Source organism: Crotalus tigris, unplaced genomic scaffold, assembly GCF_016545835.1.
Source record: "Crotalus tigris isolate CLP2741 ecotype Arizona unplaced genomic scaffold, ASM1654583v1 scf7180000024283.532456, whole genome shotgun sequence".
In the NCBI taxonomy this organism is placed as follows: Eukaryota; Metazoa; Chordata; class Lepidosauria; order Squamata; family Viperidae; genus Crotalus; species Crotalus tigris.
The window spans coordinates 563-72,651 of NW_024100456.1; the positions used below are offsets into that span (position 1 = coordinate 563).

General features: G+C 38.9%; 1 protein-coding gene across 1 annotated transcript; it reads right to left on the reverse strand.

Moving 5' to 3' along the window:
* Positions 1–4,224: 4,224 nt before the first annotated feature.
* LOC120299225 (hematopoietic progenitor cell antigen CD34-like) lies at positions 4,225–49,717 on the reverse strand. The gene is made up of 9 exons (XM_039323828.1): positions 49,605–49,717; positions 24,008–24,048; positions 21,861–21,998; positions 19,922–20,169; positions 18,159–18,242; positions 13,081–13,216; positions 11,029–11,090; positions 9,128–9,292; positions 4,225–5,076 (listed from the first exon to the last, which is right to left on the reverse strand). The coding sequence occupies exons 1-9, from the start codon at positions 49,715–49,717 to the stop codon at positions 4,885–4,887; spliced, it is 1,179 nt and encodes a 392-aa protein (XP_039179762.1). The 3' UTR covers positions 4,225–4,884.
* Between the last annotated feature and the right edge of the window lie 22,372 nt (positions 49,718–72,089).

Here is a 72,089-nt window from a genome sequence, read left to right on the forward strand (position 1 = left end):
AAAAATTGATCATTAACTAATTATTTATCTTTCTAAACATTGCTTGCAGTGCATCAAACATAAGATATGAGAGTCTGATTTACAATGCCTCAGAATATAAGCCCATCTAACTAAATGCCAATGATATTGCTTGTCTGCAGGCAAAAGTCTTCCAGCCCTTTTACTTGAATTCATTTAATTAGAGATTCATAAAACTGAAAGTTGACTTAGATACTTCTAAGGAGATAAATATTGAATTGTACTTTTCTCATGGCAGTAAAGAAACTGAGTAGGAGGAAACCGTTATCAGCAGCATGCTTTCCAAAATGAAAGATTAAGAAGGAATTTTTGCAAGGAACAAAATGCATGTGGGTTGATAAGGAAAAAGTAATAACACCTTCAGTTGTGCTCAGGACAAAGCTCGGTATGTTTATACACTTGGAGAAAACTTCCTGTGGCTTGGACACAGCCTTTTCCGGATTGGCGTTCTCTCATATTCTGCACCTCTATTGGTGTTGTGCCTTTCATTTCCTTTGGCTTCAGACAGTTTGGGAGCAGCTTTTGTTTTCTTACCCTATATAAATCAGGACATTTTTTTTTTTCTGAGAAGAGACATTTGTTAGAGATAGGAGGAGTTATATTAAAAGATTTACTTAACATATGAGGACAATTATGACAAACAAACGTTTATTTCAAAGAGAATTTATGGATTGTGCTAATTTCTCCAATTATCAACTTCTAAGGATCTCTGGTAAAAATAGGGAAAATTTAAAGGATTACTTCTGCATTAGTAAGGCTGGCTAGTCGCATGCAGATATGCTCGGCCTGAAAAGTGATGGAGGGAAAGAACAGGAATAGCAGCCTTTCAAGACCCTTCAGGCATAGAACATACTGGAAAATGTTACATTTTTTTGTAAGCATCCCTCATCTCCATATCACATAAAATTAGAGTGAAGGAAGAAATATGCTTGTGTATGTCTAACTGTATTGGACATTATCATAAATCTCAGAATGTCCTTTAGATAGAGTTGGGTGAATGGCTTCATGTTTTGAAATCATATCCTAAAGCTGGGAGACCAGGACATAATGCAGACCACAGTGAGTTTGCAATAACATGAGAGACTTTCCTTTATTCAGAAATAAGATAGTTATGTCCAAGCTACCACTTCCTTAATTTCCTGAATTCATGTCTTTATATGCCTTATTTAGAAAGATTATTTGAAAGACTCCCCAGGTCTGCCTTACCATTTCCACAGTATAGTGCTCTCTTGTCCTCTTTTTCTTTTTCCACCCATATTATATTACTTTTTTTGGTAATGCTTATTTCACCAGCATTCAGTCTACAGAATGATGCCACAGATACCAATATGACCTTGGATACCTCCCTAACATAATGTGTGAATGGGTACTGCTTCACTTTGCAGATCTATCTCAATTAAGGAGTGATTTAATTTCAACTGATGTCTTGACTAAAAGAGAGAGAGAGAGAGAGAGAGAGAGAGAGAGAGAGAGAGAGAGAGAGAGAGAGAGAGAGAGAGAGAGAGAAGGAGGGAGGGATTCATCATGACTCTATTATTTTATCTGGCTGATTTGCAGAAGATACGTACCTTCTGCATATATGTGCATATATGAAGAGAAGAAACCATGGAAAGTTCTCAAAATATTTCAGCATGAGTCAGCCATATGTAGCTTTTTTGGATGCTGGGTAATGTTTTGTTCTGCAAAGCATCTCTTTGAAAATGTTCTGTATCACTGAGCTACAATCCAGTGCTCAGTTTGGATGAGTAGCTTCCTGATAAACAGCTGTTTTGATTTCTCATTCTCCCCCAAGATAACCATTTCAGAATGGCCACAATATGTTCTCAAATGTTCAAATGGGCTCATTTGTCCCTTGCCGCCAAATTAGATATTCCTTATGGCATGGTCATAAACTGATCAACAAGATAGCCTTAGATGGGTTGGCACTCAATATGTTACTGCAGAATTGCTGAGGATCTTTTGAAATATAATGGTGTTTATGATGCAGCTAAATTAAAGTCTTTGGGGGCATATAGTTGCTGACGTTGCCATACAGGAAAAGAAAACCCAAAGCTGCAAAGGCAGAATTACAATGAGAAAATGGAACATAAACGGCATGAATGTAAGAAAGTTCAACAGTATGAAAAACAAAACAAATCAACTACACCCGGGCTTCTTAGGCATTGGTAAAGTGAAATGGATTGGAACTGTGCACATTTGGTCAAAGAATTAAACTGTTCATTGCTAAGGAATGCAAAACAATGAATAGTGTGGTTTCATAGCCAGGAAAGATATAGAAAGGCAGTCTTTGGGTACAATGCAGTCAATAACTGAATAATATGCTAGTCTTTGTGAGCAACCCTTTTAAGATTGATTATCAATAATAAAGGAATCAGTAGTCAAGAAATAAACCACAGACATTTGATAGAATTGCAATGAAGGCTTTGGAAAAGATACTTAGATGCTCTATCAAAATCAAAATTGTATAAGCAATGTTGGACTTTGAAGAAGTAGGATAAAAAAGTTATTGATGCTTTTGAACTTTGGTGTTGGAGAAAATTCTTGAATATATATGGATATCCAAGCAAATAAATGGATCACACACAATGATATTTCTGCAAAAATCCTGGTTCATGTGAGAGATGTTTGTGGCCTTTATCTTGCCAAGAAGTCCTCACATTCCCATAAATGGTATTCTAGTGGCGTGAACAGCTTCTAATTAAGTCTGTCTTAAAAATGGACAACATGGGAAGAAGCTTGCTATAATGTGCAAAGAAGGCCTAACACAAGTCATGAGCCATTCCTGTGTATTCTGATTTTTTTCTTACACTATCGTAAATTATGCTGTCGTGCCTACAATCATTTAATCTTCGTATCTTTGCAAAAGAATACCTCAGCTGAAAACTTACTTTTGCCAAGAATTCAGAGACAAGCTTAAGGCAAATCATTTCTACGCATTACAGCTTTTCAATTAAATACAGCAAACAATCAAAACAGCATTTTGAAAATCAGGTATTAAGTAACAATTCCAATATACATGCTTCTTTTATATCATATTAACAATCATGTTTGCTAATCTGCTAAATAATTGATTCATTCTCTAGCACTAGCATTTGGACAATACCTTATAGTAATAGTAGTAAAGTTGGAAGGGACCTTGGAGGTCATCTAGTCCAACCCCCTGCCCAGGCAGGAAACCCTACACCATTTCAGACAAATGGCTGTCCAGTCTCTTCTTAAAAACTTCCAGTGTTGGAGCATTTACTGGTTCCAACCTATCTGGACAAAAGCAGATTAGGGAAATTTGAATTAAAAAGAAGAAATATCTTCCTTTCCCTAGTGGGCTACTTATTTTTATGTTCACCATCCCATATCTAGCTAATTCTTCCAGTGACAAGTGTAAATAAGGCAGTATTCATGCTAGGTGTTCTTGAATTATTTCCAATTTTGTTTTAACAAACATATCCATGATAATTAGTATAAAAAGATAATTCATTTCAGAGCCTAGTCACATTTTTGTTCTGCATTCTGTATTCAAATAATAATCAATACATTTCAGAATGGGCACCGAGGGGAAGAAAGGCAACGGAGAAAAATATTTGGGGGAAGAAAAGAGGGTTAGAATACTTAATTTAGCCAAAAATATATGACTATTGTGATCTTAGATATGTTTAAGCATACAACTTAAATATAGCTGTATTTGCATTTGCATTACATTTACAAATATAGTCTCACATGTTTTGTTTGAAAACTATATTCAAAGGCTCTATGCCATCATATAAATGTCTATTTAGAAGCAAACTGCATTGTATCCAAACCCTAGGATGTTAAAATAGGATTCTAGGCTCTGAAAAATGGACCTCCAGTTAATGTAACTACAATTGATGCCACCCTTTATTTCAATGTAATTAACTATATCTGGATTAAGAATAATATTTCAGACTTATTTCCTTTAATTTAAAAAAATATCTGTGACTTTTGGAATTCAAAGGATATACTTGCTGTGAATTCTGATAGTAACAGTCCCAAAGCATCTAGAAAATGCTATGTAGGAAAAAGAGTTGTTTGCTTGTTCTTATGTACAACGAAAACAAAGTTTGAAGGAGACAGAACATTTGAGATTTAGGCCAATTGCCCACTATACTGCACTTTCATGTTACAAAAGATGTCTCCTAATATTTCCTATTGCCTTTAAAGGGAAAAGGTACTCAGTTCTTTCGAAGTAAGCAAAGCTAATGAAGAGTTTATTTTGTGTTAAGAACTGCTTCAGCCATATTTCAAAAGGCTTCTGATGAGTTACAATCAGTTTATGTTATATACAAATTGCAGCACAGCACAAATGCAGAAAGGCAGTAATGACAGTTTTAGCTGGAGATGAGGATGGGTGGTGATACTCTACCAAAGTCTAGGGACTTTCAGCTGCATACTACTCTGAAGTCCTAGATGTTATATCTCTGTTATATTTTAAAATTAAATTAAAATTACATTTTATAAAGGGGAACATGTCCTTTCTTACTCTAAACAGCATCAGATAGATATTAAACAACTCTCAAACAGTGAAAAATCTTTAATTTCTAGAAAACATGCCTTGTGTCTCCCTGGATGAACAGTTGTGAAGGATATGACATCTAAAAATAGAAAAAATAAAAAAACCTCAAACTCCATGTTTATTAAAAACATATCCAATTCCATTGAAGCAGTTTGCTAATTTTACAGTGTTCATACACAAATGCTGCTGCGTCAGCCCCTGAAAAATGTTTTAGTATAAGATAGTAAAGCTTTTTTTAAAAAAAGGTATTATGATTTTATTTAGGAATTTTTGGTCCTAGCTCTGCTGTTAAGTGCAAATTGAGCTTTTCCAGCTGCATTAAAAAGGTCAGAGTATTTTCACAGTTCTGTGTCAGCCACAACCTGGGGCTTCGTTTGGTGTCCATTTTTCGAGGATGGCTGGCCAGTCCCATTTTCCCGAGCCCCTCCATTGAGATTTGGTTTATCCTGCAGGCCTGATTGTTCTTGAGAGGCTACAGGGATCTCAGGATTGCCATGGCTATCATTTTCGATGTAATAAGGATCTTCACCCTAAAGAGGTTGGAGGTACAAATAATAAGAAAATTCAGAGTTAAACTAAGCTGTTCAAAAGTCAACAAAGTGACTTATATAGAAAATAAAATAAATATCTGTTCTTTCAGTCAGGCCCTTCAATCAGGGATTTAGAAAAGTATTAAGATCATATTCCTGGTGGGGTGAAGAGGGAAATCTTGTTCATGTATGAAGTATATTTCAGTGGCCTATGTGATCAATGATAATAATACAAAAAATTCAACATAAATATGTACACTTAAACATGTACACATAAACACTTAAATATGAGCCAGCAGTGTGCTGTAGCTACCAAAAAAGCCAAGATAGTGCTAGGCTTCATTAACAGAGGGATAGAATCAAGGTCATGTGAAGTGTTAATACCACTTTAGTAATAGTAATAGTAGTAAAGTTGGAAGGGACCTTGGAGGTCATCTAGTCCAACCCCCTGCTCGGGCAGGAAACCCTACACCATTTCGGACAAATGGCTGTCCAGTCTCTTCTTAAAAACTTCCAGTGTTGGAGCTTTACTGCTTCTGGAGGCAGCCTGTTCTACTGATTAATTGTTCTCACTGTCAGGAATTTTCTCCTTAGTTTCTAGGTTGCTTCTCTCCTTGATGAGTTTCCACCCGTTGCTTCTTGTCCTGCCTTCAGGTGCTTTGGAAAATAGCTTAATTCCCTCTTCTTTATGGCAGCCCCTGAGATATTGGAATACTGCTATCATGTCCCCCCTTGTCCTTTCTCTTCATTAACTAGACATACCCAATTCTAGCAACGTTCCTTATATGTTTTAGCCTCCAGTCCCCTAATCATCGTTGTTTGCTCTTCTCTGTACTCTTTCTAGAGTCTCAACATCTTTTTTACATCGTGGTGACCAAAACTGGATGCAGTATTCCAAGTGTGGCCTTACCAAGGCATTGAAGAGTGGTATTAATACTTCACGTGATCTTGATTCTATCCCTCTGTTAATGCAGCCTAGCACTGTGTTGGCCTTTTTGGCAGCTGCAGCACACTGCTGGCTCATATTTAGGTGATTGTCTACTAGGACTCCGAGGTCCCTCTCACAGTTACTACTATTGAGCATGGTGCCACCTATGCTGTACTTGTGCATTGGTTTTTCTTGCCTAAATGTAGAACCTTGCTTTTTTCACCATTGAATTTCATTTTGTTAGTTAGTGCCCAGTGTTCAAGTCTGTCCAGATCCTTCTGTATCTTAAGCCTGTCTTCTGGAGTGTTGGCTATTCCTGCCAGCTTGGTTTCGTCTGCAAATTTGATGAGTTCCCCATCTATCCCTTCATCCAAATCGTTGATGACGATGTTGAAGAGTACTGGGCCCACAACAGAGCCCTGGGGCACCCCACTACACACTTTCCTCCATATAGATGCAGTTCCATTGAGGACCACTCGCTGAGTACGGCCGGTCAGCCAGCTACGGATCCATCTGGTGGTGATTCTGTCTACCCCACATTTTTCTATCTTATCAAGTAGTAGGTTGTGATCTACTTTATCAAATGCCTTACTGAAGTCCAAGTAAATTATGTCCACAGCATTCCTCGGATCCACTAATTTTGTCACTTGGTCAAAGAATGCAATAAGATTTGTCTGGCATGATCTATTTTTGACAAACCCATGTTGGCTTTTAGTAATGACTTTGTTGCCTCTAGGTGTTCGTTGATTCGTTGTTTGATTATCTTTTCCAGGATCTTCCCAGGTATTGAGGTCAGGCTGATAGGTCTGTAATTTCCTGGATCCATTTTTTTTCCTTTTTTGAGGATGGGAACTACATCAGCTCTTTTCCAGTCCTCTGGTAGTTCCCCTGTGTTCCAGGATCTTTGAAAAATATAGTTCAGTGGCTCCGATATCACCTCTGCCAGTTCCTTGAGAACTCTGGGGTGTAATCCGTCTGGTCCTGGCGATTTGAACTCATCTAGGCTGGACAGGTGCTCACTAACGATTTTCTTGCCTATCTTAACTTGTGTTTCTGTTTTGTTTTTTGTGGCACTATTTTTGATAGTTTGGTCTGTTTTTTCCCTTTGTGTAAAGACAGATGCAAAAAATGAGTTAAATAGTTCTGCTTTCTCCCTGTTGCTTGTCACCTTCTTGCCACTTCCACCCACTAATGGACCAATCATTTCCTTCACTTTTTTCTTGTTTTTTACATGTTGAAAGAAGCTTTTTTTGTTATTGTATTGTACTTTACAATACTTTACAATACAATACATTGTAAAGTGTACTTTACAATGCCTTGATAAGGCCACACGGAATACTGCATCCAGTTTTGGTCACCACGATGTAAAAAAGATGTTGAGACCCTAGAAAAGTACAGAGAAGAGCAACAAAGATGATTAGGGGACTGGAGGCTAAAACATATAAGGAACGGTTGCTGGAATTGGGTATGTCTAGTTTAATGGAGAGAAGGACGAGGGGTGACATGATAGCAATGTTCCAATGTATCAGGAGTTGCCACAAAGAAGAGGGAGTCAAGCTATTCTCCAAAGTGCCTGAAGGCAGAACAAGAAGCAATGGATGGAAACTAATCAAAGAAAGAAGCAACCTAGAACTAAGGATAAATTTCCTGACAATTAGAACAATTAATCAGTGGAACAACCTGCCTCCAGAAGCTGTGAATGCTCCAACACTGGATGTTTTTAAGAAGAGACTGGACAGCCATTTGTCTGAAATGGTTTCCTGCTTGAGCAAGGGGTTGGACTAGATGACCTCCAGGGTTTCTTCCAATTTTATATTATTATTATTATTGATCATCGCACAGTCAGCCAGATGTTCAGACTGGATTTGGCATTTTGTCTACCTATCGAGTCCTTACCCAGGACCTGGGATAGGCAGATGTGGATGTTTGATGGTATTCCAGATATCGTCGCAGGATGGAAGCAGTTCCTAATAAGGCTGCCTTTTGCAATTGACTAATAGCGAATTTGTCAATGCCAATGGTGTTCAAGTGGTGCTCCAGTTGTTTTGGAATTGCACCCAAGGTGCCTATGACTATTGGTACTACCCTTGCTTGCTTTTGCCACAGTCTTTCTATTTCTATTTGTAGGTCTTTGTATTTTGTTATCTTCTCCAGCTCTTTCTCTTCTATTCTGCTGTCTCCAGGCACTGCCACATCCACTATCCAGACTTTTGGATGTGGCAGTGCCTGGAAACAGCAGAATAGAAGAGAAAGAGCTGGAGAAGATAACAAAATACAAAGATGATGATGATGATTATTATTATTATTATTTCAATAAAAGGAAACATTGGATATAATACTGAGAATCCAGTATGCAATTTCATTGTTTATTCTGGTATCCAGGGTTGGAGCAGAAAAATTATTCATAGCTTACTTCCAGAAATTTTTTACAATGGAAGCACCAGAAAATTAATCTGGAGTATTTTTGCTCAGAGAACAGATTTTAGCAAAAAGCTATGACGTATTCCCATGAATTGTTAAGAGGTCTTGCTCTGACTCTTTGCCTATAATCTCACCTGCATCTATATTTATTGATTATAGAAACTGACAGTAATATCACTAATTTGCAATAATGGAATGATAGTTTAGTTTCTGAAAGCTAATGTAGTCTACATAATGTATAGTCCAGAAAGTAAATAAATGGAATAACAGGACATTCATTAGCTATTGTTGTGATGACAATTTGGCATTCAATTTGTCAAGATTTTATACTGTATGGTAGGGCTGTAGATTGCTTTGGATTCAGGTCTGGAAAAAGACACAGCTTCTGTAAGGTGTTGCAGGTGCTCATCCCAAATGTTCTAAAATACCTTTTGAAAATTGTCTATGAAACTGTTCAGAGCTCTGTTTGCATTCCAGGTTAATGAAGGTGACCTACAGAAATTCATTGTATGACAGATGTTATTTAAAGAGAAATATATTTTCCTTAGAGAGAAACTCTTTTTTAAGAAAAATATTTGTGAACAATATTTGCACATGCCCAAATATATAGTAATGGAAGAATAGCAATCCTGTCATTTTTCTCTGCAACTGCTATTATATGCCTTGAACTTTCTACTTGTTCTGCCAACTATAAGCACTAACCAGCCTTTCTCCCATAGGACTCCAGCTTCGTCGTTTCATAAGATAATATCCAGCCAATCCCAAAAATGCCAACAGCAGACCGATGGTGACCAAGGCAATAAGGGTCCTCCGAGAATGGACCTGGTGAATCTCAGTGCGTTCCTGTTTGTGGGATTTTATCCCAAGCTAAAAGGAAAAAACAAAATAGGTTCAACCAAAGAAGCATGAAAACACCTGCCAGGAATGCAAATAGCAATTTGCAATTTTGTACCCTAGTCTATTACAGTTAATCTGTTACAATGTCAGGTAGCTTGAAGGCTTTCACTTTGAAATACTCTCACACCTTTTTTAAACAAGACATAGCAAGAATCAGGAAAGGACAACCTAACAGCTCCAAACTGTTTAGGGAGTTAAAATATCCTGTTTATGGGGAAGTGGGGCTGACAAAATGCCCCATTAAACCTTAAGAACAAGCCTTTCAAAAAAAGTTTTAAATAGCAAGTTCTTACTAAAGATTGAAGATTCTATGATCCTTGGTCATTTATCTTTCTGGGCTGGTGGCTTCCTGGAAAAGCGGAAGAGGCAGAATTAGCCTCTTCTGGGAGTGATGAATTATGTGATGCTTGGGCAACAACTTGAAAACATCCCAATAAATTTGTGTGTTATCACTATTACATATTTCACCTATTGCATATAATACAGACTATTTCTTTACATCATGGTATGACATTAGGTCTGAGGTAGACTTACAGAATATAAAGTAAGACAGAGAAAGCAAAAATAGAAAAAAAATAAAAAAAAACCTTTGAAGGGAATGCAGAGAATGAAAAGGCACAAAAGGGGAGGACTAACGGCAACAAACAATTGCAGACAGATTGGTCACATGTGCCAGCTGGCTATATTTCAGACTAGACAAGTACATTGGGAGTAAAGGAAATACAATAATAAAAGGATGTGGATTGAGGAAGAGGATTATATAAGAAAGAACAAACTAGTGTAAACAGCCAACCACCAGTACAATAAATGTTGCACTCCATGTAAACCTACCTAAACAAATTCTAAGTCTAATTCAAAAGTGAGACACAATAGGCGGAATAGTACTGTCCATTTTGGGAGGAAAATCATAGCAACATAAAAGAAAACCCCATCAAATCTCTTAATCCAAAGTAATTCAAAGCACCTCATTCACTGATTCTTTCAAATGATTCAAGAATTCAATCTGAAGACTCAGTGTGAAAATGTGAATTGCTGAACCTTTTTGAAATTGAATCTCACAGCTTTAGGATATGTTTGGGAAAGTAGTTTGGAAAGAGAGAAGAAGTCTTGTGTATTTCATATGTTTTGTATGTTAAGTTACAACACGAAGGAAACTAATTTTCAGGATGCGATTTCTGGAAACTCTTGGAACTTCTTTTGCACTATATATTAGAACTCTGCACATTTTGAAAGCCATTTATGTCTTTCATGAATGAAACAATTCCATGAAAACAATTTCACTTGTCTTTGGAAAAATTCTCTGGCAATTCCCATAGCTAAAAGTGGTTTCTTCACATGCAGGGTAGATGCACAAAAGCCAATGGAACTGTTGGTTGATGTTTTGATAACACCTCAAATCCAGGAAAATGCATATTGCTTAATGTTTAAAAGTGTTACATTTTGGTCTGTTTTCTAAAAATAGTGAATTGGAAATTGGTTGGGAAACTCCTACAGTTAGTTGCTTGTTATAACAATTTGATTATTATTAAAATATTGACAATTTGTTCCACATTCTTTAGGAAAATATACCACTGTTCATTTACATGATTTTAGTCATACAGGATCCTGGCATACAAAGCATACTATTCAGATTCTGTAATATTTTAGGTTTTAAATTTTTTATTCTGTCTCACCCAATGATATATATAAAAGCATGAATAAATTACCACTTTCAAATCAGGTTGCTTGTCATCCAGAAAGCCATACAATGCTTCTGCACCTATATTTTCTAAAGCAAAGAAAAACTGAAATTTACTTTCAGAGCATATTGGAATTATTTATCAAGCAAAGAAGCGTTAACATTTACAGCTTCACCTGCACAGATTTTATTCAAAGATATATATGGCTTATACATCTGTGGTTTATTAAATAAGCCACAATTGACTAGAATGATAAAATATAGCATCATCATATACTGCTGATACATAGTGTACACCATAGCCATGAGTAGATATGCAGTAAAATTGTTAACTGACTCCCTGGAGATTGTTTGGGTCTGGATGAGGAGGAACACACTTTAATTGAATCCCTCCAATAAGGAGTGGCTTTAGATCTGCAAATCTAACAATTGCAGGGAACATCCATTTTTTAAAACTCTAAACAGGTTGTATTTCTTTGTTAAAAAATGGTTTGCAACTTGAGAATTCTCCTATTTAATTACCAAATGTCAGATAAGCCTTTTTGTACAATTACAACTTTTTTTCTGGATTTGGAGGACTTCCTCATAGTCACTAAAGCTGTAGTCACTTCTATTAAATCATTGCAAAATGCTCAACATGGAATGACCCTTGGAAACTGCAGCTGAGCAGCTGCAGTACTAATGGGAGTTGCCTTAGTTTCCAGCTGAATTCTGGATATGATTTAAGGTGGTAGTTGTCACATTTAAAACCTATATAGATCTGATCCTGGTTATCTGGCCATCTTCTCCTTAATTCATTTGCCTGTCCAAACAAATCAAATAATATACCAATAGCAATAGCACTTAGACTTATATACCATCTCATAGTGCTTTACAGCACTCTCTGGACAGTTTAGAATCTAGGTCCTCATTTTACTGACCTTGGAAGTAATGGAAGGTTGAGTCAACCTTGAGCAGGGCCGGATCGAACTCCTGGCAGTGGGCAAAGTTAGCCTGCAATACTGCATTCTAATCACTGTACCACCAAGGCTCCTAAATAAATAAAACCAACACTTCCGGGTCCTATCACTCCAAGATTATAACTGATGGGACCCTAGAGGCAGGCATTCTTTGAAACTCCCTTCCAATGGAAGTGCCATATCATTTTTAGGCTCCAGGAAAACTGAAAATCAACCCATTTTGTCTTGCACATGAAGAGTATTTTTTTTAATTGAAAGATAGGGCACACTATATGTGTGCTTCTGGAAAATAATTATATCTGTTTAAGGATTTGGGGAGCATTTTATCTATTTACCTCTGTTTAGCTGCCTATGAGAATGGACAAAATGCAAGCATAATAAAAATACATAAATAAGTTATAAGCAATTGTTTGCAAATCAAACTGAATGTGTTTACATAAATTTAATAAATACATTAATAAATAAAATGCTGAAATAAAACCAAATAACACTATGGCCCATGCAATCAGTGAATCCAGTCAGAGTTTCCAATTAGTATTTGAATATTCTTGTGATATATATACCAATATTTGTTTGAATTTAGTAATGACAGGAAGGTGGGGGGGAGGGGTTATAATTTTTTATTTGCTGCTGGCCACCACATTTAGCTGATCTTCAAAAAGCTAAGCTGGAATAGATTGGTTAGCACTTAGATGTGAGATCACAAGGAAATCCCATGACCTCTAGACTAACTGGGAAGTAAACAAACAAACTAAATCACTTCCTGACCTTAATTTGAACAGAAGTAACACCTAATTGAGGACATCTAATACATTTTGAAATAGTTGGTTTTTCAACTACTTTCTGCATTCTCCCACACCCCAATCTAACAATGAAGAAGATAGCAAAAACATTGGGTTTACTTATCTTGCTAACCTATAGCAAGGGTTGCTGGATTGGGGCTAATGTGTTATATATACTTGCTGGATTAGGGCTAATGTATTTTATATATAAAATTTGTCCAATCAGCCAAAGATAACATTATGGTTTCATTCCACATGTGAAATCTAGTCAATCTTAACAAGTCACTCATAGCTGGTATTCAACTTGATTGCAAGCTGTAATAAATCAGTTCAACTAACCTGTATTGTTAACTGCAAGCAACAGCATGCATTGGTGATTCACATCAGAGTCAGCCAGTTCAATAAAACATGGTACTTCTTTTTTTTTGCAAACTAATTTGCTCAATCCCTCCCCCTTGTTTCTTTTAAAGTTTTCCTAAAAACAAAAAAAAACAAAATAAAATAGTGTTACTTCTGTAGAACATTTTTTCTCATTTGTTTTCTTTACATTAACCCAACATCCAGTGGCAAATTAATTATCACTGGCTTCTGTAAACATAACAACATTCCCATGAGCTACAGTTTATCCTCCCAATAGCAGCTATTTGTGGATTTCTTGGCTCAAAATCTACAAAGGTTAAGAGAAACCACAAACATTAAGAACAATGTTCCAAGAAGGCACAGCAGCTCCATTTATGGAATTACTATGTCCTATTATGACTATCTAAAATATATGCATAGGAACATTCTTTATGGTATATTAATAGGCACTTCTCTTAAATGAGACAGATTATTATAAATTATAGCATGTGAAAGCAGACCTACAGAAGATAAGACAAAGTTTAGAGCATGTTTTAGTTATATGCTTGGGGTTCTTAATTTGCTTTACTGAAGTATAGTGGCTGAAGAGGATTAGATGTCCGGTTGTTAAAAAATAAAAACAGAAAGAATATGTACTGAAATATTTGTCAACACATTTCTGTGGATACTGATTACTAATTAAATATAATTTAACTTGCTGATTAAATAATTAATGTCATGATAACTGTTCATTCTGCAACTATATTCTGAATCAGCCAAAGCAGCTCTTAATGTTTTGAGATTATGAGCACTGTATCCTTCTCCACTGTTACCAGGCAGGAGATGAGGGAAATAACAAGCACAGAGTTCGCCTTCCTGTTTCAGAAACGCCTTGCATATTTCAGATGGTTCTTTTATGGCACATTTTGCAAGGATAAAATCTTCCCACATAAAGATTAAAATAAAATGTCGCCTTTCCCAAACAGTTGTGGAGGAGACAGGAAGAAAAGTGTGAGGCTGTAGTTATTTCCCCTCCACTTAGTCAATTTGGACATCAAAGGAGATGTACAGGTCAGGGTCAGACTCAGAAAAGCTAGGCTACAATAATCTAAAGCAATTTAGAAATATAGGCTGGTTCAATAAGTTGGAAAAAAGATTGAGTCTTCCTCTGGTTGTTGAATATTTTATGTCTAGTATATATTCAGCTAGTAGAATTTTCTTTAATTCTTTCTAACATTGTGGAATTTGGAAAAAAATATGTACAAAGGGTGGAATTCTGTTCATCTGTTTGTTCATCAGCACAATAATTCTAAGAAAACTGGCTAGAATGACACCAAAGAGAAGCAGGTAAAAGAAAGTTTTTAAATGGGCCAGAATTGCTTGGGAGCTGTGGAGAAAAAACATTCCTGGTAAATTATGAAAAAAGCAATTGGGCAGCTGCTGAGAACTTTCCTCCTGCCTCTCAGAGCAGGACATATGCAATATCTGTTCTACAGCAAACATACACACACAAAATGTTATTGTTGGAGTTGCAAGAGAGCAAGGACCATTTTCTCATGTTGTGTCTGTGTGGAAGAATACTAAACTTCCTGAAATTCTGCCCTTCCTTAAATCTCGTGCAATGGAGCTAACTTGTAAAATTTCATGGCTGTTAAAAATAAATACTTCCATGTGCAATATTTAATTCACAGGTAGCATCACTACAGAGGAAGAATCTACTTTTAATCACACTCTATTATACAAGAACCATCACCAGCACTTCCCCTTAAATAAAACAAAAATATAAATGTCTGTCTGTCTATCTAAATAATTATCAGGGAGAAATCTTCCATCCAAGTCCACTTTGAATTACATATAATTCTTGTTTAAAAATTACAGTTGGACACAAGTAGCTTGATTGTTAAGCAAAGCAGCTGATAAGTTAATCTGCAAATATCTTAAAGTCTTACTTTGGCTTTTCAAAATTTGCAAAGTTATGTTTTCATCCTTGTCATAACTGCAGTCACAGTCTGAGCCAGTCACTAAATGAGGATTCCCTGTATCTAACTTTCTACTGGCTGGGACATTCATGGATAGATAAGCACCTAGAGTAGGATTTTAAATATCAATCTATTTAGGATTTCGGATATCAGTTCATATCTTTAGGTGGTTTAATTGGCTTCACAAAATTCTCAAATGGTGACTTAATGTGACCCAATGGAATAAACAAAAGCCACACAATAGAAGTAAAAATGTAAACAATCACAGTATGCATTATGCATGGAAAATGGAAAAATGAAAATAAAACCTAATCAAACCATTCCCACAAATATTAGTTCAGGATACTGAGGAAAAACCCTTATGTTTTTTTTCTTTCTTTTCTGTGGAAAGAATTGTTGAGAAGATGTCAGAGTTTCCTTTCTAGTGAATGAACTAGCTTACTGGAAAAAGCCTGACAGAAAGACAAACAAGTGAAAGAGTTCATTCAAACTATTTGTGGCTCAGACACAGCAATCAGTCTTAAAAATAATGTATGAGACAAAGTAAGAAGGCCTGATCCCAATTTCCAGTAAAAATTAGCCGAACTATAAAGCTGCAAATTATGTGTGTGTTCAGGACGATAATACATTATAGTACCTTTTCAGTTTCTGTGGTAGGTGAAAAAGATCTCTATGAAGAAATGTAGGTGCACATAAACCTATATGTTTAAACTGATGCCTTCTAGATATATCAGCTACCATAATCTCTCTCCCATTGATGGAGGCTGGTGCAAGATTTTAGCAATTAGGATAGAATAATAATTACTATAAAGCAATAAATTATAAAGTGACATTTAAGTTTATAATTGGAATGTTCACTTATGAAAACAGATTTTGCTTGAAATTGTTTCATGTTTCATTCTCCTTATGAAAAATTATAAAAATAGATGATTCAAAGATGAATTTTATAATAGTTTCCTGTTCATCATACTATTATAATACCATCATCCATGTTTCCTCCAATAGCATGCATGGTCATCACAATTAAAGGAAATATTATGAACCGGGTTCTTAGTCATCCACTGAAAATTCTTGTTCATGAAAAAAAAAACAAAAAACCCTGTCCATATACCAGTGAATAAAAACAATATTTCAGATGGAAATCAAACATTGGTTTGTGACTTCCTGTTATAGACTATATTATAATGCTCCATGTTGACAAATTAATATTCACAATTATTCATTAGGTAGTTAATAACTATTTTGCTTATTATGTCTATGTTTGAATGCTACATAGAGCATTATTAGCCAATATAGCACTATTAGTCAATTGTTAATAGTTTAGAAAAACCTACAAGCCATTAGTAATATCAGGACTGTTATTGAATAATATTATCAATGTTTTATCATTGGGGATATGTTAATAAGTGATTTCCAAGGCTTACAAGCCTGTATCAAAAGTTGTGATGACAAAGCCAGAACTTTAGTCTAAAGGCTACATCTGTACAATATTCACAGCCTGATTCATTGTAGGCTGTTTTCCTAATTTGGTGTCTTTCAGAACTTCAGCTTCCAGGCTTTCCAATCAATGATTTCAATAAATACATTACTGGCAATGTGTGAAAAGCTGGCACTAGAAAATCTGTAGAATGCGTAATGTTTTTAGATGTTTTAAAATATGAAATGTCTACTTTTCCTAGGCATTGTATACCTAGGCATTATGAAGAATGATAAGAGCGTCCCATTTTTGGCATTCTATAGATTTCCTAGGCATTCTATAAAATGCTAATTTCACACATTGACAGGAACATATAAATTATGTCAATCCTGCAGAGGAGTAAGCCTGGTTCTTAATTATGTACAGTAACTCATATAACAATAATGATCAAATTTGATGAAGTTTACCTAATGCTGATCCCCAATAAAGTGTGTAAATGAATGGAGCTAAAGGGTAGATAACCTGCATTATATTATCACAATTCTAAATAAATTATTGACACAATTGTGTTACTTGTTTTTCTGCTTAAATATCAACCCACTAGGTGGTGCCTATGCTACAAAAGTGAGCTCCTGCAGGAGTTTATTTCAGCATAATTCTTGAAAACCTTTCAGCTTAAATAAATTTCATACATTCTGCCACATTTCAGATCTTTTAAAATATTATTTTAACACAAACTTTCAATGCATTGTGTGCTCAACATAATTGCTTACTGGCTTAGCTATAGTACAACTCAAATTGCAAAACGTTCGTCTCAAGATTTCAAGACAGAAATTTTGTGGGCCTTGAAGAGAGGCTAACCTCCCATTTCTGGACCTCTTGCTTTACCCCAACATTCTGCTGCCTGAAAAAACTTTTCTCAACCAACTGGTTTTAACACTTTCTAGTCAATGTCTAATCAATTTCGCAAATCTTTGCGACCTCCCCTCCAATTCAGCTTAATTTTCCTTGTTATAAAAACAGGATACCACAAATTCTTACCTTGGTCTACCCTCCAGGATATACATTAAAAACTAACCACAATAATGCTAAAATTAAGAAATTGGTATCCAGACATCATCATGCAAAAACTTACTTGCTTCACAATATCACATAGAAGTATGGAGTGATTGTTTCACAATCTCACAGTGCATATTTGATCACTTATCCTTCTTGCCTTTTGCCCAGATATCTATGCTTTCCAGTTATTGGGCTCAAATGAGCCATTACTCTCTTTCCCCTTCCCTCTTACACCTTAGAGAAGCTTTATGCTGTTCCTACAAGTATGGATGCTGTAGTGGAAAAAGTGCCTGGTGTGTAAAAATGATGCTGGAATCCATTAGACAATTTATAAACTTAATAAATGGAATGCATGAAGTATTAGGGGCAAAACATTGTCCAAGTCTAGAGCCAAATGGGTCATGACGAACTGAAATGCATGCGGTTTTGCACTGAATAGAAACAATTACATTTATTGTTTAAAGATGAGTGGAGGATAACCCTCACTTTTTACTTTTCCAAGTTTGATCTTTCATAGCAAGAAATTATAGTCCTCCCCACAACTTTTTATCTTAAAGCAAAGCAACCTCCCCCTCCATTGTAATGAATGCCTCCCTTGCCATTTTCTCTCCCTGACTACTTACACAGGATTGGGCTTCGTGGAGTTCCAAGCATACCACTTCAGTGGCAGGAAGCATCTGCTTGATTTTCACACATGTGATGTTGAACTAGAGAAAGAAAGGATGGAAGAGTGTATCATTGAATTTCTCTTTGTCTGGTGTCATTTGGCTATTCATTTGCTAATAGCATTTCTGTGAAATAACCAGTTAATTGATATGTGCTTGAAGGGTCCTTGGTGCTCCCTGAGCTTGGTTGTTGTCTTGCAGATGGTTCATTACCCAAACTATGTAACATCATCACTACTAGTCTGATGATGTTATCTAGTTTGGGTAATGAAATGTCTGCAAGAAAACAATTAAGTTCAGAGAGCACCGAGGACTCCTAATTTTGATTCTGAATTACATATATTCTCCTTTATTGATATGTGCTTATTGAATAATTCAAGAAAAAAGAATAAACAATGTTGCTAAAATGTGACAGAAAAAAGCACAAATATTTTTTTCTTGTGGAAAAAGTAAATCCTAAAGTATAACAAAAATGATTAAAAAGATCTTTTTATGCTGACATGTAATTTTAAACAAATAGATATATTAAGCAGACAAACCAGCAACTTGGTGCAAAATTGACCACAAAGAAGATGTTAGGCAACTATCTCTGAGAAGGCATTTCTACAATAGAGACCCCAACATCAAGAAGGCTGTTTCTAAAATACTAGTTCACCTTATATGGTGGGGACACACTGAGCCATACCTGTGAAGATAGGTTCAGGCTGGCAGCCATATGTGGGAAATAATTATCTTAGGAAATAGTCTCATGGTTCTATTATGTTAGAAAACTTTCAGCTCTTTTCTGAAAGGAGACATAATGCTATTTGTCTGATGGAAGCATATGAAATTTTGGATTCAAAAACTTCATATGATTCCATCAGACAAATAGCATTATATGGCTGAAAAGACCATTGGTGAATACAGGGTAACCTAAAATGGAGATATCAAACCAAAGAAACATAAACATAAATATAAATTTTATCCAGTAGAAATCATAGGTGAACTTCCTCAAAGGTAATAAAACTTATCAGATTTATGAAAGAAGGGTTGGATTATGCTACTGTACTGTTCCTACTGCCTTAGGAACATTGTAATTCCAATACCGAGAACAGAGTCAATGTAAATTCAGACTAAGTCCATGTTTATGCAACAACAATTTTTATTGCACTGAATTAATTTTATTTGTACTCAGATACATTTTCATATAGCAAGATAAGACTATGTGACAATTCACATTTTTCTGAACACAAAATAGTAGTAGTAGCTAGTAAAATGGCCATGTAGAACACCACATAGTTGAATCAATGTTTGAATGTCAAATGCTATAAAAAAATCTGAATGTGGGAAAGCACATTAGAGAAAACCACAGCTGGGAGTTGTAAATTTATGTTCCCTCTTTCCTGCACATGTGTGCTTTCGGCAGTTTGCCAATGAGCTGTTGGAGCTTCCTTTGCTGAGGAAAAAAGTTATGTAAACACATCCATCCTCTTGCACCCACTTCCCCAATAAATTGAAATAAGAATAACAATAGCCTAGGTGGGATTCAAAGAAATAAATGGGCACCTATGAGAATCATCCAGGAAGCTGAAGAATATAGGGTGGCACATTTGCAAAAGTAACTAAAATGCCATGTTGATGAGACTGATTAATATATCAATCATTGATTTACAATAATGATCCCAATAAGGAAAATTAATCACTTTTCTTTTCATATCAATCCTAAATTTTCACAATCTTACCATCACATTGTTGTTCTCAGTCATGGATGTAATAAGAAAGATGGTGGAATTATATGTTGTTGGCTCAGTAGGACCATGTGTTAGAAGTGATGTTGAGCTTAAATTATGAGTCGTTGTCTCATTGTTAATAGTCACTATTGCATTCCACTGTGTAGTAAATGACTTAGCTGTTGTATTTGGTGAAGTTAAGCTTATTCTGGATGTGCTGGGCACAAATGTCTCTGGCTTGGTAACATTACTTGATGTCTCTGGAAAGAAATAAAGGACTTGATTGATGGATAAAAATGCCAAATCCAGTCTAAACATTGGTTCACTAACAATAATACATGGTCAATTTCTACAAAAGATGAAGGGAAAGTGGATAAAGATATAAGATTTCCATCTGTCTATTACAAAAGGCTACATTACTTGGATCTGCATATATACTAGGCTGGTACATTACAATATCCCAGTTTCTTGGGAGGAACTTGATGTGTATGAAGACACACACCATCTAAAGAACTGGCAGCTGTGCTTTCACATTTTTGTGTAAATAATAATAATAATAATAAGCCCTTGGAGAAATACCCAAAGGGCTGCCTAGAAACATGGAAATTTTGAACTTATTAGACCTGAATATTGTGACTTTGCAAAAAACCACCCTACTCAGAACTGCCTGTATACTCATGTGCTACCTTAACAGCTCTTAGGTCCTTGGTTAAGACTTAAACTGTTAAGTTTTTACCAGTCCCAGACTGTGAATCAAATTGATGATGATGATGATGATGATTAACAACAACAACAACAACAACAATAATAATAATAATAAATCATCTTACTCATCCTATTAGTTTTCTCATAGCTGGCTATTCTTTTAATAGGTTATGAGTGTACACTTAATGATCTCAAATAGCACATTTTCACCTGGAGCTTCAGATGAATCAGTCAGCCATACCCAAACATAGTTTGAATAATCTCTCTCAACCATTCTAACCAGCACAATATCTTAATCAAATAATGATCTCTAAGAGTTTTCTCTTTGACTAGATTTAATACCTTCCCAACAGCTGTCACTGAGGAGGAGATATGAAGAGATTCCATTTGAGTGAAGACTGTGTCCCTCTGGCACAGGAAAAATACTGACATTGAGCCATGTTGCATTGTGTTGTGTTGTACTGTTCACATTATGTTATTTCACATTGGAAGCTTTTATCCCTATGTTTAGACTAATGTCCTAGTCACTACTCAGATTCATTTTCTCTTCATCTATTGCTATCTGTTCAGTTGAACTTTATCTTACTGAACATAGCTAAATGTTGTCTTTTTGTCTGCAGTATTAGCTGTAATTTATTAATAATCATGTTTCAAATATCTATTGATCCAGACAAAGAGATTGTTTATTGTTAATTTTAGTCTATTTTTTTAAATTGTTACTCATATTTAGGCTTCACAGTTCTGAACTCTGCTCTTTACTTTCATGTCTCACTATTTAGGAGTTGTATGTCTTAATTTGAATTTATTTTGAACAGATCTATGATAGTGAAGTCTGATCTGAACATTTCAGATGTTTAACAATACATTTGCATAATAAGCAAAGCATTTTATCACTAGCTAAACAATTGATTTAAAATAATAGCCTGGAACTGGGAGAGGGGAAGTGATAAATTGATATCTAGAACTAAAATTAAAGTATACTTATAACATCTCATTCCTGATGAAAGGTATTTAAAAGTTGTACAGTTTCTTGAGAAATTGGGAAACTGCACTAAGAATTATTCAATGAAAATTACATTTCAATATTTTTTTCTTTCTTTCATGTAGGTCAGAATTTTAGCAGTCTGAGAAAAGATGGGGAAACTCTGAGAAAACATAAATGGCAACCCTTTGAGGAAGTTATGTTTTTATCATAAATGAATAAATGAGTCAAGCTACTTCCATAGAAATGTTGAAGCCAATTTACCTTCTAGTGATGGAGCAGTAGAGTTTAAAGAGGTAAAATTAGAAGCAGAGGTAGGAGCAATGATTGTTGTCAACCTCTCAGCAATGGTAGCATTTGGAGAATTAGTTGAATTAGTTTCATCACCAGAGACTGGATTTTCTAAAAATGAAAAAGGAAAGAAATGAAAAATATTTATAGTTGTCTAGTACAATTTGACGCTGTAGAAGAGGTTTTGATGAGGCTCAAAGTGGAAATGCTGCAATAACAAAAATATGGAGTCCTTTTCCTTATTGTTCATGGTAAAAAGTTTACTTGATGCAAATAAAAAAAATTGCATATTTGCAAGAATGGTGACTTCTCAACAAATTGATGTTGCCCGTTTTCCTCTTATACATTGGCACAACAGAAACTGATACAGGTTAATTGTTTATTATTATTTACTGGACAACCTGTGCTCCAAATGCTATCAACAACAACAAAAACAACAAGAATAATATTCAATCTAAACAGAAAAACAGAATGACCCTTTGTGGACAAAAAAGCAGTGGGAGTGGAAATGACTTACACCTTCCTGTTGGTTTCCCCATTGAGTTTCCTTGTGGGAAGTTGGCAGGGAGTTTCAGAAACCTTCCTTCCTTCCTTCCTTCCTTCCTTCCTTCCTTCCTTCCTTCCTTCCTTCCTTCCTTCCTTCCTTCCTTCCTCCCTCTCTCCCTCCCTCTCTCCCTCCCTCCCTCCCTCCCTCCCTGGGAAGCACTAGGGGAACAGGAAGGGGAGAGAGAGAGATCAATGTGGGAAAGACATGCTACTGGCTCAATTGCTTATACATTGGCTTAGATCAGCGGTTCTCAACCTATGGGTCGCGCCCCCATTTGGGGTCGATCGACCATTTTTCGGGGGTCGCCAAAGGCAGCGATCCGCCATTTTCTCCCCTCCGGGGGTGCTGCCGCACATGTGCACTGCGCATGGGGGCGGCGGCATGCCTCCGGGGGCAGCGCCGCACATGCGTGCCATGCATGGGGCCGCGCATGCGCATAACGTTTGTGTGACGGGGGTCGCCGTCACACAAACGTTGAGAACCGCTGGCTTAGATTAAAGTTATTCTGAAAAAAATACGGAAAATGTGAATTTCAGGAAGAGTTTTGGGGAGGGAATCAACACAAGAAGGCATTCAGGAAGGCAGTTCTAGGAGTATCTAATCCAGGCCAGCTTCTTCTAGAATGCAAGGGTGGAGCAGAAGCCCTTTGGATGATTAAAATTTACAGGAAGGGATGTGACAGAATATAAAAGCAGATAAGCAAGTACATCCCATGGAAGAATTTCATGTACCCCTGAAGTCTAGCCTTTGAAACCTAAAGTGCCTCTGCCTTGGGAGATCTTGTTTTGCAGCAGTGGACCTACATGCCATACAGTGGGTGGGAAGATCAATTTAATAATGGGGATTGCAATAGCAACACTACTATATTTTCTAATTTACTGTATATTTCTCTTTCTAGACTCTAAATAAGAAATATATCCACATTTCATCAGGAGAGATCATGTACCTCCAAAGCCACAAGCATGTAATATACACATGTAGAAAGGTATACTGAGAAAATTAATCACATTATACTTTTCCCCATTGCAATTAAGCAATTTGAGAGTGGGAGAACAGGTGGAAAGGGCAGGCAGACAGCTGAGGCTTCTTGCTTAGGCACCAGGGTGGATGGCAATAATATAAGCAGTCCCTGATAATAAAAACTTGGGGACCCATTGCACTGAAACTACAATATCATGGCTAATACAGGGATAAAAAGTCAGGGGTCTTTGTGATTTCCCAAGCCATAGAGGTGTGCTTCCCACATGCAATTCCTAATATGAAAGAAGAGGGGAATTATTTCATAGATATTTTTATCCTATCCTTGCTTGCTTCTTTATTCTGGTCCAGTTACATCTGGAATGCAATCAATCAACATACTCCTCAAAGGTCAAAAACAGCTCTTTGCTGGAAACTCTTGCCCCAAAATGGAAGCATGAGAAAGGTATCTAGAGGTCTGAAATACATAAAGGGATGAATATAAGTATGTATATATGTTTATATGTTTATATGTATATATGTATATATGCATGTATGCATATATGTATAGGATCAAATGCTATCAATACCCATCTGAAATCTTAGGTTGTCCTACCAGGGACAAAATTAATATAGACAGAAACCATATCAAAGGACCTGAGAGGAAAAAAAACAAAGACAGAAAATATGGGTCATCTTGAAAATAGCGAGAGTTTGATTGACTGGAAGAGAACCAACTGAGAATCAAATCATGAAGACAACTTTTAAGAATTTGGACAAATAGGGAAATCAAACAGGAGAGAATAACCAACTATGTCAAAGACTGAGCAGATCTTATAAAGATGGAGGAGTGAGGAGAGCTGGATTGGGAAGTGGGGCATTGAAAATACTTGTTGTAAGGGCCAATCAGAGGATGATAGTGGCAGAAATCAGATGGGAAAACTTTAAAAGTAGGATTGAATGAAAAATGCTGGTGGAATGAAAGATAGCTACTTTAAGGAATTTATGATGCAGGACCCGAAGGCAATTAGAGAAATAAAGAATAAAGATATAACTGAATTAGCATGCCTGTGCATGCACACACTTATATATGCCTCTTCATTATTTTTTTTTTTGCAAGAAATTTCTGTATTAGAATAGGTGTTTCCTATCATAATACATGTATTTGTATACAGATGTTTTTAGTAATTGATGTTGTTTTTGTTTGGAAAATTGTACTGAACTATTCACAGTAGTGCTGGATTGCAACTTTACTTTAAACTGTGCTGGCAGTAACTCATAGAAGCTGAAGTTTATCAACATCTGGACAGTTATCTCTAACCTAATTCTTTGTATTTTTTCACACAATATTTAAGATAATATTTCCATTTATAATTCCAGTAATAAAACACTGATACCTTAAAATATTTATTCCTAATTATTTTGTCATTTTAGATTAAATGCACTCAAGCTTTCCAAAATTAGTTGATTCTAACAACAAATGCTAAAAATTTCAGACTTTCAAACTATTGGGATTGTACTACATTTTTTCTTTAAAAGTCAAGGCAAACTTGAAACTCAGGTAACAAGAGAACAAGTTTTAAATCGTTATTTCTATAATCCACATTTCACAACAGCTTTGTTTGTTACCTTTTGTGAAAATATTACAGACACCTAATGTAACTTTTGAGCTACTATTATTGTTTCTGATAGCAGACAATTTTTCATGTGCTTCTTTCATGAGCCATACCTCTCTAAGTTCCTTTACAATTGTTTGAAAGTATGTTTTAGAGGAATTTTAATCATGGTATTTTTCTTCTACAGGTCAAAAGGCTAGAAGCAGAACAAGAAATCAATTATTTTCCAGTGTTTGGGCAAGGTGTATATTTATATCCACCAGCCTTATTAAAAGAACATTCTGTTGTGCAAAAGGATATGTTGCCATTGCCAAGAATTCTGGATTATCTTAAAATTAATCTAGAACAAATGTTTAGAGCCAAGTGCCTGAAACAGAGTAATTGATGTCTCATATAACATAGCTCAGGATGTGTGTATTAATGCTGCAAGTTCACCATAGTGTTAGCCAGACATTATTTTGTATTCACTGCATGAAAGGCTATTTGTATACACATTCCAGTTTGCAAAGAACTAACATTCATGTATTTGTATCCAAATTGTAGACATGTGAGAGTTGCATGCTCATTTGTATACACATTCACTGAGTGCTTAGTTTATATTTGCTTGTATGAACTGCTGAATTTATGGTAATTACAAATCTTCTTAATATAAACTACTGAAAAAAAAACAGATTTATAGTTTTCATTTGATTTAGTATTAAATTTATATCCTGCTTCTTGATAGTAAGTTAAAATAAAATAGAAAATACTTGATACTATAAAGTATAAGATGAACAAAATTAAAATCCTACTAGGTAACTTCTACCTTTTAGGATCAACTATCAACAGTAAAGGGACAAAAAGTAAAAAAAAAATAAATGCCAAAGACTAGCACTTGGTAGAGCAGTCATGAAAGTCTCAGAAAAGATTCAAATGTCTTTATGTATCTATGCCTACAAAGATAAGAATCATGCAAACCGTGGTAATCTCTGTGGCACTCTATGGAATGAAATTTTTGGGGGGGAAAGCATGATAGGAAATGTACTGACACCTTTGAACTTTAGTGTTGAGAGGACTGCTGAGAATACCATGGACAGCTAAGAAAACAAATCAATGAATAATCAAACAAATCACAACAGAATTCTCCCTTGTGTCTCAAATAATCCCACTTTAGACATGTTATACAAAGACCTAGTTCTCTGGATAAGGCTCTAATACTGAGAAAGGTGGAAGGAAAGAAAGGACGACAACCAATGGCAAGGTGGATGGATGAGTTAGAAGACCTGAAAGACCAAGTTAGTGATAGATTGTCATGGAGAAAATCTATTTACATGGATGATAGGAGTAAAAATGACTTAATGGTACTTAATAATCACTTGTGAAAAATAGAATAAAATATCTGTGTTTTCCCCGTTGTTTTACTACTTTATAATCATGATTCTGCTCTCACTCTTCAGTAAGAATGCTTGTTCTATCTCTGTCACAAAGAGAAACTAGAAAGAAATATAAAATGAAACTCCCCTCTCTGTTTGGCAGACCATTCCTGAAGACAAGGCATTCTCAAATCTGCAGGAACCCAGATTCCTTATAATAATCAAGTATTATAGGAATTACCTGGAAGACAGGTATCAGATTATCCATGTGGTGGATTGATTAGTTTAAATTTTCCTTCTTCCCACCTACTAGAAACCTGTATTTTCAAGACTGCAGTAATGAGTAATGATCAGATATATTATAGAAATCAAAGGAATTGTTCTGTGAGGTTAAAATTCCTAATGAATTTAAGTAGCTATTTTGAATAGTACACTTTGTGTTTAAAGTTCATATTAAATTGCTTTAAACATTCCTGATCCCTTCTTTGTTAGTTTCTTTAATAAGTGTGCTAAATTGGGAACGTATATAAATTTTATCATTTTTGTATGCTCTTGGGTATGCATGCTTGCTTGATTTTTAAGGCAAGAAAAGGAAAGTCTTGGAAAAGGGGACTTGTCTTTTTGTAGAAGTGGAAGCCCAAACTCTGGATCATCACATGTTTAAACTGTAAATGGCTGTAAATCAAACAAGTGGTAGTAGTGCTTCAACCCTGGAAGTAAAAATGCAGAATATTGTAACCCATTCAACATCACTGAGATGATGCTGTCACACAAATTAGATATTTGTTTTTCTGAGGAACAAGAGTGCAGTGCTTTGTGTTCAATATTACAATGAAATTGAGAGATGTTATTAGTGGTGTGTTCAAACATCTGTGAGGCACAAGTTGAGGTGATAGGGAAGAAGTGTTAAGATCTCAGTTCCTTCAATTGTTTAAAAAACAGCTGTGGACCCTCTAGCACTTAAAAAGGGAGCTTATTCTCTTTATGTGCTTTGTCTACAGAATCAAATATTTCCATTCTGCTTTTGGGAAAATAAGTTTGTGCTTGTCTATATGGATGAGGTGAAATTGGGAAAAGCTTCAACAGGAAAAGCTTAAAGCTCTTCCGATGTATAGTGCTCTAATCTGATTCAGGTTCACTCCTAGCTGCATTTGTAGAAAAGAGAGAAATCCAGCCAAGGATCTCATACTATTTTTCATCTAGTTGCACCCTTTAAAATAATAAAAGACACGACAACTTGTTGAACAATGAATAAACTTACTCAATAATTATCCTTTCTCAGAAGGCTTTCTTCCAGCAAAAATATTATATGTAGTTGAAAGGAGGATTTAATCCAAAAATCATTGCCATATTTCTTTAGGAAACAATGATTTCATCTAGAGGTAGTAAGGCTCTGAAAATGGACAGTTTGTCCCATGAAGTAAGCTAGCATACTTATGGCTCTAGATCAGCATAAATCTGCATTGGGCATCTCACCTAGAGGAGAGAGCATCCTTCAATTCTCATTGGAACTACTTTTGCTAGTAAACTGCAGATGAAAGCCCTGGGTCAAAATCCTATAGTTTGAAAACCCAAGAAAATAGGAATGGCACTACTGCATTTAACCCTTTCCAGGTAACATGGAAGGATAAGCTTGAAGGATAAATCCCCCCCCCCCAAACCCCCACACAATTCAAGAAGTGAGTGCATGCTGAAAATGCCATCATTTATAATGGTGTCAAACTGAGACTTGACCTACAACTCCACACAATGTTTAGGCTGAGACTTAAAATAGTATCATGGAAATTCTATGCTTATCTTAAATACAAAGTAAGTCTAAACTAATCAGAAAAATCAGTCTTTAAAATAATGTTTGTCGGTAATTCAAGTGCAGTTAAGTTTGCATGAAGCACAAGACTTTAACTGCAAAGAAAACTGTCACTAATAGCTAAAACAAGGGCTCTACATTTACATCTGTGTTTCTGACCTTGCTAACAGAAAATGTCCTTCTGTAATGACACGGTTTACAGATATCAGTGGAAATATATGAGACATACTCTTTTATTAATCCATAGATTGAACTACAGAATTAAAGACTTTTAAAAAAAATCAATGATAGCCCATTATTTTAAGTATACTTTCAGAAAAAAATCTGTAAAAAGATCTAGTATGTATCTTGATAATTTGTGAATATAACCACATGTGAAATTAAATCTTATTCAGACATTGAATCTATTATCATGCTGCCATCTTATGGACAAAGAGCCAAAATGTAATAGAAATACAGTATCTCATCAATTTTTTTCTTACATAGTTTATTCATAAAACTGATGTTGATTAATCAATTAGATAAACAGATCAATCAGACAAATTGCTGTATAACTTATATATCAGTTGACAAAACCTTGACAAAATGAAATCAGTTGAATTTGAAAGCAAAAGTTTTAAATAACATTGGTCAGAGTGACCAGAGTTAGCAGCTCACAGTAAATATCAACATAAAAATAAAGATGTTTTCTGGCTTCAGTAACTCCACATGGGTAAAGTCTGAATTTAATGTTGTATGATTGTTACTTTTAGTGCAGCAATGCTTTTTCAATAGGAATGGGAGCAATTATTACTGGGCCTCACATTTGGGTATAATTCAGTATTTCAAATGATGGATCAATATCTTTCAAGGCAGCAAAATGAATCAGTTAAAATATAATGCTAATGGTTATTTTATTACTTCAGATTCCCACAAACACTTTGGTTTATATAAGCTTCTATGGACAAAAACAATGAAAAACAATAGATTAACATGAGATGTAGCAAGTGCTCTCGCTGTGTGTGTATATGCTCAAATGAACATTCTGTCCCTGTACCTCCCACAGGAAGGTCCTGAATATAGACTACAGCAATCGCAATACAAGAATTTCCACACCCACAACTGTCATAAACTCATGCAAAGAAATCAGGTCGATCACAATTAGCAGCACCCAAGCTGTTGAATAAAATAAGTGGGAAAGCCTGGCACCCTACAAGCAATTCGCTTAACAGACACACTGACCTACAATCAGCTTGCAAACCCCTCATAATCCAAATCAACTGCACAACCAACCAGAGAGAACACTGACTCTTAACCAACCCACGCAAGCTCCCCTACAACCAGCACTTCACCTGCCAATGACCCTCACCTGATGTAACCTCCCCATCACAAGACCCATCACAAAACTCCCATTGATGACACCTGACCTCTCACAAGATCCATTACAAGACCCTCATCTGACCCATCACAAGACCTACTGACCACACTAAGCCCTTATAAATAGAAGAATGTTGACACTGACATCCCCTAAACTCTGCTGAAGATGTTACCTAACCAACCCACAAGTTCAGAGAGCTAACTTTCACCCTCATAAATGGGAAAATTAAGCCTACTCATCTAAATGTATATTTACTCAAGTTCCATTGACTCACTTCTAAGTGAACAGCCTGAATCAGTGAGTTTAGATGGCAATAAATTATATGTCCTACAACCTTTACAGGTAGAGTGAGAAAGAGTCTTTTCTGTTATGGCACCAAGGTTATGAAAGTACATCCTTGGGTAAGTCTATAATTATGCCACCTAAAATATATTAGAAATGTATCTAGACTTTGGGTCATATTCAGTCTCACCTATCCATCACACTTCCCTAAAAAAACAAATGACATCAAGAGAAATGACTTCAGGAAGTTAATCCCCTGCTCTGATGTCAACCATTCTTCCAGAGAATTTTTTTTGCCTTTCCTGTGCATGCTTTCTCCCAGGAGAATACTGTTTGGAGCAACTCCTTTGCCAGCTCCTGGCTCATCTACTCTGCTTATGTTTTGGCTCCAGAGGACACACTTGAAGAACAGTTCCCTAGGGGATGGCATGAACTATCTGCTAATTCTTGAAGGTTTGGTTCTTTGTAAACCTTTGCAAATGGGTGATGTCATGGAAAGAACAAATCAGCTTTGTGGTCAGAATTCAATGTAGTACACATTATTCAAATATGCAGACATGTGGCAAAATGAAAACTTAGAAAAACCTATATGGTACTGCAAATAATTCCTTAATGGCTAGAATTCCTTGGATCTTTGAAAAGAAAAACTTGAATTATTGTTTGAGAATCTGAATTACTCTGTAAAATGAACTTAATTTAATTTAATATCAAATTTCTACAAACAAAAACAAAGTGGTTAAAGCACTAGGCTAGAAACCAGAAAACTGTGAGTTCTTTTCCACCTTAGACTTGAAGGCTGGCTGGATGACTTTGGGCAGTCTTCTCTCTCAGCCCAACCTACCTCACAGGATTGTTGTTGTGGGGAAAATAAAAAGTATTAAGTATCTTCACCATCTTGAGTTATTTTTAAAATATAAAAACAGGATAAAAATGCTTCCTGTAACCCTAACCATAATTCCAATAAATGTGATTACTATAAACATTTTATCTTTAAAGACAATCTTATGAATCTTACTCTAAGGAGGGTGAAAAACATGTTAATCCTTCATCAATCTGTATGTCAAAAAGGATTTTTCTCTGCTTTCCTTAAAAAGGGCAAGAGCAACCATAGGTCAGTGATGGGATTCAGCTGGTTCACACCACTTTGGCAGAACCGGTAGCTAATCATGTGTTGCCCAGGCCCAGAATGGACTTCCGGGCCAGAGAAGAATCCATCCACACAGAGAACTGGTTGTTTACATATTTGAATCCCAGCACTGCCATAGGGGTAGTATAGTTATTGAGGGAAGGAAGAGGTTGTCAGTTAAAGAGGAAGTCCAGGAAGTATGAGGCAAAATATTGTATTTACATTCAGGTCTCAACTTAGAAATCCTATTTTAGCATCAAAATTCTGGCTCTCATACAATTTTTTTTTTCCTTTTTATCTAGGGGCAGCCAATCTCTGCTCTGGCTATTGTAGAATTTGCCTTACAGAGGACAAAAGATATCAAGCTACTACATCTCTCCTTCATTCTCAATCAGAGTTTTCAGTTTGATGGAGATTCTACAATAGTCAGAAACATTCTGCATAATTCTGTCTGTTCCTTAACCACTCTACCAGAGTATCAGTTCCTTTGCCTTGCTAAATCTGAATCCATGAATTTTGGATTTGCTGCATCTAATGTATTAACCACTATATTTCAGTATGGTTCTAGCCTTTTGAGAGTGGTTATATAGAATCATCACATAGTGGTGGGATTCAAATATGTGAACAACCAGTTCTCTGTGTGGATGCTGCTTCCAGAAGTCCATTCTGGGCCTGGGCAACAAAAAATTAGCTACCAGTTATGCTGAAGTGGTGTCAACTGGATGAATCCCACCACTGCACCTGCAGCATTTGTCTTGTCCCTTTGCAACAGCTATTTACAACATAAAACTTTCCTGTAAGGAAGGAAGCAAAACAGATGAACAATCACCACATCTCCTTTATCTGCCATAGCTTTTTGAACTACAACTGATTTCCTCATACATAACTTTGGAATCTGAAAGTTTGCTTGCCTTTTTTTTTTTTTTTTTAGATGAATGCTTCAAACCAGTCATCTGTATTAGATGCAGGGGAAGCTATGTGGTGCATTTGCCTTTTTTCTGTTCTGAAAATGGAAGGTTTAACAGAATTAGATCAAACTGCACATATTTGTTAGAGCCATTTTAAGAAAAAGCAAATAAAAAAGAAAAATGATGAATTATAAAATGACCCCTTTCTCTTTTAAGGAAGAACTATGTTTCTTCAACCCACTCATACCCATTTCTTAGATAGTGAATAATTTTATGACTGTAATAGATATATCTTTGATGAAATAATTACAAGCTTTTCATCTTCCTAGGAATAGAGTGGAATAATAAGTATGCACTAGTGTAAATTGCATTGTAACCTCACTTTTGCTTTGCATGTTCAAACCATGCACTTTTAAAAATAATGTAAAAAATATAAAGCAAGGCAATGCTCACAATAATGTAAAAAATATAAAACAAGGCAATGCAAATCTTCCTTGCCTCCATATACTCATCACATCTGATGCAACAACTTAGTCTTGGGAAATGTGGGAAATTCTATATGCATGTTAGTATGTACATGTTGCGTCCTTGGCGGGAAAACAGACACGAGAAGCAGCTGGAGTTCTCAGTTTCTTTTATTCAGCGTTCAGCTTACAGGAAGATGGCTTCAGCCTCGCCCAAACGCCTCGCAGCCTCTTATATAGGCAACTCCCGGGTAAATGGGTTACTTTTCCCGCGCCAGCACCCGCGCATGCGCACGGCGCTGGCGACAGCCTGTCTGGTCCCGGGCAGCTTTGCACCTGCCCGGGACTGCCTGCAAACGCCCGAGCCGTTTGCAAAGGCTCGGGACATAACACCCCTTTCCCCCGGGCTAAAACTACTACCAACATACAACATTTATTTTATATGACATTTTGCTCCCCAGTGCTCCCACTGTTTACTGGCCTTTGCCTTGCCAGCAATGTTATGTAGTCTTCTAGGTACTTAGGAGATTTCTTTGCTCTCTGTGACCTTCTTAGCTGTGGGTTACTGGCATAAGTCCCCTGACTGGAGGGAGGCGTGAGCCTGTTCTCTCTATTGTGCCTGGTGTCTTCCAAGGACTGTGCCCCGATGCCTGGCCTGCTTGCTTGCCCACCGGGCTCGTCAGGCCAGGGCTTCTGTTACTTTGTGACCTGGTTGACCTACCTAGCTGTAGACCCTCAGGCCCCTTGAAGTGATAGCCGCTGCTGGGCGTCTCTGTAGAACCTCCTAGGTCAGTCCAAGACCTGTCAGGAGGCTGTTCATTCCCTGAACCCCATTCTGGGCTCGGGAGCTCTTTGGGTTTCTGTACTTTCCCCAAACTCAGGTGTTCCCTGATTTGTGCTAGGGTTGTTGTAGTCGGGACTTGGTTCCTCGACTAACTCTGTGTATGTTTGACCCCCTGTAGGATTTGGGGTAAGGTCAGGCCAACTTTGGGGATTGTGTGCCAGCTCTCTTGCGGGGAATGATTTGTTGGGATGCCCCCGGGTATCCTCCGTGACTGGAGTGCTGTGTGACGTGTGTGGAACGTGAGTATGCCCCCGGGGTGACTCCCTGGCTGGAGTAGGCATGAGTGCCTGTTGTGTGGGTAAGCTCCATGACTTCCTTTTCGGAGCAATTGCGGAATCTGGGGACGGGCCGTTTGTGGCTCCCTCAGTGGAGATGGGCAGCAGCTCATGCCCTTCCTTTTGCTCCAAAGGGTCCCCCTCCCCCCCTGGAAAAGACCCAGGAGTCTCAGCAGAAAAGTCTCGCCTAGAGCGAAGTTGGTCGATGTGCCGACGTAGGACACGACCGTTGTCCAGGGCAACCTCGTATGAGAGAGGACCTGTGATCCTGGACACAGAAGCGGGGACCCATGTATGACCAGGCCCGTAATTGCGAGCCCAAACCGGGGCACCCACAAGTAGTCGTCTAGGTGCCCTAGGATGTGAGGTAGATGAAGGCAGTCTGTCCGGATGCAACCGGTCAAGTCTCGTAGTAAGTTGGCGCCCCCAACGAAGTTCAGCTGGACTTCTCCCTGTAGAAGTGGACGGTGTGGTGCGATAAGAAAGGAGAAAGTCAGCCAACCTGTGATGCCAGTCCCCGTAGGTGAGTCTCTTCAAGGCGTCCTTTGCGATGCGCACCATGCGTTCCGCCATACCGTTGGTGGACGGGTGAAAAGGCGCAGACGTGGCATGACGAATCAGGTTTTCCTGTAAGAAAGCTTGGAATTCGGAGGAGGTGAATTGAGGGCCGTTGTCGGACACAATGACATCTGGCAGCCCGTGTGCAGCAAAAATCCCCCTCAGTACCTGAATAGTCTTTGCAGTGGTGGTGGATGAGACAGGCACAACCTCAAGCCATTTTGAATGGCTGTCAACAAGGACCAAGAAGAACTGGCCCTGAAAGGGCCCAGCGTAGTCAATGTGCACCCTAGACCATGGGGACTGTGTTTCCTCCCATCTATGCACAGGAGCTTGGGCATCTCTGGGCGAGATCGTTGGCACAGGTGGCATGCGTGCACCTTAGCCTCAATATCTTTATCTAAACCAGGCCACCACAAGTGGCTTCGTGCAAGAGCCTTCATACGGACAATGCCAGGATGACCCTCGTGGAGGGATTCTAAGACCCTAGTCCTCATTGAGGTGGGAATGACAACTCTGTTTCCCCAAAGCAGACAACCCTGAGAAAGGGACAGTTCGTTTCTTTTGGACCAGAAACTCTGAAACTCAGGACTAGGGCAGTGCTCAGGCCACCCGGACAGGACCCAGGAGCGGACACGTGAAAGTGTGTGATCTGTACCCGTTTCAGCGGTAACATCCCTGGCACTAAGAGGGAGCTCGGGCAAGGCTTGGATTGATAGAATGTTGACAGCTGGCGCGGGGTCAGCTTCTACTACTGGCAGAGGCAACCTAATGAAGGGCCCCCAATCAGCATAGCCCATTCTTTCCCAGGCTTGTGGAAGTAATGAAAAATCATATGAGACAAGAAAATAGACCAACTAAGCATTTAGGGGAAATGATGTGGGGAGTCTGCTTACGTGTGGTAACCAGTCCCAGCAGAGGCTTATGGTCAGTGAAGACCGTGAAATGCCTGCCATATAGAAAATCGTGGAATTTTTTAATTCCAGCAACAACAGCCAGAGCCTCCCTGTCTATCTGAGCGTAGTTGCACTCAGCAGAAGACAATGTTCTGGAGTAATATGCAACAGGAACCTGAGTTTCCATCAGACCTGAGGTGGCTCAGGACAGCTCCAACCCCGTAAGGGGACGCATCACAAGCGATGCACACAGGAAGGGACTCGTTGAAATGTGCAAGTACACTGTTAGAAGTGAGCAAAGCCTTGACTTTGTTAAAACAACCCTCATGCGTTTGTGACCACTGCCACACTGCTTGCTTGTCTAGTAGCCTGTGAAGAGGCTCAGCTACACTAGCTGTATGTGGAAGAAAAGAATTGTAGAAATTCAGGAGGCCTAGGAAGGCCTGAAGTTCGGCCTTAGACTTTGGCCTGGGTGCTTGTAAAATAGCAGTTAGTTTGGATTCAGCAGGATGAATCCCAGCAGCATCAATTTTGAATCCCAGAAATTCAGTAGAAGGCACCCCGATCTTGCATTTGTCTTTTCTGAGCTTGAGGCCTGATTCCCTGAATCTTAACAGGACAGCCCTAAGTCTTTCAGCTAGAATGTGTGTGGAGTCTCCTGCAATCAAGACATCGTCAAAGTAGGGGCAGACCCCTGGTATACCTCGTAGTGTGTTTTCCATTACGCTTTGGAAAATCCCAGGAGCGACATTTACTCCAAACTGTAGCCTTTTTACTTTAAAGGCTCCCCTGTGGGTCACAATGGTCTGAGCTATGGCAGCATCATCATCAACAGGCAGCTGTTGATATGCTTGAGCTAGGTCAAGCTTTGCAAAACACGCCCCCCCTTGAGAGAGGCCAGGATGTGACTGACCACAGGAACAGGATAGGCATGTTGCTGCAATGCCTTATTGAGTGTGCATTTGTAATCAGCACAAATGCGAATGTCCCCATTTGCCTTTAGAGGCGTGACAATGGGGGGTCTCCCACGGGCTGGAATCAACAGGTTCTAGGATTCCCTGTTGGATTAGTTTGTCTAGTTCAGTGTCAATCTTACTTTTAAAGCAAAAGGGACCCTTCTTGCTTTAATCCTACTGGGAGTGACAGTGGGGTCTAGCTTTAAGGACACAGGGGGTCCTTTGAATGTGCCCAGCTGGGGGCTAAAAACATCTGCAAATTCTTTGCAGACTTCCTGTAGGTCGAGTGTTTGTAAACTGTTGAGTCCTGTGACGTGTATCCCCAGGGCCTCAAACCAATCGAGTCCTATGAGACTCGTTCGTTCACCCCCTACTACTAATAAGTCTAGTGGACCTTCAAAACTCTTGTATTGCACGTTAAGGGTGGCCTCCCCCTTAACACACACTCGAGTTCTGAAAATCTGTTAATACAATATCAGAAGGCCTTAACTTGGCCTTAGACCCACTTCTGGAACAAATCTTCCTAAATGTATGCAATGAAATGATGGAAAGGGCAGACCCTGTGTCTAGTTCCATAGATAATGGAACCCCTTGTAGCTTCACGTTGAGTGACAGCTTTTTCTTCATGGGCTTGTGTGTGCCTGTTCTACAGATGCTTCTTCGCGAAGCGCAAAACCCTACCCTATTCTGGCTGGGGAATCTGGTACCTTTCAGGCGTTCTTCTTGGGGTTGTGCCTTTCGTCGGCTCAGACACACAGCTGCAATGTGCCCTTGTTTGCCACATGCCCGGCAGGTAGCGGAGCGGAACTTGCAGTCGGTTCTTCTGTGGCGACCTCCACAGCCGATGCACTTGAGCGGAGCCGAAGAGTTTCCCTTCTGGTTCTCTTCCTTCGCGGGGTGTAGACGGTCGACTTCCTCGTCCGGATCCTCCTCGGAGTTTTGTCGGACGTCTTCCTGGTGCACGGACGCACCCTCTGCACTGTTTCTGATCGGCCGCATGTTTTTGATGGCGCCGCCTGCTGCTTCTTCTGCGGTGACTTCCCTTAAGGCGTCTTGGAAGGATAATTCTTCCTTTGCGAAAAGTCTCTGTTGTAGCTCGCGATGCCTTAACCCGCACACGAATCGGTCCCTCAGTCGTTCCTCGAGGTCCTTGAACTCGCAGGGCTTGGCGGCCTTCCGTAGCGCGGCGATGTATTCCTTGGCTGTTTCACCGGACCGTTGATCCCTCTGCTCGAAGGTGTGGCGCCATGAGATAACGGACACCTTGGGGTGGAAGTGCTCTTTCAGCAGCTTCTTCAGGTCTGCGTAGCTTACAGACTCTACTGGAACAGGTGCTGCAAGGTTTTCTGCGATTTCGAAGGCGTCTTGGCCGCAAACGCAAAGCAGGGTGGCGGCCTTCAAGCTATCTTCCCTCACTTGGTTTGCCTTGAAGTAGTTCTCCATTCTGGATACGTAGGACTCCCACCGCTCTGGATGTGAGACGTCGAATTCCGAAAGCCTTCCGATTTTCGCCATCTTCGGATCTTCAGGAGACGGGTCTATCAGCCAGCCTACCCCCGAATGCGCACCGGATTGGCGGGTAGCTGCCGAGTCGACGCCGTTCCTCTTCCGCCGCTCAGGACTCCTTGGGTAAGCTTACACTTCTTCCTTTCCAGGTAGTGCAAGGCATCCCACCTTCGTCGCCAGTGTTGCGTCCTTGGCGGGAAAACAGACACGAGAAGCAGCTGGAGTTCTCAGTTTCTTTTATTCAGCGTTCAGCTTACAGGAAGATGGCTTCAGCCTCGCCCAAACGCCTCGCAGCCTCTTATATAGGCAACTCCCGGGTAAATGGGTTCCTTTTCCCGCGCCAGCACCCGCGCATGCGCACGGCGCTGGCGACAGCCTGTCTGGTCCCGGGCAGCTTTGCACCTGCCCGGGACTGCCTGCAAACGCCCGAGCCGTTTGCAAAGGCTCGGGACATAACAGGTAGGTAGTGACTTTAGGCTGATTCCTCTTTTGACTGCATCCCCAGGCTCTGCCACTGCTTCCCTACATTAAGTTTCTTTGAAAACAAATTATTCATGTGACATTTTTGGCAGCAAGACATAAGAAAATTGACACTGCCTTCTTTCCAACATGTACCCTGGAAAGTCTTGGTGGTCTCCCAACTGAGAGATAACCTTCTCTAGTCCTGCTTTTTATTCAGGTGGAACTAGCAGGGTGGAACTATGTAATGAGACTGGTGTCTATTAGGATTAAACAAATATAAAACACTTGGATGAACACAATTAGTTTCCATTAGCTCCTCGAAAAACAACTATTAAAAAAAATCGGCAGAAAGCTTCATGTACCATCTGTCTTGTCCCTTAAAAAACAAAAAACAAAAAAAAACAGATGTATGGTTTAAAATGATTTTCTTTTTTGGCAAAATAAAAATAATAATAATTTGTCGGATGCAGAAAACATTGTGAAATCTGCTCTTAAATCTCACAGTATTCTGTAGGACAAGGTACAGCTAATGTTTATTATTGGTTGATTCTGGTAGGTATTAAGCCTGGCATATGCCACCCAGTCAATAGTGAATAAAATTTCCATTTTGGGCCAGTTGATACTGTGTGCTTTCAATTTTCAGAGGAGGTGAAAGATCACCAAAAATGATAAATGTCCATTCAAAGAATCCTAGCAAGAATTTCTCTAATAGTTATCAGTGGTTCTAAATATATGGAAGAAGAATTTATAGAAGATTTACCTTTAGCTTCTGAAGTGTTTCTTTTCCACAATTAATATGCCTTATAGTATCTTATAGTCATCCATTTCTCTCCTTTGTACTACTGTTTCAGATTATTATTATTTAATTTATGACTCATCAGATAGCATGTATGGCTCGTACCATCGCTCTATATCATACTATATGCAGAGGCAGATTTTAATGTCCTTATAAAATGATTAAGATAAGAATGTCTTTCTTGGATTTGAGATCTACCAGCAAAATTATTCCACAGAATATTTAAATCAGAAAAGTGACACTGAGTTAGTTCTTGAACAATTGTCTTAAACAGAACATACTTCCTGTTGAGAAAATATGCATAAGATTGTGGTGTTATGTCATCTTCAGGAGAAGTTAAGAACAGTTTTCAATGTGGATTGGCTGATTTAATTTCCACACAGACAAATATTTTCTCTGTTCAACATTCATTCATTGTGTTAAGTGAATAAATATGAACTTCCCATCATATCTTGTACACAAGACAACATGACTATTCCAGTTCTCCTCATATGCTTTATTACAGAGAGATTGGGATCAGTGGTGGGATTCAGCCAGTTTCACCAGTTCAGCAGAACCAGTAGCTATTTTTTTTTGTTGTTGTTGTTGTTGCCCAGGCCCAGAATGGACTTCCGGAAACAGCATCCACACAGAGAACCGGTTGTTCACATATTTGAATCCCACCCCTGGTTGGGATGGATGGCGCTGTAATCCAAAACTTCTGCAAAGTTACGCAGAGTGTTAGGATGTTAAGCAGTCACTTAGCTCTTTTTTTTTTTCTCAAATGCTTTTTCCCATCCATGAGCAATCAACAAGAGAAGCAAAGTGGAAGAATTAGGGGTGACATGATAGCTCTATTCCAATATTTGAGGGGCTGACAAAAAGAAGAGGGGACCAACCAATTTTCCAAAGCAGCAGAAGGCAAGATAAGAAACAATAGATGGAAACTAATCAAGGTGAGAAGCAACCTAGAACGAAGGAGAAATTTCCTAATCGTAAGAACAATTAATCAGTAGAACGGCTTGCCTTCAGAAGTCATGGGTGCTCCATCACTGAAGGCTTTTAAGAAGAGACTGGACAGCCACTTGTCTGGAATGGTATAGGGCAGTGATGGCGAACCTTTTAGAGACTGAGTGCCCAAACTGCAACCCAAAACCCATTTATTTATCGCCAGGTGCCAGGTGGGCGTGGCCCACTGGGTAGGCGTGGCTGTGGTGGTCATGGCAGATTGGGTGGGAGTGGCCAAGGTGGGCGTGATCACCTCAATGTTGCTCGTGGGGAGGGAAACCTGTGGGGGCTGGGCAGGGTTGGGGGAGATCCAGGGGGTCTCTGGCAGGTGGGGCTATGGATCCTGCAGGGTGAGGTGAGGCAAGGCAAGGCAGGGCGGGGATGCCATTGTCACAGGGCAAGGTGAGATAGGAGCCGGGGTGGCTGTTACCTGACATCATCAGCCCCTGCACACAGAGGCCAACAAGCACATGGGTGCTTGGATGCATCCAGTCACATAGGACCTCAGTGAGTCAGCAGGTGGCTGGTTGAAGAGGGACGGTTGCCATCTCCGGGGCATGGTGCATATGCCGACAGAGAGGGCTCTGAGTGCCGCCTCTGGCACATGTGCATTGGTTCGCCACCACTGGACTAGAAGACCTACAAGGTGCCTTTCCAACTCTTTTATTCTGTTATCCCAGTCACTGTGATATTATTGGGAAAATGATGCATTCTCTGTTAACAGTATCAATTTTGTCAGAGTGATGTCGTGATGGATATGATATAGCTTCTGACAGATATCCTTGTTCTCTTTGCTTAGTCATAACTGAAGTATCCTGCATTGGGTACTTGGGTAAACATTTCAGACTGTATTAAGAATCACTGAAGATCTCACATCACATCCCATTTCATGCTCTTCCTGTAGAAGAGGAATTTACTTTAAGGAAAAACACCCATGTTGCCGCGAGGTGCTTCAAATGTCTTGCTCACGATTGAAAAATCTGAGAAATGTCCTCTATTGATTTTAAACAGGGAGCAGTTTTATTTTCTTACACTCTATTTCTGCTCAACTCAGATTATCCTTGCCCTGCTTTGGAAGGAACCAGATCATATTACCTAGTTCAGATCAAACACAGTTCCCACTGACTTCCAATCAGGTCAATGCAAACAGAACAGAGGTGCCATGGTATCTCCCAGGAGTTTATTACAAATTTGTTTAAAAAAGAGATGGCTCTAGTTGTATGCATAGCGATTCAAACCTAACCTTTTGAAAAATGAGCAGCTAAATCTCTGGCTGGGAGGATGAACATATCTATTTAGTTTTCTCCCACCTTCAGAAGTTTTAAATGCTGTTTGGGAAATGACTCAAGACTTGCACAAGTGAACTGAATCTAAGCCTGCATCAGTATATCTGCAAATGTCAAATCTTTCAGTTCCTGCTCTCAAGGAGGTGTTAAAGCAAAAATTGTGCTTTAAGGGAAACACCCCAAAGTGCTTTTTCTGAGGCAACTGGACTTTCTTGTTTTTCTTTGAAGATGTTTTGCTTCTCATCCAAGAAGCTTCTTCAGCTTTGACTGGGTGGTGGGGAATGGAAGGATTTATACTCCTTGTTGACAGCTGGTCATTTGCATCCTTTTAGAGAGTTGTTGATGATCCTGGATCCTGGAGTTTATTGGTGTCCTCAGGGTCACCTGAGTGGTGCAAATGGGTGTGGAGCCTTCTTGGAACTGTTGAAAAGACTGTGTTGTAGACTGAAGATAGATGATGTTGCATCTCTCCCCCTTTATTGAGAGAGGGCTGTTCAATTTTGACCTAGATGGCCTCTTTGACCCTTCTTTCAAACCAACAGTCCTGTCTGTCCAAAATGTGGACTTTGCTGTCTTCGAAAGAGTGGCCATAGACATTTAAGGTAAACACCTCCTGACGTAAAAACTTAGATGAGTAATTATGTCCTCAACTGCAATTTTCTTGCAGTGTTACCAAAGTAGTCTGTGAATGTTTCTTTCTGGACACATTTTCGAGTTCCCAGCTAGCCATCAACCTGTTGAACCTGTGAGATTCAAAGATGGAGAGGGCAATGAGTGAGATTCCCTCAAGTGTCTTCTCTTCCTTCTTTACTTATAACAATTGGAGAAATGTCTTAGGGCAGTGGTGGAGAAAAATGAAGACAGAATGCCACCACAGTTATATGACCATGGTTGGGAATATGTCCAAACAGAAACCAAATAACAGAGATGGAAGAGACATTAGAGGTCTTCTAGTCCAATTCCCTGCTCAGGCAGGAAACCCTATACCATTTCAGACAAATCATTGTCCAATCTCTTCATAAAAACTTCCAGTGTTGGAGCATTCACTGCTTCTGGACGTAGGTTGTTCCACTGCTTAATTGTTCTGCCAGGAAGTTTCTTCTTAGTTGTAGGTTGCTTTTCTCTTTGGTTAGTTTCCATCTATTGCTTCTTGTCCTGTCTTCAAGTGCTTTGGAGAGTAGCTTGACTCCCTCTTCTTTGTGGCAGCCCCTGAGATATTGGAACACTGCTATCATGTCATCCCCTCATCCTTCTCTTCTTTAAACTAGACATACCTAATTCCAGCAACCATTCTTTATATGTTTTAGCCTCCAGTCTCCTGATCATCTTTGTTCATTCATCCACTTTCATTCTTCCTGCAGCTCTCATATCCAGCAGACCTAACTGAGGTTAGATGGCCCCTTCTGGAGAAAAGCAAGGTGAAGATTTAAGTTGCTGAGATTGGTCTTCAAAGCTTTTTGTACATAATGTTTCTCACTTGTAGCAAACTTACTACAAGTTAAATATCACTGGGGAAGGTTTAATTAATCAACTTGGGCATTGCCTTGTGAAAACTAGGGGTAAGAAATCAGGAGTCTGGGCAGAGTTCCAAGTAGTACAAGTTTAGTTCATGCCAGTTATACAAAAGAATCTGATCTATCTAAGGGTCAAGGCAAATTGGCACTAAATAAGAGTCAACAGGCTTCAAAGGGGTTGAACTAAGGTCTCTTATCAGGGCATAGAGATTCCAAACTGATTATGTTATTTGACCCCACCCCCAGGATCAGTTGGTGAAGCTACTGTAGGATTCTATTGAACTGTGGAGCTTTTTGAGGAAATGGACAGCCTTCATAATATGCCTTTTCCACCTGTAAGTTAGATTCATGGCCAAGGACTGACTCTGCTAAGCTTTAGAATCAGCCATAGTCATCCAAGTGCTACATTAAAAATTCTGCTATTAGAATCCCAGTCTTATTGCTCCACCTGCATTTCCTGGGAATCACAAATAAAAGAGATATTTGCTGTGATTATTCTTGCCTCAGATGAGGAGAGCACATCTTTCTCCATCTGTCCTCGCCACTTTTTACAGAGGCACGATTGAAATCATTTTAACAAACTACATCATTCTCTGTTTTGGTGGCAGCAGTGCCTCAGATAGAAAGTCCATAAAGAGAGTGGTAAGGACAGCTGAGAAGATCATAGGAAGCTCGCTCCCTGGCATTCTGGATGCTGCTTATAAGTGCTTATATGTGCTTAGAGCTCAAAGCATTGTTAGAGACCCCACACACCCACTTTATGGTCTGTTTCTGTTGCTCCCCTCTGGGAGGAGGTTTTGAAGTATTTATAACAGGACTACCTAATTCTGCAACAGCTTTGTTCTCTGTGCCATCCATCTGGTAAATTCGCAAGATTTGTGTTTCTCACCATGCACATGTATACACAACACGAATTAAACTGTTGTTTCTCTGTGTCATAGAATATATCTGAATTTATTTATTTATTGTCATATTTATGTAGTCATATATCGGAGGTGGTGACCCTTTGGCAGATGAATGCAACAAAATTTCATTTTAATGTACGCCGATTATTATTCTATTCTATTCTATACTCTACTCTACTCTACTCTACTCTACTCTACTCTACTCTACTCTACTCTATTTTACTCTATTCTATTCTATTCTATTCTATGAGTTGGAAAATGGAATGGCTGATGGATAAAGTTTTCTTGTTAAGAGTTTGTTCTCCATTTTTTTGTTTTTAAAGCTGATAATTATTGGGATATTTTTCTTAAGCCAAATGAATGGCTTCTAAGAAATGCCAAATACCCACACCCTCAAGGAGATGGAACAGAGAAGCTAATTAAAGCAATTAATTGCTACCCTACTGTGTTTTCAAAGACAGTAATTTTAAATGTGTGAGATATTTTTTAACAAGAGAGAAAGACAAATAAATACTGAAGAAGATAACCTCAGCTCTTGTGTTCTTCAGATTAATCTATCTGTTGTCCAAATGGAATGTCTTAACCTTTTGTGTTATTTTCTTCTTTTTCCCTCCTCCATCTAAAGTTTTCAGTTGTTGGTTTTTTTTAATTTCATATTAAGCCCTCATTGCAAAATCAAATTGAATTAGAAATATTAATTGAACTACCAGGTTAGAGTAAATGACTTGGAATTTCTACAATGTTAATAAGGCGGCCCATTATATACTTCATTAAACAAGCTTGTGTGCTTGTGTGTATTCATGCTGATACAGGAATCAGACCTGGCTTTGTGATCAAAGGTCATGAGGATGATTGTAAAGATTTAACTGGGTCTCCCAGATTCCTTTAGAAGCATCAACCAAGGATGAAGCGTTGCATTGCAGTTTTAATGCAGTGGCTGCATTAAAATTTTGCCCAGCCTTCTGAGGGATGAATTCTAAAAACTAGCAAGTAGGACCAGGATAGAAACCAGATATACATGCATATCTAAATTATATATGATTTTCATTTAAATTTGTTTACAAACAATTATGGTCAATATAAATATTTTCTAGTCACATAATAAATAGTTTTCCTCTTTTGTCCCATTAAAAATAATGATTTGCTAATATTCCAGATGTTTTTAGGACACACACAAGTCTTCAAAGAATTACATACCTACCACAGGGTCTTATGATGTGGCCTTTAAGTGGTAACATTCCACTCAAAAGATGTTGAATTCTTCAGTTGCTTCTAACCAATTGAACAATGAACCATGACAAGAGAGGATTTTTTTGGATTTAAAGAAGAAAACTTGTTTTGCTAAGGCTTGAGGGCATGAGAATACCATCTGTCTGCAATTCCTTCAACCACACACTTCCTATCCCTAGATAATGCAGTAATTCTTTTGACCTCAAAATGGCTATATTATAGAAAAAGAAAAATAGATATCTACTCACATATATAAGATTTTTTTTTTTTCATATTTGTAATGTGCTCGAAGTTAACAACATTATACAAAGTGACAGCTTTGTATTAGGATGAGGATGGGAAAAGAGGAGGAGGAGGAGGAGGAGGAGGAGGAGGAGGAGGAGGAGGAGGAGGAGGAGGAGGAGGAGGAGGAGAAGAAGAAGAAGAAGAAGAAGAAGAAGAAGAAGCAGAAGAAGAAGAAGAAGAAGAAGAAGAAGAAGAAGAAGAAGAAGAAGAAGAAGAAGAAGAGGAGGAGGAGGAGGAGGAGGAGGAGGAGGAGGAGGAGGAGGAGGAGGAGGAAAAGAAGGAAGAAGAAGAAGAAGAAGAAGAAGAAGAAGAAGAAGAAGAAGAAGAAGAAGAGGAGGAGAAGAAGAGGAGGAGGAGGAAGGAGGAGGAGGAGGAGGAGAGGGAAGGGGAAGAAGAGAAGAAGAAGAAGAAGAAGAAGAAGAAGAAGAATAAGAGGAGAGAGAGAAGAGAAGAAGAAGAAGAAGAAGAAGAAGAAGAAGAAGAAGAAGAAGAAGAAGAAGAAGAAGAAGAAGAAGAAGAAGAAGAAGAAGAAGAAGAAGAAGAAGAAGAAGAAGAAGAAGAAGAAGACGAAGAAGAAGAAGAGAAGAAGAAGAAGAAGAAGAGGAGGAGGAGGAGGAGGAGGAGGAGGAGGAAGGAGGGGAAGAAGGAGAAGAGAAGAGAAGAAGAAGAAAGAAGAAGAAGAAGAAGAAGAAGAAGAAGAAGAAGAAGAAGAAGAAGAAGAAGAAGAAGAAGAAGAAGAAGAAGAAGAAGAAGAAGAAGAAGAAGAAGAGGAGGAGGAGGAACTCTTCTTCTATTTTGTCTTTTTGGAAAAAGAATTGCAAATCTGTCAGTTTTCCACACAGTGTTTTTCTAACAATGGAACTGCATGTCACCTTTATTAATGCTGTAAAAGTAGAAACTTTTAGATAAAACATGGAATTTGCACGTGTGCTATGTAGTTTTTTTTTTTTTTAAGTGTCTAGAAAAGGGGGCTTAATGTAAATCATCACTTAATATACAATATGTGGTTTTTAAGAATGGGTTTTAATCTTATTATTTCAATACCTTTGTTTGAAAAAAAAAAGATAGTTTGTTGTTATAGAAAGTAAAACCAGAATCTCAAAAGGTCAAAAGGTTAATTCCATTTATTGTAATAGATATTCAAAAAGTGTCTCAGCTGGCAGGACTTTTATCTTACAAGAAAGGGACTGAATGAAAAGAAAAGAGGCTTTTTGTTGTGAAGAGACAAACTTTTGCAAAAATCCTCCAGGAACAGTTGAATAAAATAGAGAGGAAAGTTTTCCACATATTCTTCCTGACTTTTTCATTAGTTCCTAGTTAAGGAGGGGAAAAATGACATCTATAAGAAGGTCTCCCCCCCCCTCTCTCTCTGTCCCTCCCCCACCCTGTGTGTGTATATGTGTGTGTGTGTGTGTGTGTGTGTGTGTGTGTTCCTTAAAATGGCATATTATGTTCAAAAAATGGGGCAATTATAACCATTGCTTCAACAATCTGTTCTCTAGAATACTGTATATATTGCATTATTTCAATTCAGTTTGCTGAAGAAGAAATTCAATTCCACTCTACCTCCTTCTCTTCTTCTTTCTCCTCCTTCTATCCATAAAGAAGAATATTTTGCTGACATTCTCGGTGACCATGTTTTGAGTTTTTGCACTTATCTTGTAACAAAGCAATCAGATAGAAAGCTTCTACAGATAATTCGAAGATATATATAGATGGATGGATGGATGGATAGATAGATAGATAGATAGATAGATAGATAGATAGATAGATAGATAGATAGATAGATAGATAGGAGAAAAAAAAGAGGAGAGGAGGGGAGAGGAGGGGAGAGGAGAAGAGAGGAGAGGAGAAAAAAGATAGATTATGTTTCTCTGTCTATATTGAATATAAATAGCTACTTATAGTTACTAAATTTTTGCTTTTTTAATCCAACAGAAAAGCCACCAAATTTAAAGAATACTGTCCACCTTAGATTTTCCAAGGTGGACAGTAGTCTTACTATGAATTTAAACAATACATAATCTTGGAAGCAAGAAAGAAAAAGAAAAAGCAGGGGAAGTATAGTCTGCAGTCTCCTTGTTTTAGATATTTTCAAAAAGATTGTAGGTCTCATTTCCCATGCAAAACTAAACCTTTTACTTCAGCTGTTATATTATAATCATCCAAATATCCAAGACTCCATATTACAAATATGTCATTATCTTTTCCCTTGCTGGAGTGGTGGTGGGGGGGAGGATGTTAGCCTGATTCAGGCTTAAAAAAAAGAAATTCATTTCACTCCAATAGAAAGAACTAGCAGATGTTGTGCCTATTATTGTAATAGCTACTCAGCCAGCCATTGGTAACACATGCCCTTAAAACATTGCTCACCCGTGATTCTGTCTGAAATGTGATGCAGCCAACTGAAATTTTAGATGGTTGCCCCTGTGATTGTATAGGGCAGATGGGGAGGAAGCTAACCACCAGATAGCAAGAACATAAGTGAGCATTCAGATGAGGACACCCAAACTCCTTGGTGGTCTCCCATTGCAATGAACAAGGACATACATTCAATTTTGAAGCTACTAAGATTGTTGGACGAGCAGGGATAAAAATAGCCAGGGAAGTGATTGAAGCCTGGGAAATGGGCCTCTCATGAGTCAATAGGAATGCTGATTTGCCACCAGCTTATGAAGAAATTAGAAGGTGAGGGCTTGGCAGCACAAGGAAACAACAGCCAATGACTTAAAAGCCAAACATCAACACCCCACAACCAGGCACCATAAAAATACTACCACAGAACAGCCTAAAGTACACACTCTGCTAGAAGAAGTTCCCCAAGGATGGGGTCCAGCATGAGTCCAAAAGCTTGGAAAAGTACATTTCTGGTCCTGTGACCTGACCAGACTGGATTGAAGCATTATCCTGGGACACCTATATTCACCTTCATTCATTAACATAGTTTTAAGTGAGTGAAACTCTGAATAGTATCTGGAAAATGAGAGAGCTTAATTAGTATTGGAATTAACTAAAGAGAATCACAGAAGTATCTTTCTATCTTCTTGATTAATTGCCTTTCGGTGGCTTTATTTCATTATAACCATAACCACCGGGTGATGATCTGGGGCATATTAAATCACTAATGTGGGCATGACTTTTCTCCTTTTTCTCAGGTTTTCCAGACTTTAGAGACATCTTCCCTTGCCCTGATAACTCCAAAAGAATGGATCTAGGCAGCTTTCCAGGGCTGGCATACTTTCCATAAAAATACATATCGAGAATATTGAGTACATAACAGCTACTTGGGTTGATGCTGATCAGGTGTTGCAGGGGCAACTCACACAATATTGCTATGCACAGAAATGGAGATTAGTAAATCATCCAAATAAATCAGTGGTTCTCAACCTTTTTAATGCCGCGACCCCCAACTGGTCGTAAGTCATGGACTATCCAACTGGTTGTAAGTCGAGGACTACCCAACCGGTCGTAAGTCAAGGACTACCCAACCGGTTGTAAGTCGAGGACTTTCCCTGCCCGGGAGCGCCGCGCATGCGTGGTGCCGCCCCCTGCGCCAGCCAAGGCGTAGCTGGCAAGCGGCAGAGACGGCATAGGCCGACCACCGGCTGGGCCACCAGCTGGCCCAGCCCAAGGGAGGTAAGGCACCCGCAATCCTCACTGCGCCTGCCGGCCTCCCACCTCCCACCCCTGGTCCTCTTTTACTTACATTTTTAGTAGTTGCTCAGCAGGGAGAGGTGGAAACTTTGCTGCAGACAACTTGCAGCACTGTTTGCAGAATGGGACTTTTGGTGGGCTCAGCAGGGCAGAGACAGCCTGGACAATTCCTATTGGCTTTTGAAAGCCAATAGAATTAGACTCTATTCAAGAGAGTCTATTCTATTGGCTTTCAAAAGCCAATAGAATAAAAGGAAAAGGAAAAGGGGAAAAAAATGGCAGACTGCGTTGTTTGGCAACCCCCATGAAATGGTCGTTCGACCCCAAATGGGGTCGTGACCCACAGGGTGAGAACTGCTGAAATAAATAGAAGGGACATTGCATTGGCAAAATTACAGGGTTTTCCTGATGTGGATGTCACATTAGTACCTCTTTGGCCCTCTCAGTCATGTAACGTGTGTTACTGATTTTGATGTAAAAGGTGAATCTCCACTATAGAACTATTATGTAAATGACTACTGCTCTTGAAGAACAATATTGTGTCCCTTAAAACAGCTTATAACCCCAGAAGCAACTTCAAAGTAGGTTCATTTAAATTAAAATATGACTAGGATACAGAGAAATCCATTCATCAGTGAGTACATTAAGGGAGGAACATCCTATTCTCTTTAATTTTCTTTCTAACTGAGTTTTGTTTTAATGGGGGGGAGATGCTAATTGCCATTTGGTATCACAAAAAAATGTCCATCTGTTCTTGTTCTGCAAAATTTGGGAAATGACCATTTTTATTCACAAGGTCAAATAATTCCATCATATTTAGTAAGAAGCCTTTTGCTTTTCATTTAAACATCAGAAACAAATTCCCATACTGAAAGCTCAGAAGTCTGTGAAACATAAGACAGAGGGAAATATACACATGGGTATTACTGTCTACTCTGAAAAGGCATTCCTTAAATAGGTAGGGCACCCTTTGCTACAATAACAATCACAGACGCTTTGAAGATATAATTGACAAGCAATATTGGACTCACCGGGGTAACAAAACAAAAACAAAGCACTAACCGAAATGCATTCTCTTAGGACAAGTCAAACAAATTATGCAAGTAGGAACAGAATAACTTTTGGTATAAGGGAGACAATAACTTACCTGTTCAGCGTGAAAATATTCTTTAAATCAAATAAGGAATTTCCATGGGCAAACCAAGAAAGAAAAGTGAAGATTGTGCATGTCTCTGGCATGGTAGTAGGCCACGTGGCCATGATCTCAAAAGAAGTCAGGTGGAGAACAGGGTCATTTTGAAGTCTGATCAATGAAGTTGATTGAAAAGATATTTCGGTGGCAGTTTGTCAGGTGGGACTTAGCCCTATCTATTATTTCTTTCCCATAATTCTGTGTGAAGCTGAACAGAAGTAGCGGATGATAGAAATAATATGCTGGTAGATTTGAGGCTGGCGCAAAAGAGGAAAAGGAGGAAGAGGAGGAGGAGGAGGAGGAGGAGGAGGAAGAAGAAGAGGAGGGGGAGGAGGAGGAAAAGAAGAAGAAGACAGAAGAAAGAGGAGCAGGAGAAGAAGAAGAAGAAGAAGAAGAAGAAGAAGAAGAAGAAGAAGAAGAAGAAGAAGAAGAAGAAGAAGAAGAGAAGAAGAAGAGGAGGAGGAGGAGGAGGAGGAGGAGGAGGAGGAGGAGGAGGAGGAGGAGGAGGAGGAGGAGGAAAAATTGGTGCCACCATTTTTTTTTTTTTACTTTAAATACATTCTTCTACATTGAGAACTCTGCTTACTTCTTGGGCATGTTCTTTGGTCAAGGACAATTGTAACTCATATTTAGGAATGATATCTGGGAAAATATACATGTTAGCCCAAGGACTGAAACCTTTCCCACAGCTTCAACACATTCTGCTAAAGGTTTGCATTACAAGGAACATGTGTAGGGTTTTGATGCTCCTCAGCTCTCCTATCTTGAATGGCTTGTTTTTGGTAGGGCTGATTCTCTTTCATTCCTGCAGCTGTTGCTTTCCTTATTATCTAGAGCACGGGTGTCAAACTCATTGCGTCACATGACGTGTCGTGATGTATCACAACTTTTTTTTTGCATTGCCAGAGCTGGGGTGGGTGCGGCCTCTATATGATGCAACCGGCTCGCGGGCCGGCAGTTGACACCCCTGATTCTAGAGGATGATTCTTGTATCCTTATCTCAAATAGGACACAATAAAAAGATGCACAAAAATAACCTCATTCAAGCATCAGAATCCCTAATTCACATTGACCAGACCACCTTGACTGATGCTAAGATCAGCTTTAATGAGGGTGAATATAGTATGTTTAAGAAGACCAGGAAGAGATACAACTGATAGGTTTAAGGAACATATTACTACAGAGATTTTGTTCATCAAAATTGACTGAGTTCCACTAGGAACCCAGAGATGGATTCTGTCATCAGATCAGGCAGAAAGAAAATCTATCCTAGGGTATCTCCACTGCTCCTCATGGGCCACACTTGGGGGCAACTCTCCTCCAGGGGGGCTGCTGGTGAGGAGGGGGTTGCAGGGGGAGGTAAGGTTGGGGCAATGGCACGTGTGGCCACAGAGAGGGCTCCGAGTGCCACCTCTGGCACCCATGCCATAGGTTTGCCACCACTGAGTTAGATGATCATTGCATGAAACAAGAATGTGATGTCATTAAGCTTTCATTATGACATTATCTTAGGTTTGCCTCTACCTTATCTTTATTTGTTTCTTTATATGTTTATTTCTGGGCCACTAAATATCTGAGTTGGGCTTATACACTAACAATTGTAGTAATGTTTTTTTATCAATGTTAGCAATTTGTTTTAGCTCTGGCTTGATGAAGTATCTGTTGGCAGATTGACCTTACAAACAGAAACTTCTGCACATAACTAGAAATGTTGTGCCGGTTTTTCCTTCCAGTGGTCTTATGAAAGGGTACAAATACCAATGCTGTTTTCCTTCAAAGATTAGTGAAATTCTGCTGTGAATGTTTCAGATTTTGACTAATGAACTACCTGCAACTAATGTGCATTTGACATTTTCCTAAACCTAGAGCCAGGCCTGTGTGTGAACCATTTTTTTTGACCACAGTGTTGTTGTAAGTCATTTAGAGTTGTTTAAGATGGGCAGCCATATAAATCTTTTAAATAAATATATAAGTAAATTCCAAAGTCCTTGGAAAAAGAGAGATGAAGAACAGAAGTGGGATTCTCTCTGTGTGTGTCTCTGTTTCTGTCTCTGTCTCTGTCTCTGTCTCTGTCTCTGTCTCTGTCTCTGTCTGTCTCTCTCTCTCTCTCTCTCTCTCTCTCTCTCTCTCTCTCTGTGTGTGTGTGTGTGTGTGTGTGTGTGTGTGTCTTTCTGACACATGAGATATGTCATCTTCAATGAATATAACCCAACAACTTAGGAAAATATAATAACCAAATCACACTTTGGCTTAATGAAATTACAGAAAAAAAAAAACACCTGATAACAACATTTCAATATAATGCAGATTTAAAGAACACATTGAATGCAAAACCATTGTTATTTCAATTTTTCCTTCAAATACAGTAGCACAGAAGAGTGAAGAAAATTGCTTGTATTGCTCTGGGGATAATTTTAAAATGTGTAGAAGAGAGAAAATAAGAAACACACATCTAAAAAAAAAAGACTAGTTGTGATAAAATTAGATACCTTGCCAAAATTGTGTTTTCTTAACATTTCATTCTTTATAAATTAATCTGCAGTGTAGAAAGATATGGTAGTACAGAAATGAAAAAAAAAATATTGGGGTTTATGTAGTTTTGAGTGTCCAGATTCTTTCTTTCTTGGTACAATATATATTATATAATATATATTATAAATGTTACAGCATCTAAGGTTATTTATCTTATAACAAAATAATAAGATAGAAAATTAGTTGGTTTATTGATAAGCACTTATTAGCGTTGCAAATACCTTCATAAGATGCGTTGAAAAAAAAATGCGAAGAGGAAAAATAAGTGAATTTAGCCAAACATCATTGTGGTTCTGAATCCATATTGTTTCCTGCTGTCAAACTTCACCCTTATCAGTTCTATGGCAGCATCAACAATGGTTAGAAACTGATCAAAGAGAGAAGCAACCTGGAATTAAGGAGAAACTTCCCAATAGTGAGGACAATTAACCAGTGGGACAGAAGTTGCCTTCAGAAATCATGGGCACTCCATCACTAGAGGTTTTTAAGAATAGGCTAGACAGTCACTTTTCTGAGATGGTATAGGGCCTAGGTTCTCCTGTTTGAGCAGGGGGCTGGATTAGAAGACCTCCAAGGTCCCTCCCAGATTCTATTCTATTCTATTCTATTCTATTCTATTCTATTCTATTCTATTCTATTCTATTCTATTCTATTCTATTCCATTCCATTCCATCCCATTCCATCCCATTCCATTCCATTCCATTCCATTCCATTCTATTCTATTCTATTCCATTCCATTCTATTCTATTCCATTCTATTCTATTCTATTCTATTCTATTCTATTCTATTCTATTCTATTCTATTCTATTTAAAGACTATTATTCTGTTCTGTTCTGTTCTGTTCTGTTCTGTTCTGTTCTGTTCTAGCTGGCTCCTGCCATGGGATAGTTTTTAACAACAGTATAAAAGTGAAAATAAAAGGGTAAATTGTCCCCTCTGCACATATTTTCAAATCTAAGTGTGAGACAGCTTTTGACCATATAGGTAGTCCTTGACCATTCATTTAGTGACTGTTTGAAATTACAACAGGACTGGAAAAAGGAAATATAGGCATATATGTATGAGAGTTACAGCATTTGGGGGGGTGTCACATGATCAGCATCTGCCACCTTCCCAGCCAGTCAAGTCAATGGGAGAATTTGCAGTGATTTGCTTAAGAGCCATGGCAAAAAAAGTTATAAAAACAGGAAGGGCCTGTTTGATTAACAATAGCAATTCTTGTCCCAACTGTGCTTGTAAATCAAGAACTATCTGTAGTTGTTGGAAGTTGGTGGCAGAATTTCAAGGTCAAGGTTCTAGGTCTCTCCATCACTCCAGGACAGCTTTTCAAGTTGTTTGACTTCCTGCTGTACAGTAGCCATCATATTTTCTGTCAGACCTAGACTGATATGTGTCAGCACATTTTCAGAAATTCATTTCTGGTGACAGGAAGCAGCAACTGGACTTCCTTTGTTTTTCCTTGACGACATTTTGCTTCTCATCCAAGAAGTTCCGAGAAGTTCCGAGAACCAAAGGAAAAACAAAGAAAGCCCAGTTGCCTCCTGAAGAAATACCTTTGGGACAACTGTGACCTGGATGACTGAGGACCCCCACAGACATTGAAGAAAGTGCAAAACGATATAACTTGTGTTTTTCAAAATGAAAGAAGCAAAACGTAATCTCTATTGCATGGGTTTCCTCTTTTCCTTTGGTCAACACTTTTGAGTAGGCTGCATTATCTTCATCGGACCTTTGTTTTTTTTATAGCTATTGGATTTATTTCCTTGTTCTTCACTTACAATGTGAGACTTAGATCCAAGTTTGGGTCAATATTTGGAAAGTTAAGAGTCTCTTACAAAAGGCCCAACATTGTAGGTGTTTCAAAGCAAATGATGGAGCTGAAAGGACAGCTCTCACCAAAAAGTCTAAATACAGTTCAGAGGTTTTGAAGAACCTCAACAAATAAAAATGTTCATTTGAACTTAAACATTATCTTTTCATTCTCTCTTTCTCATGAAAGACAAACAAAGCAAGTTCAAATTCATTTGCAGGTAACTATGTCAACAAATATGACTGAGGAGAGAAAAGGAATGTCAAAATGAATTTGATCTCAAAAAATCAAAATGCAATATTCTTCCATAGACATAAGGGGAATTAATATTTTGGGATACACTTTACGTTCACAGAACAATTTCTTTGCAGATTATAAAGAGAAGGGGAGAGAAGAGATGACAATACCACACTGTTGGACATGTGAGTCCAAATTTGGTATCTAAAAAGTGATGCTTAATCCAAACCATCTGGATGTTGCCTTAATTAAACATAACCTTGATGCAGCGCCTTTAATTTTCCTATCCAGTGAAATTCCATCTAAGAATAGGTACCTTGCTTTTTCCCCAACATACTTTAGAGTTATTGAATTTATTTATTTTCATATTTTTTTTTAAGTTTAATGTTCTGAAACTCCAACAGAAGTTTTATCTTTTTCTGTTGCTGTTTGAGTCTGTTTTGCTTTGCCTCGGGGCAGAAAGTTGGAAACTGGGAGATCTGTGAATGTTTGAGAATCTCCTTATATTCTATGCCTCAATCTACCTTCTCCTATTTTGGCCTTTCCAATACCTTTCTTTAGTTTGGAACAGGGGTTCCCAACTGGGAGTGCGAGACGATATTTCAGGAGGTGCAATAACTTGGGTTTTCAAAATTATAGTGTATATGCATAATCCGTTGTCGTCATTTTGAACTTTTGTAAGGGGTGCGAGAATATATCAGAAGCATTCTCAGGGTGTGGAGTATAGAAAAGGTTGTGAGCCACTGGTCTAGAACAAGTGCAACATAGATTCTTACAATAAAATCCAATAGGAATTTTCTCCCGTTGCGGTCAAAACTCTTCCTTGGTTTGGAAACAGAAATTTGAGTAATTGATCCCCTTCCCAAGTATCATGGAATTTCATTCTCAATGTATAAGCAAAGTGGCAAGCAAGCCACTGCTGTTCAGATCCAAACATGACATAAGGATACCCAAGAATAAAATTTTACTTTTTTAAAAAAAGTTAGACACTACCCCCCAGCTTTCTTTAGATACAATCCTGGATGCAGTTCCATAAATGCAACTTCTTCATTTGAAGGTTCTTGTTCCCATTTTGGTCAAAAAGGTAGAAGGAAAACTCTCCAAACATCATGGTGCTGGCTACATTTTCCAGGAACTGTTGGTATATATGAAGTTTCCTTTCCCTTTTCCTCCCTCCCTCCCTCCCTCCCTCCCTCCCTCCCTCCCTCCCTCCTCCCTCCCTCTCCCTCCCTCCCTCCCTCCCTCCCTCCTTCCTTCCTTCCTTCCTCCATCCCTCCCTCCCTCCCTCCCTCCCTCCCTCCCTCCCTTCTTTTTACAAGAACACATTACATGAAGACTTTGAAATCTAGAAGCTTGCCAATTGTCTCCTTTCAAAATGTCCTGATGGCCTGCATCTTCAGTTTTGGCTTTCTTGGACCTCTCCCATCTAAATAGTAACTATTTGATTGGAAGATCACCAGGAGATCCACGTTTGAAGAATGAAGGTTCAAGATTTATGAATATATGTAGTCTTTTTCAAAGAAAGAAAGAAAGAAAGAAAGAAAGAAAGAAAGAAAGAAAGAAAGAAAGAAAGAAAGAAAGAAAGAAAGAAAGAAAGAAAGAAAGAAAGAAAGCTTGATATTTTTTACACCTGAGAAATCATATAGGCCAGGGGTCCCCAACCCCCAGTCTGTGGACCAGTACCAGGCCAAGTCATGCCAGCAACTGGGCCACATAAACAAGCAAAGCCCCATCTGTGGGATGCAGGCAGCACACAAAACCACGCCCCTTCTGGTCTGCAGAAAAACCTCTCTGCATCTAACTGGTCCCTGGTGGCCAATAGGTTGGGGACCTCTGATATAGACAGAACTGCTTTCCCATCTCTAGTTGCAAAATCAGCCCAATGTGAAACTGATGATGTTATCAAACTCCATCTGTAGCAAACCACTTGGATGCCCAGCAATGATAAGGGAGGCCCACCAGTGGCCTCTCTACATGATTGCATAGAGATGCTGTCTTTCTCTGTTCTGTGTAGAGTATTTCTTGTCTTGTCCATCACGGGAAGCGTCTGATGAAATGGCTGTAAAATTAAACAATCTTTCTATTTGGTAACTGATTTATTTCCATTTCACACTTGCTGGCTGTGAGGTACTCTGCAGGCCAATTAGACCAAGGGAAATTAAGCGTGTTGACGATGCACTCAGCATTCATGCTTTGTAATAAATTAAATATGACCTTTGGAGTTTGCTTTGCCAGTGAGTGTTTGTGGAATGAGAAAGTGGGCGTATACAGCATGCAACATGCTTCTATTTATTCACTTTTAGTGCTTTCTAGCCAGAGAGATGAAAAGGGATTTCAGGGTCTTTGCAGATATCAAGTGTTTCAGATATGCTTAGATGAAACAAGGATAGCGCATGTTATCTCTAAATGGTAGATAATGCATGGCCCGTATATAGATAAATCTAAAGCTAACCCAACTGTATTTCACAGTGTCCTGCAACTTTAACGTAAGGACCTTATATTTGCAATAGAGTGATTTACAGGATTCTATGCTATGAACCCAAAAAAACTAATGCAGACCCTGCTATAGCAAGTAGGACCTTTTTAAAGGGGAGGCAATGAAGCATTTTTTCAGGTCCCTAAGCAGAGAACTTCCTCCTGAAGTATAATTTAATGTCTGAAATCATTCTATGAATCAGTATTTTCTTTCAAAATTAGTAGGAAAACGAATGAGTTATGTTATGTTATAATGGCAATAGTTATTTCAATATTATAGGTTTCTCACATAGTTTCACTCACTGGGCTATTGACTTTAATGGATTAATTAAAAACAAACAATGGAGGAAGTCCCTGTCATGGTTCCAACAGATGAATTTCTTCAAAAGAACTTTGAGGCCTTGTTTACCTTAAAGAATCTTTATTTTGCGTAGCATAGCATTGGCACCGCATAATCGAAGCCAAAAACTGAATTCCCCTTCCCTGAGCACATAGTATCAAAGCACAATTCCCTCCCCCAATTAACATTCATAAATCACATTCCCCAATTAGATTGAAGTGCAGGCTTCCTCTCCAGTTCTCAGCCCGTCAATTCCTTATCAGCTCTGTCTCAATAACCTTGATTCTCACACTAGGTTTAGCGTTGTTATGTCTAGCTGGACTCTCATTCACATCCCCCCTCCCAGTATCATCTAACTCTAAAAATGAAAGGTAAAAGATGGCTACATTTCCATCTGTTGTCAATGCAAAAATATCCTATGTTAGCAGCGTTGACAGGTCCCTTTCAAGCAGAGTGAGTTCAAGCCTATTGTGAGGTTCAGAGATGGTGAACACATGGACAGCTGACATCAAATAGTTCCAGTTTTTATTTTATTTTTCTGCACAACCAACTTCACATAGTTGGCAAATTAATAGTTTTACCCTTATCTTCCTGAGTAGGATTGGAATAAGAGCTGGAGAAAATAATATTTGTAACTCATGGTCCTTGGTGCTCTTTGAGCTTGGAATAGGAGCTGAGCACTCTACCAAACCCTCAAGGACCACAGTGTTGTCTTATGTCTAAGGATATTTACCTATGTAGTATGTCTGTATTATTATCCTTCTCATTTTTTCTTCTCCTTTCTCTTATGATTATATTACTTTGTTGTTTGCATGCACACTGAGGACTTATGTACCAGAGACAAATTCCTTGGGTGTCTACAAGGTCACACTTGGCTAATAAAACTATTCTATTCTATTCTATTCTATTCTATTCTATTCTATTCTATTCTATTCTGTTCTGTTCTGTTCTGTTCTGTTCTGTTCTGTTCTGTTTTACTCTACTCTACTCTACTCTGTTCTGTTTGTTCTGTTCTGTTCTATTCATGTTTTGTTTGTTGTTTGTTGTTTTCCTACCTCCAACTATCCAGCTACAAAGATGCATCAGCAGATGGGTTTTCCATCACTGGTTAAGAAAGACAAAATTATCTAAAATGTCCTATTCAGTGCACACACTTAACCCAGGCAGCCAATAATTCAGGTCAACTTTCCCTAGTGGTGATTGTTACAGTTAGGTCAAAAGTAGCAATTTTGAGAATATTAGGCTCCCCACCATTTGCCCAATGTTTTTCTTGGAGGGCTGATTTCAGCAAGATGTCAAAACTGTCTCACTTTTGATTGACTAAGTGTGAATATTTCATCCCAACATCTGAGATTGTTTGGGGTTAAAACAGGTCTTCTATCTTCTGAGTTCTTAGTTGAAGCCGTCATGCTAACCCTGTGATTACTGTGTTAATTGTGTTGCGCAAACTGAACCAGTCCACTTTTCCCTGTTCAGGCAGAGAGCAATAAATCAGCAAAATCATCTTAATATTCTGATACAAAGTCTCAAAACACAAAGCCAAATATTAGTCAGGTGTCATTGTTTCCGACAGCCCTATGAACAAATGCTTCCAACTTGACTTATCTCCATTGACGATGATGATGATGATGATGGTGGTGGTGGTGGTGGTGGTGATGGTGATGATGACAATAACAATAACAGTAACAATAAAGTTGGAAGGGACTTTGGAGGTCATCTAGTCCAGCCCCCTTCTCAGGCAGGAAACCCTACACCATTTCAGACAAATGGCTGTCCAGTCTCTTCTTAAAAACTTCCAGTGTTGGAGAATTCACAACTTCTGGGGGCAGGTTGTTCCATTGGTTAATTGTTCTAACTGGCAGGAAATTTCTCCTTAGTTCTAGGTTGCTTTTCTCTTTGGTTAGTTTCCATCCGTTGCTCCTGCCTTCAGGCACCTTGGAGAATAGCTTGACTCCCTCTTCTTTATGGCAGCCCCTGAGATATTGGAACACTGCTATCATGTCACCCCTCATCCTTCTCTTCATTAAACTAGACATACCCAATTCCAGCAACCTTTCCTTGTATGTTTTAGCCTCCAGTCCCCTAATCATCTTTGTTGCTCTTTTCTGCACTCTTTCTAGAGCAGTGGTTCTCAACCTGTGGGTCGGGACCCCATTTCGGGTCGAACGACCATTTCATGGGGGTCACCAAACCATGCTGTCCACCATTTTGTTCCCTTTTCCCTAGCTGTCCTACTCCCTCTTATTGGTGGCCACACCCACTTGGGGGTCACCACAACATGGGGAACTGTATTATGGGGTCACGGCATTAGAAAGGTTGAGAACCACTGTTCTAGAGGCTCAACATCTTTTTTACATCATGGTGACCAAAACTGGATGCAGTATTCGAAGTGTGGCCTTACCAAGGCATTATAAATACAAAAGTATTAACACTTCACGTGATCTTGATTCTATCCCTCTGATAAACTACATCACTTCCAGACACATGTCTGAACTTGCCTATCTACTTCTTCTGTCATCCTATTGTTCTGCTACCTAACTATTACCAACCATAGGGTTGTATTGTTGGAAAGATATTCTTTTGTCTCTTGTAATCTCTTGAGGAACAGAGTACTTGTGAATGGTGGGTATAGTTTAAATAAGTGATAGATGAGAGGTAGAGCTAATACGAATGAAGTCACTTTTTTTTTTCTTGTGTTCCCTTCCTTTAGGTCTTCCTTTGCCTTGTCTAATCTTCCTGCACCTTCTCTAACCCCCTGCTTCTCTTTCTTTTCCTTTGCAGAAAGCAAGCTATGGGGGAAGAGATGGATGGCTGTTTTCCAGAGATCTGAATTACAGACTTGCCAAGGGCTTTTGAAATTAGGCTAGAGTCCATGTTTAATTAGTGAGAAGGCAGATGTAACTCCAGCCTTGAAAATATCTCACCTCTGCACTTCAAGTCCTTCTATTTGACCGAAAATAATAAAGGATCAACGGATCTGCTAATACCGAAAATAAAGTTTTCCCTCTGTCTCTGTCTCTTTCTTGCAGCTGATGAAAATCTCTTTAGAAGTACCTTAGCTTCTGAGACAACTGCTTCAATCAGAACAATGTTTATCTTTGCATTGAGGATTTGGTGTTATATACGGAGTTCACTTTCCCGGCATATTAAGCTGCTAGCCTTTGATCAGAAAAGCTTAAGAAAAAATTGGTCCATTCAGTGGGGGAAAACAAATCCCAGCAATATGTATCTTGAAAGTATAACATTTTCCAACACTCGGCATATTACTGGAGATTATTTCCTTTCAGCTAAGTTGGTTCTTAATGAATGTAAGAGACAAATGCAATCATCCTCAATGTGGCCTCCTTCTTACTTCTCTTGCTCATTCTGTTAGATTTATTTTTGATGATGCTGTCTAGACATTTGTGCATTCAAAAAGATACACAAAGAATGTAGGGCACTTTGTTCAAAGTTGTTTTATATAGGTGTTTACATTTTTTCAAAAAAATAAGAAAGCAGACTAGTACATAAATATTAATGAAACACACAAACATTACGAAGAGTTCAAATCTATTCTTTGGTATTTTTTTTTATTATTACAGAGAATACGCAGCTCAAATGTGAAAAGGACCATTTTGTTCCTGAAAAAGAACTTTCTTTTATGCCTGGACAAGAAGAGAATCTTCAGGGTTTGGGTTTTTTTTTACATTTGGGAATTGTTAGGTGTAAAAAAAAAAAAAATCATAAAGTTCCGCATTGGTAATGTTCAATTGGTTTTATATTTTATTTTGCGTTAATATTGTAATGATTCCCTGTAAACTGTAAACCTTTGAAATGTAACCTGTCCAGTTTTTGTTCTCTTTGCCATTTTTGAAGATGATGTAACATATCACATAACAGTGTTCTCCTTGTATAGCAATAACAATAGCACTTAGACTTATATACCATACTACTTCACAGAGCTTTATAGCCAATGGTGGGATTCAAACACCTGAACAACTATTCTCTGTGTGGATGGAGGCCTGGGCCTCTGAGGCCTAGAATGGACTTTTGGAAGTAGCATCCCCACACTTCCGGCGGGCCGTTCTAAGCCTGGAAGCTCTCCTTCAGGCCTCCGAAGGCTAGAATGGACTTCCAGAAGTGGCATCCATGCACTTCCAGCAGGCTGTTCAAGGCCTGGGAGGCCTCCAAGGACTAGAATGGACTTCTGGAAGTGGCAACCATGCACTTTCAGCAGGCTCTTCTAGGTCTTGGAGGCCTCTTCCAGGCCTCCAAGGACTAAAATGGACTCCTGGAAGTGGCAATCATGCACTTCCAGTAGGCCTAGAATGGACTTTGGGAAGCAGTGCGCATTCAGCCGGTTCTCCGAACTCAACAAAATTTAGCTACCAGTTTTGCTGAATCGGTGTGAACCACCTGAATCCCACCACTGTTTACAGCCCTATCTAAATAGCTTACAAATGTCAGCATATTGTCCCAAACAATCTGGATTCTCATTTTACCTACTTCAGAAGGATGGAAGACTGAGTTAACCTTGAATCGGTCAAAATCAAACTCCTGGCAATGAGCAGAGTCAGCCTGCAATAGTGCATCCTAACCACTGCACCCCCACAGCACCACAGTGGAAGCCCCATTTTATTAAATGCAAAAGATTTTTAAAATGATCACCCACATGTTATTTATATCCAAGGCATCAGATACAAATACAGCTATTAATGGTGAGATGGCAAGGTTTAAGATTGAAGCCAAGCTACATTCTGTCTTGGAAAAATGTGACCCTTTCTAAGGTTGATTGGATGAGACTCTGTACGTACATCCAGGGCTTTTTTTCTCATAGAACATTCAGAACGGAGTTCTGGGACCTTTTTGGGGTGGAACCTTGTAGGATAGGCAAGGTGGGTTGTATGACGTGTGAGTTCCGGCACCTTTTTTTTTTTTTTTAAGAAAAAAGCACTGCCTATATCACATCATTTTTCTCCCATTTGGGTTAAAGAATATGTGGTATGGCAAAATATTGCAGAAAGTGAAGAGAATAACATCACTGAATATATAAATAGGAGGGCAATTTGAAAGTAAACCTCCATTTGGTTATCAATGACAGACACTCGCAGATACAGAACTTTTATTATACACATTAGAAAACTACAACATTACATTACTTTTCGACATAATCGCCATTACAAGGTTTGAAATTCCTTAGTAGTAGTCACTCAGTGCCACATCTGGGCTATAAGGGGGGATGATCAAAAACATCCTAATGGAACTGCTTCAGAAGTTCTTGGGTGTATTTCATGGCATGTAGGCCAGCATTATTGTGAATCAGCCCCACACTGAAAGTCAGCATGCCCCAATGTTTATTATGGATGGCTCGTCTGTGTTTTTGTAATGTTTCACAGTAGACTTCTGAATTGATGGTCAAACCAAGCTCCATGAACTTCACCAGCTGTATTCCTTTGGCATCTTCACATTTGGCAGTATTTTCTATGGCGCCACTTCCAGTGTGGTGTTGGTTCACGATAATGCTCACTTGCACAAGAGAAGAAGCTGGAATATGGAGGGCAGTAGTTACAGATGAGTAAGTAAGGAAGGGATCTCAGGGATTATATACAGAGATCTTAGACCTTATTTAAAATTTGGGGTTCTCAAAAGAAAGGTTACATTTGTAAACTTTCCCATTCTTAATAATAAGCTGTCAGGAGCTTCATGGGAAGTCTTCGTAGATGCTTTGAGAAGGCTAGAAATAAAAAATGTATCACAAAAGAATCATAACCGATAAAGAGCCAGTTTAATCGGGCAATTCATGTTTTGTGAGAACCACCAAAGCTCTCTGAAATAACTAGTGGAAGATTTTCCCCACCCCTCAAAATTGTTCCGTAATATACTGTATGATGCCACTGGTAACATGTGAATCTGACAACTAACAGAATATCAGAGTTGGAAGGAAACTTGGAGGTCTTTTAGTGAAATTGCCTGCTCAGGCAGGAGGCCTTATACCATTCAGGACAAATGGCTGTCCAATCTCTTCTTGAAAACCTCCAAGGATGAAGCGCTCACAACTCCTGAAGGCAAGCTGGTTTACTGTTCTCACTGTCAACCTTAGTACCAGGTTGCTTCTCTCCTTGGTTAGTTTCCATCAGTTGCTTCAGGTGTTTTTGAGAATAGGAAGAAGAAGGAGGAGGAGGAGGAGGAGAGGAAGAGGAGGAGGAGGAAGAGGAGGAGGAGAGGAAGAGGAGGAGGAGGAAGAGGAGGAGGAGGAGGCTATAGAGCAATGTGAACAGACATTTGCTTATGTTCTCCTTTCAGCATTCAGAAATCTAGTATTTTATTAAAATTGCACTGAATGTCACAGAACATTAATTAGCAGACTCATGCCATAGGATTCTAATTTTGAACAATAGCATCTGTATTCAAGGATTCAGAAGTGCCACCAACAAACAAAAAAAGAGGTAACAATAAATGTTACAGTTAAATAGTGCATGTTTTCACTGTTGGTATATGCTTTTTCTAAAAAAAAGGCTTGGGTGCTCTATCAGCATTTACACCAATTAAAAGTTTGCTTAATGCTGAGAATAAGTGCTTTTTTTTCTGTACATGTTGTTTGAGGAACACTTTAATGAACTTTTGAATAATTATGAGCAAGCTTTCTTTGGAAAGTTAAGAGCTTCCAAGGAGCATAAGTAATTCCTCAATATGTCCTGGGATATAGACAATATTCCGATTACAACTTATTCAAATCTATATCAAATTATACTTAATAGGAAGCATATTTTAAAGGATACATGCAACAAAAGATGTATCTGCACCTAAGCAGATTTAGCACAAATTAAACATGGAAGCAAGGGAAAGGAAATGATGGTAGAGGAAAAGCAGGGATGTTTAGGAAAGTTTAGGGATTGCAGGGATGAATCATACTTGCTTTATTTTTGATGCATAGTTGGGGCTTGGAGGTGCACATACCCTAATAATAATATTGTATGGATAAAAAAAATACTTCTTATAGCACTAGCACATTGGCATATATGCTGCTTCACAGTGCTTTGCAGCCCTCTTTAAGCGGTTTACAGAATCAGGCTTCCAACTCTATTATTTTATATTCTGTAAAGGTTCAGAAGAGAAGGATGAGGGGTGACAAGATAACAGTGTTCCAATATCTAAGGCAGACATGTCAAACGCAAGGCCTGGGGGCCGGATGCAGCCTGCAAAGTGGTTTCATGTAGCCTGTGAAGCCATCCTGGAAACAGTGAGGGAATGGCCCCCACTGCCTTGGCCCTGGCCCAGGCTGGCCAGGAGCCAATGTACAATTTTGTGGTGGCCATCTATGCTGAAACGCATCCAGTCTTAGCTGCACAAGGCCATCTGGAAATAGCGAGGAACCAGCCCCTGCTGTGTCGGCCCCACCCCCTGGGTGCATGCTGGGGAGGTGTCACTCTTTGTGAGGAATGAAGAAATGCACCATCACCTGGAAGTGGCCAGCAAATGGCCCTCGCCTACTTCACATATCTGGCTTTTTTTTATATATTGAAAGTTTTTTTATTTTTTTCCATATAAACATTGTAATATATATATATATATATATATTACCTTGAATGAACACCCTGTCAGCCCAAATATGGGAGAAAGAAATCTTTCTTTTTCTTTTCTTTTTTTTTTTTTTGCAGATAGCCCAGGTTTCGAATCCCAGAAGAGTAAGTTTGGCTGATGAGAGTTAAAGGAACTCGAAATAGCTATACCATTCTCTCTTTATTCTTTGTTAGCAAAAACCTAAATATATATATATATATATATATATATATATATATATATATATATATATATATATATATATATATATATAGATACAATACAATTTTAAGATAAAATAAACATTATTACGACCTGCGCACTCCCCCCAGGCCGCGTCCACCCTCTCTTAAAACATTCCCTACTTCCCTCCTCTTTCTCACCTCCCATCCTACTCTCTTCCCCTCTCCTTCTCCTCTCACTACCCTACTTCCTCTCTACTCTTGCCCACCTCTCATCCCTATCAAACCCATGAACGCAGCATAAGGGGAGTGACCAGGCCGCACCCCTATAAGCAACCATTATCTATATTACACTTACCCCCCCACATTTCCTCCCTCCCACCCCCAACCCCATCTGGCTTGATGGGATCTGGGAGAAGGGTTTTGGCAGGTAGCCGGGCGCTCTCCTCACAATGCCAAGAGGCTGAGCTGGGTGGCGCAAATCCAAAAATAAATGTGAGGCCGCCCAGCTCCCAGCCTGCCTGGTTTCAGCAGGCAGCAGGGCGCTCTCCTCACAGCACCAAGAGCTGAGCTAGGTGGCGCGAATCTGATGAGAAGTGCAATGCTGCCTAGTCCCCAGCCTGCCCAGTTTCAGCAGGCAGCAAGTTGCAAAGTTGGTGAGCTTCGCAACGTCCGTCTCAACCTCTTGGTGCTGTGTGAGCACTCCACTGCCTGCCAAAACCACGCCCACCCAGTAGGCCACACCCACCCTGTCCACACACCCCCGCCCCCCCAAGAGCAACCGCAATGCTGATGCGGCCCTCAATGAAATTGAGTTTGACACCCCTGATCTAAGGGGTTGCCCCAAAGAAGAGGGAGTCAAGCTATTCTCCAAAGTACCTGAAGGCAGGACAAGAAGCAACAGATGGAAACTAATCAAGGAGAGAAGCAACCTGGAACTAAGGAGAAACTTCCTAACAATTAACCAATGGAACAACCTACCTCCAGAAGCTGTGAATGCTCCAACACTGGAAGTTTTAAAGAAGAGACTGGACAGCCATTTGTCTGAAGTGATATAAGGTCTCTTACTTGAGCAGTCCCTTCCAACTCTGTTATTCTGTTATTAAAATGTCCATCTCCTGAGCAGATCATTACTCATGTGCCAGCAGTCTGAGTCAGATTTGCGAAAGCAATAGGCACTGAAAGAATCAAACGTGTGAAATCACAAAAGGTTGTAACATCTTCATTGCAAGTTGTAAAACAATGGTTTTGCCCATCAAAATTAGTCTCATCCCCTTTCTTCCTCTCCGACTTCCTTCCTCTCCATGCTCTGTGCTATAAAAGTACCATCTGCCAAGTTCCAGAGTATTTACAGATCTACAATAAATACAGCTTTTCCAGCCTAAATTTGTTAGCAGATGCTAAACTATTCTAGAATTAGCTGATCCTTTGTGCTTACTTTAAACAATTATATGTGTGGCTGTTTTCCGAAGTGTTGAAAGAACTTTTTTTTTTCATTTGCATAATTATTCTTTCTTGTTAGACAGCAGTTTCAGATCCAATGCAGTGGCTGTCATAAATGAGTTACAAATGGAGGCACAATAAATAAATTAGAAGATATCTAGTTGAAGCCTGCCTAGTTAGAGCTATTTACATACAACTCAGACCCAGAATAAGTTCATCGAAATTTGCAAAGAAAAGGAATCCAGATGCTAAAGTCAAAAGAGGTTCACTGTTACTGGAAAAGGAATGAAGATTTATGTTCCAATTTTCTCTTGAATTCAGACTTCAGCAGGTGCCAAGATTCATATGCAAAATGCCACATCAAAATAGAACTCGGTAAAAAATATTATTCTTAAATCTTGAAATAATCTATGGTTCACAGAGTAAGCTTTGGAAATATAGTTTAAATTACAATGTTCCTCCACCATCGTGGGTCAAGAAGATCCTTTTACATAGGATCTGATAAATATGGCAGAAAATGTCATGGATTGCCATTCTCCTTACTTAAACTCAGAAAGTTGCCAGGCGCAACTTAAGCCTTCTTCTGCCATATTGGACCTGTATTATTCCTGATTTCTATTTATATATATTTGTTGTTGTTGTTGTTGTTAATTGCGAAGTCGTGTCCGACCCATCACGACCCCATGGACAATGTTGCTCCAGGCCTTCCTGTCCCCTACCATCTTCTGGAGTCCATTTAAGTTCACACCTACTGCTTCAGTGACTCCATCCAGCCATCTCATTCTCTGTCGTCCCATTCTTCTATTGCCCTCAATCTTTCCCAGCATTAGGGCCTTCTCCAGTGAGTCCTTCCTTCTCATTAGGTGGCCAAAGTATTTGAGTTTCAACTTCAGGATCTGGCCTTTTAAAGAGCAGTCAGGGTTGATCTCTTCAAGGACTGACCGGTTTGAACGCCTTGCAGTCCAAGGGACTCGCAGGAGTCTTCTCCAGCACCATAGTTCAAAGGCCTCAATCCTTTGGCGCTCAGCCTTTCTTATGGTCCAACTTTCATAGTGGTCCAACTTTCACAGTATATATATTTATTAGGTGGCAAATCTACATATGAAGTCTGGCCTGCTAACAACAATCAACAAAACCTCTATAATGAAGCTTCATTAAACCAAACATAAAACAAAATTAAAATAATCGTAATGCGATACCAAAGCACCATATAACAAATTCAATCACACAAATCATGCAGTACTTATATTAGGCTCATCTATCATACTGGCCCTGGGGGGGGACAAGAGAGTTGGATCCCTCCGGATCTCAAGGGAGAAGACGATCCATTGTGATCCTGCCTCATGGCCAGATCTTCAATAGCTCAAATTTCAAGGAACAGAACAAAGTGGTAGAAGTATATGTTACTCAAGTAGCTGCAAGGTGGATCAATTTCAGTTTCAGTGATATTGTGAGATATAAAAGACCAAGTTTAATGAAGAGAAGGATGAGGGGGGACATAATAGCAGTGTTCCAATATCTCAGGGGCTGCCACAAAGAAGAGGGAGTCAAGCTATTCTCCAAAGGGCCTGAAGGCAGGACAAGAAGCAATGGATGGAAACTAACCAAGGAGAGAAGCAACCTAGAACTAAGGAGAAACTTCCTGACAGTTAGAACGATTAATCAGTGGAACAACTTGCCTCCAGAAACTGTGAATGCTCCAACATTGGAAACTTTTAAGAAGAGATTGGACAGCCATTTCTCTGAAATGTATAGGGTTTCCAGCCTGAGCAGGGGATGGATTACATGTGGATTTGGCATTTTGTCTACCTATCGAGTCCTTACCCAGGACCTGGGATAGGCAGATGTGGATGTTTGATGGTATTACAGATATCGTCGTAGGATGGAAGCAGTTCCTAGTAAGGCCGCCTTTTGCAATTGACTAATAGCGAATTTGTCAATGCCAATGATGTTCAAGTGGTGCTCCAGTTGTTTTGGGATTGCACCCATCATCATCATCATCATTATTATTATTATTATTATTATTATTATTATTAAAGTTAGGGACATATTGTCTTGAAGAAAATATATCTATATGGTCACTAGATGTAATGGAATGTGGAAATAACTTTGGGAAAAACAGATCCATAGGCTAGGGAAATATCTGATAAGATGTAGTTCAGTCTTCCATTTTATTACAAACACTTATTTAGGTTATTAGGGTTTAGCTTTAGTTGGAACTTCTTGATTCTTGAAAGTTTCTTTATATATGCATAAAACATTATTTGTGGGTGGGGAAAGACTTTTCTATTTTAGGTGGACATCAAGGAGAACTACACAAACTCCTTTGATTAAGAAATTCCTTGCAAGTAAATGCAAATGAAACATATCATGTTGCAGAAAAAGTGTAATCTTGCCAAACCCCTGAAATACTAGATTTTACCAGATATTTGGATCAGTTGAAATCCAATTCACATCATTGTTTGGATTTAATCCACGTTCAATCTGGTTTAATCATTCAAATAGAGGTTAAACATTAAGCTGAACTGAGTTCCTTTCATTCAGTTTGATTTTCTGAATTAATTTGGAAATTCAATCAACTCAAAGTTTTCAACTTAATTTGTTGCTCTTTATTTTTTTTTGTCATAAAGAGGAAGGAAGGAAGGAAGGAAGGAAGGAAGGAAGGAAGGAAGGAAGGAAGGAAAGAGAGAATAATTGTTTTTGACATATTACTCAAGAAACATGCAGAATAAATTTCACCATTTGAGGAGTATGTGAAAGGATGTGCTATGAAGATACACAGATTTTTAAAAAAATCTTCATAAAAGAAACATACAACCCATCTGTATGTTTCAGTTCGGGGGAGGGGAGTGTTTATTTTCATTGTTTGTTTGCTTTGAATTGGTCTTCCCCGTGTAATGTTGACAACTGCTTTTTTAAAATTCCATTAAAATTAAACGGCCCTGGCAATTTATAGTTTTAGTCATTCATCAGTTTCAGAATCCCCGCAGATCTCCAAGAAATTCTCCAGTTTAGTGCAATTTCTCTCTCTGGAGTTTTTACACCACCATGCTTTTCGCACGTCCATTTTGCCAGAAGTCAAACTGAAGCCAAACTGAACGTCCCACCCAGGGTGAAACATTTTGCAGCCCTTTGGACCACTTTCTGTTGATTTATCCGAGGTCTTCAAGAGTTATAAAGAAATATTTTTCTTGGCTGCCTCTTTCAGAGATATTTAGTCTTGTTTCCCAATTCAGCAATAGCAGCAACTTCTGCTTACACTGAAATATAGCACTTCTCTCTTTTTTTTATTATTATTGAGGGTCTGCCTGGGGCAAAGCTACAGATATTCCTTCCCTTTTGCAATTTGGCCCTACTGCTTTTCGAGTTGAAAGTGCATAAGCTAGGAAATTAACCTTTTCTCACCCTGATAAGCGGAGGCAAGCCCTGTGTGGAATTAAAAATATGTTGCCTGTCTGTCTGAAGTAGGAATGAGGGCTGGAGTCTATCATCTGGGGTTCATTACTGGCCAATTTCAAGTTATCATGGCTGCTAGCAAGCCTTAAATGAAGGGATAGCAATGACATAAGCATAGCTTTTGAACTGCCTGGGAAATAACTTAATATTCTATAAAGAGAAGAAGAACAGGGCAAAATCACATAAGCCAGTTGCTGGGCAACTTATTAAATATTCTCAGTGGGTTCTGATATGGATGGACTTTGTCATTACTGCTGAAATGATAGAGTAGTTGTCCAAATAAATACAGAGATATGCAAACTAACATTAGGCTATGATATGGCATGCATAACCTGGTAGGTGTTACCTGCAACGTGATGGCATCATGCTTAAACCATTGAAATCTTTGTTTGCTGTCGGCTATCCTTGAAGTTTTAATTGGTGTGTGTCTCTGTGTGTGAAAAATTTATATGCTGCCAGTCTCACGTGTCCGAGGGACTCTGCAAAAATTGGCACAAACCATCCAGAATCACTAGGGCTAGTGAGGTGAGCGGTATATAAATTTAACAAACGAATAAAACAATAAAAATAAAAGCTAGCCACCAACTCATTTAGAACCTGTCTATCTGAAGGTCATTTTGACATTAATGACTCAGACTTCTAAGAACGCCAAGATTAATCCTTTAAATGGTACCTGTGCTTTTGGACACCAAAATGGGACAACACTTTCCACTTTCAGGAAAGGAATATATGACTTTCCATCAAGCCTTTGGTTAAATGTTTTCAACTTCATTTCCTCCTAGGACAGGGGTAGGTAACCTTGGCTCTTTTATGACTCGTACACTTCAACTCCCAGAATTCCTGAGTCAGCCATGCTGAGGGGAAAGGGAGAGGTTTCCAAGCTGAGCCATGCTGGCTCAGGAATTCTGGGAGTTGAAGTCCATGAGTCATAAAAGAGTCAAGGTTGCCTACCCCTGTACTAGGATGACATTATTATTTTATATTCTATCTCTTGGTTTTAATGCCCCAAACGTAGCATTAAGGAGACATGCTAAATAAATAGAGAATAAGATACAGTTGTCCACATTTATTTAACTGTTTGATTTGCTCATCACGGTTTTTTATCATGAGGGCTCCACCTACAAGAACAATGCACAAAGTCCTTCAAGGAAACTTCCCTGGCTATTTGTTGACTGGAAGCTGAGTTTCCCACCACTCCACACCATCTTTCATCCAGATAACACAGAAAAGTGGGAGCTGTAATCAGTGGTGGGATTCAAATATGTGAGCAACCGGTTCTCTGTGTGTGAATGCCACTTCCGGAAGTCTGTTCTGAGCCTGGGCAACAAAAAATGAGCTACCGGTTCTGCCAAAGTGGTGCAAACTGGCTGAATCCCACCACTGGCTGTAATTTCTTATCATTGATGAGATATACAGATCTAAAATTAGAAATGGATCAATCCATGTATTTCTATGATCGGTCACTTTTCCACGTGATGTTCTGTTTTAGCTCTAATCTCCAAAACCTCTGCAATCCAAAGTATCCTTCAATACAAAATGCATCCACACCAAATATACACCTCAATATTGTTTTCAAGAGGTTTCTAGGGACAAATGCATCACACCACTCAGAAACTCAAGAGGTTTTGAGGAAGCTAAGTGGTGAAACGTCACCTTACTTTAGAAGAAATTCTTCAAGTACTATTCCTAAAAAAGATTCCCTTGTTATATTTTCATTTCTAAGCCCTTAAATGTCTTCTCTACTTTTCTTTTTCTTCCTTTCTTTCTTCCTTCCTTCCTTCCTTCCTTCCTTCCTTCCTTCCTTCCTTCCTTCCTTCCTTCCTTTCTTTCTTTCTTTCTTTCTTTCTTTCTTTCTTTCTTTCTTTCTTTCTTTCTTTCTTTCTTTCTTGTTATTAAAGGGCCTGGCCATTCCTGGAGATCTTTTAAAGGCATTTTATAGGCCAGAGAACAACTCAAAGCATTCTCTGGAGATGTTATTTCTAGTCTACTCCTCACTTTTAAGGCCTGTGCTATAAAAAAAAAAAAATTCTGAAATTCTGAAATTTTAAACAAACCACCTTGATATGTTCAATTTGCTTTCCCAGCACCATTACAGTAGACATCTTTCGTCTTTTTCCTCATGTTTTTCTGCAAATCTAAGTTCAGATTATTTCGGATCAACTGAGTGTTGATCCATCTGCTTGTGACAGGAATTGACATTGTTGCTGGGAATTATATTTTGTCACTCCAGGGATAGTTCCAAATGCCAGCTGAAACTTTCTGGGTGTGTAGAAATTAATCCAAACCCATAGTTCATCAACTGAGAATGCATTTCAAATGGGGGCTGAGATTTGATTGGAAAACTTGCTAGTTAAGTCAGTCCCTCAGTCCTGAAAATGAACGAATTGCTGAAAGATAAAATTAATCATTTGTGTTGGAAGGAAGGA

Coding starts and splice junctions, on each gene's coding strand:
- LOC120299225 (XM_039323828.1), bottom strand. CDS start 49,717: ATGGCCACGTGGCCTACTACCATGCCAGAGACATGCACAATCTTCACT. Junction 18,243..19,921: donor CTGAGAACAACAATGTGATG/GTAAGATTGTGA, acceptor TTCTTTCTCTAG/TTCAACATCACATGTGTGAA. Junction 11,091..13,080: donor GCTTGCAGTTAACAATACAG/GTTAGTTGAACT, acceptor TCTTTGCTTTAG/AAAATATAGGTGCAGAAGCA.